General features: G+C 43.0%; 6 protein-coding genes across 10 annotated transcripts in view; 2 read left to right on the plus strand and 4 right to left on the minus strand.

The window, feature by feature from the left end:
* The window catches only part of LOC124684392, a 2,881-nt gene extending 1,925 nt beyond the window's left edge, over positions 1-956 (minus strand). The window contains exon 1 of one of the 2 annotated variants that reach the window (XM_047218711.1): positions 858-944. The gene's annotated coding sequence lies outside the window, so the exon portion shown is untranslated. Of the gene's footprint in view, positions 1-857 lie in introns of both variants that reach the window. The other variant, XM_047218712.1, reaches the window with a different exon arrangement.
* Positions 957-39,336: 38,380 nt separating this feature from the next.
* LOC124699764 (TBC1 domain family member 5 homolog B-like) lies at positions 39,337-43,595 on the plus strand. The gene is made up of 5 exons (XM_047232016.1): positions 39,337-39,473; positions 39,925-40,028; positions 40,550-40,726; positions 41,180-42,783; positions 43,138-43,595. Exons 1-5 carry the CDS (start codon positions 39,337-39,339, stop codon positions 43,261-43,263), a joined length of 2,148 nt encoding a protein of 715 aa, XP_047087972.1. The 3' UTR covers positions 43,264-43,595.
* Positions 43,596-43,797: 202 nt separating this feature from the next.
* On the minus strand, positions 43,798-45,906 carry LOC124684393 (diphthamide biosynthesis protein 3-like). The gene is made up of 2 exons (XM_047218713.1): positions 45,636-45,906; positions 43,798-44,129 (listed from the first exon to the last, which is right to left on the minus strand). Exon 1 carries the CDS (start codon positions 45,880-45,882, stop codon positions 45,637-45,639), a length of 246 nt encoding a protein of 81 aa, XP_047074669.1. The 5' UTR covers positions 45,883-45,906; the 3' UTR covers positions 43,798-44,129; position 45,636.
* Positions 45,907-48,871: 2,965 nt separating this feature from the next.
* Positions 48,872-49,901, plus strand: LOC124684394. Its single transcript, XM_047218714.1, has 2 exons — positions 48,872-49,367; positions 49,573-49,901. Exons 1-2 carry the CDS (start codon positions 48,947-48,949, stop codon positions 49,665-49,667), a joined length of 516 nt encoding a protein of 171 aa, XP_047074670.1. The 5' UTR covers positions 48,872-48,946; the 3' UTR covers positions 49,668-49,901.
* A 288-nt stretch (positions 49,902-50,189) lies between these two features.
* LOC124663380 (putative clathrin assembly protein At5g57200) lies at positions 50,190-53,895 on the minus strand. The gene is made up of 15 exons (XM_047201092.1): positions 53,809-53,895; positions 53,586-53,655; positions 53,369-53,466; positions 53,029-53,167; positions 52,827-52,954; positions 52,640-52,732; positions 52,513-52,563; positions 52,351-52,416; positions 52,194-52,259; positions 52,024-52,104; positions 51,662-51,739; positions 51,383-51,559; positions 51,216-51,294; positions 50,887-51,005; positions 50,190-50,573 (listed from the first exon to the last, which is right to left on the minus strand). The coding sequence occupies exons 1-15, from the start codon at positions 53,893-53,895 to the stop codon at positions 50,190-50,192; spliced, it is 1,716 nt and encodes a 571-aa protein (XP_047057048.1).
* A 5,820-nt stretch (positions 53,896-59,715) lies between these two features.
* Positions 59,716-67,917, minus strand: LOC124699775 (B3 domain-containing protein Os07g0679700-like). 4 transcript variants are annotated; one of them, XM_047232023.1, is made up of 8 exons: positions 67,610-67,917; positions 64,456-65,656; positions 64,037-64,097; positions 63,836-63,933; positions 63,505-63,595; positions 63,145-63,192; positions 60,169-60,227; positions 59,716-60,047 (listed from the first exon to the last, which is right to left on the minus strand). In XM_047232023.1, the coding sequence occupies exons 2-7, from the start codon at positions 65,463-65,465 to the stop codon at positions 60,189-60,191; spliced, it is 1,347 nt and encodes a 448-aa protein (XP_047087979.1). In that variant the 5' UTR covers positions 65,466-65,656; positions 67,610-67,917; the 3' UTR covers positions 59,716-60,047; positions 60,169-60,188. The 4 variants fall into 4 exon arrangements, with proteins under 4 accessions (XP_047087979.1, XP_047087984.1, XP_047087991.1 ...); XM_047232028.1 differs by having other exon boundaries at positions 59,716-60,050; positions 64,456-65,658; XM_047232035.1 differs by having other exon boundaries at positions 64,456-65,019; positions 67,610-67,915.
* Between the last annotated feature and the right edge of the window lie 3,460 nt (positions 67,918-71,377).

The raw sequence follows: 71,377 nt of genomic DNA on the forward strand, positions 1-71,377 counted from the left end.
TGAACTGCTGTTTCAGTACAGATTTGACCTGCACATCCCAGGTAAGCATTAAGCAAGCAAGAAACCTATGGCACGGGGAGGAAATACCTCAACGACTCAACCCAACGACGACCTAGAGTTCGGGAAGTACAGCGTCGTTCTAGATTGGGCACTATTTTCTTCCTCCAACCAGACCAGACGAGAAGCAATCAGACAGAACATTATATATTTGCAAAGTTGCACGCTTGCATTCAATAGTGTGGGTCCAGCAAGCAAAGATTTTCCACATCACACAACCAGACAAAATAGCTCTAACGGAATTCATCAAGTGCTGCCCACAATTCCTCATACTCAGTTATCTTCCGCAGCAATCTCAGGATTTTGTTTCTTACCACGGATTGGCAGGATTAAAAAAATGCACAACATGTCCCCACCCAAAATCCTAAATTGTCCCCTTTATTTTCCTGACAAGTGCGGAAGGTTCGTAGTACATAGTATGCGGCTGAATCAATCGACAAGCATCAGAACAATTGACGCCGGCAATAACCCGCCGCGAGAACCGAGTTTTCCACGGCGAGTTAATTAGAGTACCCAACCGGCAATACCCGCCGCAAGAACCGAACTTAACTACCTTCCTCAACTGCTGTTTCGGCGCAGATTTAACCTGCCCACGCAATGGAAGCGAGCAGGAACCATCTCCCACGGGAGGCGCGCGGAAAGAAATACCTCAACGAATCAAACCTCGCAACGACCTAGTGCGCGAGAGGTACAGCGTGGTTCAAGATTGGGCGCTATCTTGCTTCCACCCACCAAAGAAATCACTAACCAGGCCAGGCAAGAACCAAGCAGAGGAGAAGATGGAGGAACCAAGAACTCACCTAGGCCACGAAGACGGGAGCGCGAGCGAGGCGGCGGAGGAGGAGGAGGAGGAGGCGAGACGTGGAGAACCGGCAGCGTCTTCCGCGAGTGGAGGAGGCGAGGGCGAGCGAGAGGAGGGGAAAGGGACGGCCGCCGGAGAAAGAAAGGGTTCGGGTCGTGTTTGGTCGCTCGAGGATATTATTTTATTTTATCCGAGGTGGATCGGCAGGGGGCGCGATGGACGGCTAGGATCGATGCAGAGGAAAACCACGGCGGTTTCGCTTTGCATCACGTGATGGTTTGGATCGTGTCGTGTGCAGTTGCGTGTGTCGCGCACGCGCCTCTAGGGACATGGTATGCCCTCGTGGTGGTGTACCGCCGGCCCCGTCGCGAGAGACGGCAGTTTCGACTGTGCAACTGAACGTGGGGCATCCTAGCACTTACTTTCTTAAGAGATCTAAGACACACGCCTCCAAAAAAAAAACACAGAAACATCATTCTTTCGATAGATTTAAAGGAAGAACTTAGGAGAAGATATCATCGAGGATGTTACGCGGATCATCGGAGGATAAGACATCATCTTCTTTATCATCAACCATTGCGTCTTCATCAACCATCATCAATCTCATTCCCCTTCAATCATAGCTGTAAGCTTGATTGCTATTGTGAATTTGTTTCCGGATCCATACCATTACTTTCATCCCATTCATAAGAGTATGGTGTTGCTCTTGACTGTTTCCATGTGTGAGTATTTCCTCTTGTTCTTGGGAGATGGAGAAACCTTAGCATGAACATGAGATGAATCTAAGATGATCTATGGTTTAAGTATAAATGTGTGTTAGTTCTCTCTCTTGATATTATATGTTGTGCACCATGTAATATTTGCCTTCTAGTCTCGAAAGGGAATCATTCTTTGAAGTATGGTAAGTGAACGGCGGGAAGAAACATTACCATATCGACACTTTAACACATGAAAGATGGGGGATAAAAAAGAATTCACTAAGCTCATATCGATAACCATAGAGTAAAATTCTTAATAACACTAGCTAATATGTGGTTTGCAGAAAACTAGCTAATGTGGTTATTTAGTCGCCAGTTTCGGCTCGTGACACTCTCACGGTGCACATCAACATGGATCGGGGTGTGACCCTGATCGATATGACTTCTTTCCCCAGTTGCAACCTATGGAGCGGTTGACTACTGTTACAAAAATGGTCTTTTTGACCATGCACGCCTGCCCTGGCATCACAAGAACTAGTGGCAAAAAGTGCATGATTGGTGGAAACAATACCTTAAGATATTTAAAGTATTGTACAGAGTACATCTCAAAAAGTATTGTACAGAGTACATCTATTAGAATGATAAATTGTGCGTCTATTAAGATATTTGCAGATAGTAAAGTAGATATAAACACATAAAAACATGGCACAATTCATCAAAGTGTCACAAACGGATGGGATTTTGTTGTATTTATGTGATTTTCATTCGATTTATAAAATTTATAGTTCAGAACATGTCTCAACCCTATTTTCTTTTGGAAAATCACATAGTTCTCAAAACCAAATAGATTTTCACCTTAGCATTTTTGTATTTTTAGGAAAGAATTTTTTTAATTGTAATGATAGATGATACAATTAACGAGTTGTAGTCTTACGTGTGGTTAGTTTCATTTTACATAATAAAAAAATTGTCAAGATTAATTATGTGTAAAGGTTGTATAGCAAAAACAATGTTAAAATATAGTGATTAATAATTTAAAATATTTAGTATAAAACTGCGACATACTATTTATTTGAGCCTACCACACAACAAAATTTCTGAGCAGATCATAAGAACAATGAGGAGACCTATTTTGGCACGGGATGGACACACTATGTATGCACTAGCTGAATGCCCGTGCGTTGCCACCGAACAATAAACTTATATAGTCATACAAAGAAGTATTGATCAGACCATCATTGTTATACATAAATGACTGTATCATCTAGGGATTCTGACTTTGTTGAGAGATATATGAACTCCTATGGGTGATCATGCCCCACCTGTTTTTTCTTGTCGTCAACTTGTACTTGTAAATATACAAGTAATAATTAACGCGTATAAAGGATAACCAATGGTATTCTAAAATATCAAAATTCCACTTCAATTTGAAATATTTTTTCCAAAAAACTTTAATTCACCATTGTTTTAAATAGGAACACATCTAATTATTCCTTATGAAATATATATAGCTAGATGTGCTTAGTATGTCTTAGTTGGTACTACCTCTGTCTGGATTTATAAGTCCTGGGAGCCAATTTGCAAATACCAATAAAGTTCATAACTCTTCTTATTAATTATTACATCCACTAATAGTTTTACATGCATAAGAGATTAGAGAGAAAAGAGAGAGAGCATACATTGGGAGAAAGGAGATAATAAATGAGATAGGCCTTTGAATTCCTAACCTTTTTTAAAAGCTCTCGGGGCGTATAATCCCAAATAGAGGAAGTCATTGAACCAAAACAATTTCAAAGTCCCAAGTTCACCCACTCGTCATTCTTCAAAAAACATATTTAACAAATAAGAAAAACACTTTTTCTTATAATGCAAATGCATGTATCTTATGATTGCTTAACCAGTGTTGTACTCATGCACAATGTGCTAAGTCAGCACCCGGATGTTGAAGGAAGATTTGATAAGAACAAAACTTCAGTCCCTTATGTGCATTTCCCAAAGAAAATAAGATGAATAAAATTGTCGCAATCTAGACACTTCTTACACCGACCCACTCCCCTACTTTGGCTGTCTCCTCATATTTCCTGCAAAAGCATAATTAAACAACACCTCTTATTATTAGCATGACTGGTCGACATCTCAAATCGAACCGACATCCCCACGTGGTTCATTCTCTGAACCAACTAATTGGGATTGTGTCACTTGAATCTGGTCCCCAGGCCCACTTGATCTAGTTGGGATGGCTGTCAGGAGAGTAGCAAATGAGATGATATGTGATCATGGGCAGTATGACAGTAAGCCAGGCATAAGAGATTGACACGCGTCAACCCAAAATTTATGTCATTCTCAAGTATGTTTCTTTCATTTTTAGTGCCCTCGAACACATACTGTCCTTATTTAAGGTTGGAAGTGTTTCCACATTCTCATTTTTTAAATTGAACGAGAAAAAACTTTATTTTGTACTCGGGGAATTGTATCTTTCATGTGATATACTAACATAATGGTTGTGTGTTGCTACATACCTAAAATATACATGTCATGACCATAAGAGATACGACATTATCGTCACTATCCCTGTGTCCATCACTTTATTGCATAGCTACCATATGCAACACGACTAAGCATAGTAAGATAAGTATCTCCTACTTTCACGATCTCTATCATCCCCTTGGCTCCATCTAAAGTATCGCCTCAATTGCATTGGCATACCACAATAAGTGTCTTATATCGGAGGTGATGTTTTGGCTCCCAGGTGGTTACGAACCTATTATGAAAAATACATAAAACCAAATTAATTTTAGAATAGCAAAAAAATCTGTAAGAAAATTTCATGTGTACATCTGGACATTATATTTTTGCACACAAGTTTTCAGGAGAAAAGAATATTTGAGCTGGCATATGTATAAAAATACAAAGAAATGTCCCGTGAATAGCCATGTTGGAGTCTTACATGGGACACATATAATGTTATGTTTTTTTTTCTGAAAACTTATGTGCGGACATATAATGTCCGAATATACATGTGAATATTTTTTTCTTTTTTTTCTTTTAAAAATAGTAGTTTCATATGCACCTACGAGCTAAATTAGATTTCCGCTTAATATCACTCATCCTTTCCTCTCTCTCACTACATACCGCCACTTTTTTGACAATTAATACACATACCACCACTTCATTGTCACCCATTATTGTCTTCTCCAACTTTATGATGTCCAAGTTATGTTGTGGCACTGAGTGACAGCTATTGAGTGGAAACTCCCGAACGCGATGCGATCGGTGCCGCCAGGCGATGCGATCCTTCTTTCCCGACGCGGAAGTGGAAACTCCCGAACGCCATCTCCATCGATTCCTCCAGATTGGCATATGCATGCAAACGGGGGGGGGGGGGTGAGGAACAAAATCGACGACATCAGGTTTGGCCTGTTTACCTCCATCCATCACGTTGCTTGCTGTCGACGATGTTGACGATGTCATCGAGATCACTGATACGTCTCCAACGTATCGATAATTTCTTATGTTCCATGCCACATTATTGATGTTATCTACATGTTTTATGCACACTTTATGTCATATTCGTGCATTTTCTGGAACTAACCTATTAACAAGATGCCGAAGAGCCGATTCTGTTGTTTTCTGCTGTTTTTGGTTTCAGAAATCCTAGTAAAGAAATATTCTCGGAATTGGACGAAATCAACGCCCAGGGTCCTATTTTGCCACGAAGCTTCCAGAAGACCGAAGAGTCAACGAAGTGGGGCCACGAGGTGGCCAAACCCTAGGGCGGCGCGGCCCCCCTGGCCGCGCGGCCCTATGGTGTGGGCCCCTCGTGCCGCCTCCTGACCTGCCCTTCCGACTACTTAAAGCCTCCGTCGCGAAACCCCCAGTACCGAGAGCCACGATACGGAAAACCTTACTGAGACGCCGCCGCCGCCAATCCCATCTCGGGGGATTCTGGAGATCTCCTCCGGCACCCTGCCGGAGAGGGGATTCATCTCCCGGAGGACTCTACACCGCCATGGTCGCCTCCGGAGTGATGAGGGAGTAGATCACCCCTGGACTATGGGTCCATAGCAGTAGCTAGATGGTTGTCTTCTCCTCATTGTGCTTCATTGTTGGATCTTGTGAGCTGCCTAACATGATCAAGATCATCTATCTGTAATTCTATATGTTGCGTTTGTTGGGATCCGATGAATAGAGAATACTTGTTATGTTGATTATCAAAGTTATGTCTATGTGTTATTTATGATCTTGCATGCTCTCCGTTATTAGTAGAGGCTCTGGCCAAGTTGATGCTAGTAACTCCAAGAGGGAGTATTTATGCTCGATAGTGGGTTCATGTCTCCGTGAATCTGGGACAGTGACAGAAAGTTCTAAGATTATGGATGTGCTGTTGCCACTAGGGATAAAACATTGATGCTATGTCTAAGGATGTAGTTATTGATTACATTACGCGCAATACTTAATGCAATTGTTTGTTGTTAGCAACTTAATACTGGAGGGGGTTCGGATGATAACCTGAAGGTGGACTTTTTAAGCATAGATGCATGCTGGATAGCGGTCTATGTACTTTGTCGTAATGCCCAATTAAATCTCACAATACTCATCATAATATGTATGTGCATGGTCATGCCCTCTCTATTTGTCAATTGCTCAACTGTAATTTGTTCACCCAACATGCTGTTTATCTTATGGGAGAGACACCTCTAGTGAACTGTGGACCCCGGTCCAATTCTCTTTACTGAAATACATGTTCTACTGTTTTTCTGCAAACAATCATCATCCACACTATACATCTAATCCTTTGTTACAGCAAGCCGGTGAGATTGACAACCTCACTGTTTCGTTGGGGCAAAGTACTTTGGTTGTGTTGTGCAGGTTCCACGTTGGCGCCGGAATCTCTGGTGTTGCGCCGCACTACATCCCGCCGCCATCAACCTTCAACGTGCTTCTTGGCTCCTCCTGGTTCGATAAACCTTGGTTTCTTTCTGAGGGAAAACTTGCTGCTGTGCGCATCATACCTTCCTCTTGGGTTCCCAACGAACGTGTGAGTTACACGCCATCAAGCTCTTTTTCTGGCGCCGTTGCCGGGGAGATCAAGACACGCTGCAAGGGGAGTCTCCACTTCCCAATCTCTTTACTTTGTTTTTGTCTTGCTTAGTTTTATTTACTACTTTGTTTGCTGCACTAAATCGAAATACAAAAAAAATTAGTTGCTAGTTTTACTTTATTTGCTATCTTGTTTGCTATATCAAAAACACACAAAAAATTAGTTACTTGCATTTACTTTATCTAGTTTGCTTTAGTTACTACTGCTGAAATGAGTAATCCTGAAGTTGAAGTTCGTTCATTTAAGCAACAAGGGGGAGAATGTTTAAAAGATGCTTGGTATAGAATCAGTGATGCCCATAATAGGTGCACTAAGAAACACTCCGGCCACCACTATCCTACTCAGGAATTTTTATGTTGGTATCTCTAGCTGGAATAGATATGTTCTTGATTGTCTCGCGGGAGGTAACTTCCTAGGCGCTCCCGCCTTAGAAGCTAGTTGCATTATTGAGAGTTTATTTGGAACACCACCTGTTAATGAAACTAAAATTGAAATCTCTCTTGAGGATGTTATGAAAAAATTGGAAACCATAGAGAAAAAAATTCCGAGTGTAGAAACTAAATTGGAGATGTTACTTGATAAAACTGATGAACTTGATAAATCCTTAGGAGGAATTGATGAAAGAATTAGTGTCCTAGGAACTTGTGTTGTCTATGATGATCAAATCAATAGGATTGGTGAGCTTGAAGAAGCTATGGGAACCTTGGGTTCAACCTTTTCATCTATAAAGTTTAGAGAAAAAGCTTATGTGGGTAAGGAGCAAAAGTTTATGTATGTCTCTAAAGTGCCCAAACCAAAGAAATATTACTATAGGCCTAAAATTGACAAAGCCCTTAGTACCACTACAGATGGGGGAGCTTATGATATCAATGCACCACCCTCCGATAATACTTGATACACACTTTCTGCGCCTAGCTGAAAGGCGTTAAAAAAAAGCGCTTATGGGAGACAACCCATGTTTTTACCTACAGTACTTTGTTTTTATTTTGTGTCTTGGAAGTTGTTTACTACTGTAGCAACCTCTCCTTATCTTAGTTTAGTGTTTTGTTGTGCCAAGTAAAGTCGTTGATAGAAAAGTTCATACTAGATTTGGATTACTGCGCAGTTTCAGATTTCTTTGCTGTCACGAATCTGGGCTAAATTCTCTGTAGGTAACTCAGAAAATTATGCCAATTTACGTGAGTGATCCTCAGATATGTACGCAACTTTCATTCAATTTGGGCATTTCCATTTGAGCAAGCCTGGTGCCATTTTAAAATTCGTCAATACGAACTGTTCTGTTTTGACAGATTCTGCCTTTTATTTCGCATTGCCTCTTTTGCTATGTTGGATGAATTTCTTTGATCCATTAATGTCCAGTAGCTTTATGCAATGTCCAGAAGTGTTAAGAATGATTGTGTCACCTCTGAACATGTTAATTTTTGTTGTGTACTAACCCTCTAATGAGTTGTTTCGAGTTTGGTGTGGAGGAAGTTTTCAAGGATCAAGAGAGGAGTATGATGCAACATGATCAAGGAGAGTGAAAGCTCTAAGCTTGGGGATGCCCCGGTGGTTCACCCCTGCATATTCTAAGAAGACTCAAGCGTCTAAGCTTGGGGATGCCCAAGGCATCCCCTTCTTCATCGACAACATTATCAGGTTCCTCCCCTGAAACTATATTTTTATTCCATCACATCTTATGTGCTTTGCTTGGAGCGTCGGTTTGTTTTTGTTTTTATTTTTGTTTTGTTTGAATAAAATGGATCCTAGCATTCACTTTGTGGGAGAGAGACACGCTCCGCTGTAGCATATGGACAAGTATGTCCTTAGTTTCTACTCATAGTATTCATGGCGAAGTTTCTTCTTCGTTAAATTGTTATATGGTTGGAATTGAAAAATGATACATGTAGTAATTTGCTATAATGTCTTGAGTAATGTGATACTTGGCAATTGTTGTGCTCATGTTTAAGCTCTTGCATCATATACTTTGCACCCATTAATGAAGAAATACATAGAGCATGCTAAAATTTGGTTTGCATATTTGGTCTCTCTAGAAGTCTAGATAATATCTAGTATCGAGTTTTGAACAACAAGGAAGATGGTGTAGATTCTTATAATGTTTACAATATGTCTTTTATGTGAGTTTTGCTGCACCGGTTCATCCTTATGTTTGTTTCAAATAACCTTGCTAGCCTAAACCTTGTATCGAGAGGGATTACTTCTCATGCATCCAAAATCCTTGAGCCAACCACTATACCATTTGTGTCCACCATACCTACCTACTACATGGTATTTCTCCGCCATTCCAAAGTAAATTGCTTGAGTGCTACCTTTAAAATTTCATCATTCACCTTTGCAATATATAGCTCATGGGACAAATAGCTTAAAAACTATTGTGGTATTGAATATGTACTTATGCACTTTATCTCTTATTAAGTTGCTTGTTGTGCGATAACCATGTTTCGGGGACGCCATCAACTATTCTTTGTTGAATATCATGTGAGTTGCTATGCATGTTCGTCTTGTCCGAAGTAAGAGAGATCTACCACCTTATGGTTAAGCATGCATATTGTTAGAGAAGAACATTGGGCCGCTAACTAAAGCCATGATCCATGGTGGAAGTTTCAGTTTTGGACATATATCCTCAATCTCATATGAGAAAATTATTAATTGTTGTTACATGCTCATGCATAAAAGAGGAGTCCATTATCTGTTGTCTATGTTGTCCCGGTATGGATGTCTAAGTTGAGAATAATCAATAGCGAGAAATCCAATGCGAGCTTTCTCCTTAGACCTTTGTACAGGCGGCATAGAGGTACCCCTTTGTGACACTTGGTTAAAACATGTGCATTGTGATGATCCGGTAGTCCAAGCTAATTAGGACAAGGTGCGGGCACTATTAGTATACTATGCATGAGGCTTGCAACTTGTAAGATATAATTTACATGATACATATGCTTTATTACTACCGTTGACAAAATTGTTTCATGTTTTCAAAATCAAAGCTCTAGCACAAATATAGCAATCGATGCTTTTCCTCTATGGAGGACCATTCTTTTACTTTCATTGTTGAGTCAGTTCACCTATTTCTCTCCACCTCAAGAAGCAAACACTTGTGTGAACTGTGCATTGATTCCTACATATTTGCATATTGCACTTATTATATTACTCTATGTTGACAATATCCATGAGATATACATGTTACAAGTTGAAAGCAACCGCTGAAACTTAATCTTCCTTTGTGTTGCTTCAACACCTTTACTTTGAATTATTGCTTTATGAGTTAACTCTTATGCAAGACTTATTGATGCTTGTCTTGAAGTACTATTCATGAAAAGTCTTTGCTATATGATTCACTTGTTTACTCATGTCATATACATTGTTTTGATCGCTGCATTCACTACATATGCTTTACAAATAGTATGATCAAGGTTATGATGGCATGTCACTCCAGAAATTATCTTTGTTATCGTTTTACCTGCTCGGGACGAGCAGAACTAAGCTTGGGGATGCTGATACGTCTCCAACGTATCAATAATTTCTTATGTTCCATGCCACATTATTGATGTTATCTACATGTTTTATGCACACTTTATGTCATATTTGTGCATTTTCTGGAACTAACCTATTAACAAGATGCCGAAGAGCCGATTCTTGTTTTCTGCTGTTTTTGGTTTCAGAAATCCTAGTAAAGAAATATTCTCGGAATTGGACGAAATCAACGCCCAGGGTCCTATTTTGCCACGAAGCTTCCAGAAGACCGAAGAGTCAACGAAGTGGGGCCACGAGGTGGCCAAACCCTAGGGCGGCGCGGCCCCCCTGGCCACGCGGCCCTATGGTGTGGGCCCCTCGTGCCGCCTCCTGACCTGCCCTTCCGACTACTTAAAGCGTCCGTCGCGAAACCCCCAGTACCGAGAGCCACGATACGGAAAACCTTACTGAGACGCCGCCGCCGCCAATCCCATCTCGGGGGATTCTGAAGATCTCCTCCGGCACCCTGCCGGAGAGGGGATTCATCTCCCGGAGGACTCTACACCGCCATGGTCGCCTCCGGAGTGATGAGTGAGTAGTTCACCCCTGGACTATGGGTCCATAGCAGTAGCTAGATGGTTGTCTTCTCCTCATTGTGCTTCATTGTTGGATCTTGTGAGCTGCCTAACATGATCAAGATCATCTATCCGTAATTCTATATGTTGCGTTTGTTGGGATCCGATGAATAGAGAATACTTGTTATGTTGATTATCAAAGTTATGTCTATGTGTTGTTTATGATCTTGCATGCTCTCCGTTATTAGTAGAGGCTCTGACCAAGTTGATGCTAGTAACTCCAAGAGGGAGTATTTATGCTCGATAGTGGGTTCATGTCTCCGTGAATCTGGGACAGTGATAGAAAGTTCTAAGATTATGGATGTCTTGTTGCCACTAGGGATAAAACATTGATGCTATGTCTAAGGATGTAGTTATTGATTACATTACGCGCAATACTTAATGCAATTGTCTGTTGTTAGCAACTTAATACTGGAGGGGGTTCGGATGATAACCTGAAGGTGGACTTTTTAGGCATAGATGCATGCTTGATAGCGGTCTATGTACTTTGTCGTAATGCCCAATTAAATCTCACAATACTCATCATAATATGTATGTGCATGGTCATGCCCTCTCTATTTGTCAATTGCTCAACTGTAATTTGTTCACCCAACATGCTGTTTATCTTATGGGAGAGACACCTCTAGTGAACTGTGGACCCCGGTCCAATTCTCTTTACTGAAATACAATCTACTGCAATACCTATTCTACTGTTTTTCTGCAAACAATCATCATCCACACTATACATCTAATCCTTTGTTACAGCAAGCCGGTGAGATTGACAACCTCACTGTTTCGTTGGGGCAAAGTACTTTGGTTGTGTTGTGCAGGTTCCACGTTGGCGCCGGAATCTCCGGTGTTGCGCCGCACTACATCCCGCCGCCATCAACCTTCAACGTGCTTCTTGGCTCCTCCTGGTTCGATAAACCTTGGTTTCTTTCTGAGGGAAAACTTGCTGCTGTGCGCATCATACCTTCCTCTTGGGGTTCCCAACGAACATGTGAGTTACACGCCATCAATCACCTCCTTGACGCGTCTTGATAAACTATACAATCGTATTAGGTTCTAACTCTGATTTGTATCTGGTTAGGTATGTATAAACCTAAACCGACTGTGCTTCCTAACATGTACCTCTTGTAATCTCCTCAATATATAATACAACGCCGGCCCTATTGGGAGCTGTGCACTACCCTACAATTTCCGTATACTCGTTTTTGGTATCAGAGCCTGAAACGATCGATTCCGCCTAGATCGATCGATTCTGTCTAGACCGATTCTGTCGATGGATACGTCGCCCTCAACTCACAACGCCTCCACCGGGAGCCTCTCCTCCTCCAACGCATTGGCTGCCTTGGGCAGTTCCGGCAGCGCCATGATGACCTCGGTAATTCCTACCTCGCCGATAAGCTTGGCGAACCAGATCACCATCAAGTTCACGCCCTCCAATTACGTCTACTGGCGTGTGATGCGTGCAGTTGACACGTCCGTTGGGAACCCCAAGAGGAAGGTGTGATGCGCACAGCGGCAAGTTTCCCTCAGTAAGAAACCAAGGTTTAATCGAACCAGTAGGAGTCAAGAAGCACGTTGAAGGTTGATGGCGGCGGGATGTAGTGCGGCGCAACACCGGAGATTCCGGCGCCAACGTGGAACCTGCACAACACAACCAAAGTACTTTGCCCCAACGAAACGAGTGAGGTTGTCAATCTCAACGGCTTGCTGTAACAAAGGATTAACCATATTGTGTGGAAGATGATTGTTTGCGAGAAAACAGTAAAACAAGTATTGCGATAGATTGTATGCGATGTAAAGAATAGGACCGGGGTCCACGAGTTCACTAGAGGTGTCTCTCCCATAAGATAAACGAGCATGTTGGGTGAACAAATTACGGTCGGGCAATTGACAAATAGAGAGAGCATAACAATGCACATACATGTCATGATAAATATAGTGAGATTTAATTGGGCATTACGACAAAGTACATAGACCGCTATCCAGACATGCATCTATGCCTAAAAAGTCCACCTTCGAGTTATCATCCGAACCCCTTCCAGTATTAAGTTGCAAAACAACAGACAATTGCATTAAGTATGGTGCGTAATATAATCAATAACTACATCCTTAGATATAGCATCAATGTTTTATCCCTAGTAGCAACAGCACATCCACAACCTTAGAACTTTACGTCACTCGTCCCGGATTCAATGGAGGCATGAACCCACTATCGAGCATAAATACTCCCTCTTGGAGTTAAGAGCAAAAACTTGGCCGAGCCTCTACTAATAACGGAGAGCATGCAAGATCATAAACAACACATAGGTAATAACTTGATAATTAACATAACATAATATTCTCTATCCATCGGATCCCGACAAACACAACATATAGTATTACAGATAGATGATCTTGATCATGTTAGGCAGCTCACAAGATCCAACAATGAAGCACAATGAGGAGAAGACAACCATCTAGCTACTACTATGGACCCATTGTCCAGGGGTGAACTACTCACTCATCACTCCGGAGGCGACCATGGCGGTGAAGAGTCCTCCGGGAGATGAATCCCCTCTCCGGCAGGGTGCCGGAGGAGATCTCCAGAATCCCCCGAGATGGGATTGGCGGCGGCGGCGTCTCGATAAGGTTTTCCGTATCGTGGCTCTCGGTACTGGGGGTTTCGCGACGGAGGCTATTTGTAGGCGGAAGGGCAGGTAAAGAGGCGGCACGAGGGGCCCACACCATAGGTCAGCACGGCCAGTGCCTGGGCCGCGCCTCCCTAGGGTGTGGCCACCTCGTGGCCCCACTTCGTCTCCTCTTCGGTCTTCTGGAAGCTTCGTGGCAAAATAGGACCCTGGGCGTTGATTTCGTCCAATTCCAGAATATTTCGTTACTAGGATTTCTGAAACCAAAAACAGCAGAACAAAGCAATCGGCTCTTCGGCATCTTGTTAATAGGTTAGTTCCAGAAAATGCACGAATATGACATAAAGTGTGCATAAAACATGTAGATATTATCAATAATGTGGCATGGAACACAAGAAATTATCGATACGTCGGAGACGTATCAGCATCCCCAAGCTTAGTTCTGCTCGTCCCGAGCGGGTAAAACGATAACACGGATAATTTCGGAGTGACATGCCATCATAACCTTGATCATACTATTTGTAAACATATGTAATGAATGCAGCGATCAAAACAATGGTAATGACATGAGTAAACTAGTGAATCATAAAGCAAAGACTTTTCATGAATAGTACTTCAAGACAAGCATCAATAAGTCTTGCATAAGAGTTAACTCATAGAGCAATAAATCAAAGTAAAGGTATTGAAGCAACACAAAGGAAGATTAAGTTTCAGCGGTTGCTTTCAACTTATAACATGTATATCTCATGGATAATTGTCAACATAGAGTAATATAATAAGTGCAATATGCAAGTATGTAGGAATCAATACACAGTTCACACAAGTGTTTGCTTCTTGAGGTGGAGAGAAATAGGTGAACTGACTCAACATAAAAGTAAAAAGAATGGTCCTTCAAAGAGGAAAGCATCGATTGCTATATTTGTGCTAGAGCTTTTATTTTGAAAACATGAAACAATTTTGTCAACGGTAGTAATAAAGCATATGAGTTATGTAAATTATATCTTACAAGTTGCAAGCCTCATGCATAGTATACTAATAGTGCCCGCACCTTGTCCTAATTAGCTTGGACTATCGGATCATCGCAATACACATGTTTTAACCAAGTGTCACAAAGGGGTACCTCCATGCCGCCTGTACAAAGGTCTAAGGAGAAAGCTCGCATTTTGGATTTCTCGCTATTGATTATTCTCAACTTAGACATCCATACCGGGACAACATGGACAACAGATAATGGACTCCTCTTTAATGCATAAGCATGTGGCAACAATTAATTTTCTCATATGAGATTGAGGATATATGTCCAAAACTGAAACTTCTACCATGGATCATGGCTTTAGTTAGCGGCCCAATGTTCTTCTCTAACAATATGCATGCTCTAACCATAAGGTGGTAGATCGCTCTTACTTAAAACAAGACGGACATGCATAGCAACTCACATGATATTCAACAAAGAGTAGTTGATGGCGTCCCCAGGAACATGGTTATCGCACAACAAGCAACTTAATAAGAGATAAAGTGCATAAGTACATATTCAATACCACAATAGTTTTTAAACTATTTGTCCCATGAGCTATATATTGCAAAGGTGAGTGATGGAATTTTAAAGGTAGCACTCAAGCAATTTACTTTGGAATGGCGGAGAAATATGATACGTCTCCGACGTATCGATAATTTCTTATGTTCCATGCCACATTATTGATGTTATCTACATGTTTTATGCACACTTTATGTCATATTCGTGCATTTTCTGGAACTAACCTATTAACAAGATGCCGAAGTGCCGATTGCTCGTTTTCTGCTGTTTTTGGTTTCGAAATCCTAGTAAGGAAATATTCTCGGAATTGGACGAAATCAAAGCCCGGGGGCCTATTTTTCCACGAAGCTTCCGGAAGTCCGAAGGAGAGACGAAGAGGGGCGACGAGGGGCCACACCCTAGGGCGGCGCGGCCCCCTTGGCCGCGCGGCCCCGTGGTGTGGGGCCCCCGTGCCGCCTCTTGACCTGCCCTTCCGCCTACAAATAGCCTCCGTGACGACCCCCCCCGTACCGAGAGCCACGATACGGAAAACCTTCCAGAGACGCCGCCGCCGCCGATCCCATCTCGGGGGATCCAGGAGATCGCCTCCGGCACCCTGCCGGAGAGGGGAATCATCTCCCGGAGGACTCTACACCGCCATGGTCGCCTCCGGTGTGATGTGTGAGTAGTCTACCCCTGGACTATGGGTCCATAGCAGTAGCTAGATGGTTGTCTTCTCCCCATTGTGCTATCATTGTCGGATCTTGTGAGCTGCCTAACATGATCAAGATCATCTATCCGTAATTCTATATGTTGCGTTTGTTGGGATCCGATGAATAGAGAATACTTGTTATGTTGATTATCAAAGTTATATCTACGTGTTATTTATGATCTTGCGTGCTTTCCGTTACTAGTAGATGCTCCGGCCAAGTAGATGCTTGTAACTCCAAGAGGGAGTACTTATGCTCGATAGTGGGTTCATGCTCGCATTGACACCAGGACGAGTGACGGAAAGTTCTAAGGTTGTGTTGTCGTTGTTGCCACTAGGGATAAAACATTGATGCTATGTCTAAGGATGTAGTTGTTGATTACATTACGCACCATACTTAATGCAATTGTCTGTTGCTTTGCAACTTAATACTGGAAGGGGTTCGGATGATAACTCGAAGGTGGACTTTTTAGGCATAGATGCGGTTGGATGGCGGTCTATGTACTTTGTCGTAATGCCCAATTAAATCTCACTATACTCATCATGATATGTATGTGCATGGTCATGCTCTCTTTATTTGTCAATTGCCCAACTCGTAATTTGTTCACCCAACATGCTGCTTGTCTTATGGGAGAGACACCTCTAGTGAACTGTGGACCCCGGTCCAATTCTCTTTCTTGAAATACAATCTCATCGCAATACTTGTTCTACTTGTTTTCTGCAAACAATCATCTTCCACACAATACGGTTAATCCTTTGTTACAGCAAGCCGGTGAGATTGACAACCTCACTTGTTTCGTTGGGGCAAAGTACTTTGGTTGTGTTGTGCGGGTTCCACGTTGGCGCCGGAATCCCTGGTGTTGCGCCGCACTACATCCCGCCGTCATCAACCTTCAACGTGCTTCTTGGCTCCTCCTGGTTCGATAAACCTTGGTTTCTTTACGAGGGAAAACTTGCTGCTGTGCGCATCATACCTTCCTCTTGGGGTTCCCAACGAACGTGTGAGTTACACGCCATCAAGCATATTTTCTGGCGCCGTTGCCGGGGAGATCAAGACACGCTGCAAGGGGAGTCTCCACTTCTCAATCTCTTTACTTTGTTTTTGTCTTGCTTATTTTTATTTACTACTTTGTTTGCTGCACTAAATCAAAATACAAAAAAATTAGTTGCTAGTTTTACTTTACTTGCTATCTTGTTTGCTATATCAAAAACACAAAAAAATTAGTTTACTTGCATTTACTTTATCTAGTTTGCTTTATTTCTTGTTGCTAAAATGGCCAACCCTGAAAATACTAAGTTGTGTGACTTCACAACCACAAATAATAATGATTTCTTATGCACACCTATTGCTCCACCTGCTACTACAGCAGAATTCTTTGAAATTAAACCTGCTTTATCGAATCTTGTTATGCGAGAGCAATTTTCACAGTGTTAGTTACGATGATGCTTGCTGCCCATCTTAATAATTTTGTTGAATTATGTGAAATGCAAAAATATAAAGATGTAGATGGTGATATTATTAAACTAAAATTGTTTCCTTTCTCATTAAGAGGAAGAGCTAAAGATTGGTTGCTATCTCTCGCCTAAGAATAGTATTGATTCATGGACTAAATGCAAGGATGTTTTTATTGGTAGATATTATCCCCCTGCTAAAATTATATCTTTGAGGAGTAGCATAATGAATTTTAAACAATTAGATACTGAACATGTTGCTCAAGCTTGGGAAAGAATGAAATCTCTGGTTAAAAATTGCCCAACCCATGGACTGACTACTTGGATGATCATCCAAACCTTCTATGCAGGACTAAATTTTTCTTCACGGAATTTATTGGATTTAGCTGCTGGAGGTACCTTTATGTCCATCACTCTTGGTGAAGCAACAAAGCTTCTTGATAATATGATGATCAACTACTCTGAATGGCACACGGAAAGAGCTCCACAAGGTAAGAAGGTAAATTCTGTCGAAGAAACCTCTTCCTTGAGTGATAAGATTGATGCTATTATGTCTATGCTTGTGAATGATAGGACTAATATTGATCCTAATAATGTTCCGTTAGCTTCATTGGTTGCACAAGAAGAACATGTTGATGTAAACTTCATTAAAAATAATAATTTCAACAACAATGCTTACCGGAACAATTCTAGTAACAACTATAGGCCATATCCTTATAATAATGGCAACGGCTATGGTAATTCTTATGGAAATTCTTACAATAATAATAGGAGTTCACCCCCTGGACTTGAAGCCATGCTTAAAGAATTTATTAGTACACAAACTGCTTTTAACAAATCTGTTGAAGAAAAGCTTGGGAAAATTGATATACTTGCTTCTAAAGTCGATAGTCTTGTTGCTGATGTTGATCTTTTGAAATCAAAAGTTTTGCCTAATGAGAATCATCATAATAAAATTGCTACTACAGCAAATGCCATTCAAGTTAGAATTAATGAGAATATAAGATTAATGGCTGAACTGCGTGCTAGGTGGGATAGAGAAGAAAATGAAAAACTAGCTAAAGAGAAGAATGTAGCTAAATTTTGGACTATTACCACCACTAGTAATGCTAATGCTACACATGTTGCTGCACCCCCTACTAATACTAATAAAAGAATTGGTGTTAGCAATGTTTCCACTTCTAATGCAAAGCGCGAAAAACTGCCTGAAACTGCTAAAACTGCTGAAACTGCCTGTGATAAAGCTGCTGAAATTTTTTCCAACATTGGGGATGATGATCCTATTGCTTTAGATTATAATGGTTTGAATTTTGATGATTGCCACATCTCTGAAGTTATAAAGTTCTTGCAAAAACTTGCTAAAAGTCCTAATGCTAGTGCTATAAATTTGGCTTTCACGCATCATATTACAAATGCTCTCATAAAAGCTAGAGAAGAGAAATTAGAGCGCGAAGCCTCTATTCCTAAAAAGTTAGAGGATGGTTGGGAGCCCATCATTAAGATGAAGGTTAAAGATTTTGATTGTAATGCTTTATGTGATCTTGGTGCAAGTATTTACTGTTATGCCTAAGAAAATTTATAATATGCTTGACTTGCCACCGCTGAAAAATTGTTATTTGGATGTTAATCTTGCTGATCATTCTACAAAGAAACCTTTGGGTAAGGTTGATAATGTTCGCATTACCGTTAACAATAACCTTGTCCCCGTTGATTTTGTTGTCTTGGATATTGAATGCAATGCATCTTGTCCCATTATATTGGGAAGACCTTTTCTTCGAACTGTTGGTGCTATCATTGATATGAAGGAAGGTAATATAAAATATCAATTTCCTCTCAAGAAAGGTATGGAACACTTCCCTAGAAAGAGAATGAAGGTACCTTTTGATTCTATTATGAGAACAAATTATGATGTTGACACTTCGTCTCTTGATAATACTTGATACACACTTTCTGCGCCTAGGCTGAAAGGCGTTAAAGAAAAGCGCTTATGGGAGACAACCCATATTTTTACCTACAGTACTTTGTTTTTATTTTGTGTCTTGGAAGTTGTTTACTACTGTAGCAACCTCTCCTTATCTTAGTTTTGTGTTTTGTTGTGCCAAGTTAAGCCGTTGATAGAAAAGTAAGTACTAGATTTGGATTACTGCACAGTTCCAGATTTCTTTGCTGTCACGAATCTGGGTCCACCTCCCTGTAGGTAACTCACAAAATTATGCCAATTTACGTGAGTGATCCTCAGATATGTACGCAACTTTCATTCAATTTAAGCATTTTCATTTGAGCAAGTCTGGTGCCATTTTAAAATTCGTCAATACGAACTGTTCTGTTTTGACAGATTCTGCCTTTTATTTCGCATTGCCTCTTTTGCTATGTTGGATGAATTTCTTTAATCCACTAATGTCCAGTAGCATTATGCAATGTCCAGAAGTGTTAAGAATGATTGTGTCACCTCTGAATATGTCAATTTATATTGTGCACTAACCCTCTAATGAGTTGTTTCGAGTTTGGTGTGGAGGAAGTTTTCAAGGATCAAGAGAGGAGTATGATGCAACATGATCAAGGAGAGTGAAAGCTCTAAGCTTGGGGATGCCCCGGTGGTTCACCCCTGTATATATCAAGAAGACTCAAGCGTCTAAGCTTGGGGATGCCCAAGGCATCCCCTTCTTCATCGACAACATTATCAGGTTCCTCCCCTGAAACTATATTTTTATTCCATCACATCTTATGTGCTTTTTCTTGGAGCGTCGGTTTGTTTTTTTTTTTTTGTTTTGTTTGAATAAAATGGATCCTAGCATTCACTTTATGGGAGAGAGACACGCTCCGCCGTAGCATATGGACAAGTATGTCCTTGGTTTCTACTCATAGTATTCATGGCGAAGTTTCTCCTTCGTTAAATTGTTATATGGTTGGAATTGGAAAATGATACATGTAGTAATTGCTATAAATGTCTTGGGTAATGTGATACTTGGCAATTGTTGTGCTCATAATTAAGCTCTTGCATCATATGCTTTGCACCCATTAATGAAGAAATACATAGAGCATGCTAAAATTTGGTTTGCATATTTGGTTTCTCTAAGGTCTAGATAATTTCTAGTATTGAGTTTGAACAACAAGGAAGACGGTGTAGAGTCTTATAATGTTTACAATATGTCTTTTATGTGAGTTTTGCTGCACCGGTTCATCCTTGTGTTTGTTTCAAAAAAGCCTTGCTAGCCTAAACCTTCTATCGAGAGGGAATACTTCTCATACATCCAAAATACTTGAGCCAACCACTATGCCATTTGTGTCCACCATACCTACCTACTACATGGTATTTCTCCGCCATTCCAAAGTAAATTGATTGAGTGCTACCTTTAAAATTCCATCATTCACCTTTGCAATATATAGCTCATGGGACAAATAGCTTAAAAACTATTGTGGTATTGAATATGTAATTATGCACTTTATCTCTTATTAAGTTGCTTGTTGTGCGATAACCATGTTTACTCGGGGACGCCATCAACTATTCATTGTTGAATTTCATGTGAGTTGCTATGCATGTCCGTCTTGTCTGAAGTAAGAGAGATCTACCACCTTATGGTTAAGCATGCATATGTTAGAGAAGAACATTGGGCCGCTAACTAAAGCCATGATCCATGGTGGAAGTTTCAGTTTTGGACAACAATCCTCAAATCTCAAATGAGAAAATTATTAATTGTTGTTATATGCTTATGCATAAAAGAGGAGTCCATTATCTGTTGTCTATGTTGTCCCGGTATGGATGTCTAAGTTGAAGAATAATCAATAGCGAGAAATCCAATGCGAGCTTTCTCCTTAGACCTTTGTACAGGCGGCATAGAGGTACCCCTTTGTGACACTTGGTAAAAACAATGCATTGTGATGATCCGGTAGTCCAAGCTAATTAGGACAAGGTGCGGGCACTATTAGTACACTATGCATGAGGCTTGCAACTTATAAGATATAATTTACATGATGCATATGCTTTATTACTACCGTTGACAAAATTGTTTCATGTTTTCAAAATCAAAGCTCTAGCACAAATATAGCAATCGATACTTTTCCTCTATGGAGGACCATTCTTTTACTTTCAATGTTGAGTCGGTTCACCTATTTCTCTCCACCTCAAGAAGCAAACACTTGTGTGAACTATGCATTGATTCCTACATACTTGCTTATTGCACTTATTATATTACTCTATGTTGACAATATCCATGAGATATACATGTTATAAGTTGAAAGCAACCGCTGAAACTTAATCTTCTTTTGTGTTGCTTCAATGCCTTTACTTTGAATTATTGCTTTATGAGTTAACTCTTATGCAAGACTTATTAATGCTTGTCTTGAAGTGCTATTCATGAAAAGTCTTTGCTTTATGATTCACTTGTTTACTCATGTCATATACATTGTTTTGATCGCTGCATTCACTACATCTGCTTTACAAATAGTATGATCAAGATTATGATGGCATGTCACTCCAGAAATTATCTGTGTTATCGTTTTACCTGCTCGGGACGAGCAGAACTAAGCTTGGGGATGCTGATACGTCTCCGACGTATCGATAATTTCTTATGTTCCATGCCACATTATTGATGTTATCTACATGTTTTATGCACACTTTATGTCATATTCGTGCATTTTCTGGAACTAACCTATTAACAAGATGCCGAAGTGCCGATTCTTTGTTTTCTGCTGTTTTTGGTTTCAGAAATCCTAGTAAGGAAATATTCTCGGAATTGGACGAAATCAAAGCCCGGGGGCCTATTTTTCCACGAAGCTTCCGAAGTCCGAAGGAGAGACGAAGAGGGGCGACGAGGGGGCCACACCCTAGGGCGGCGCGGCCCCCCTTGGCCACGCGGCCCTGTGGTGTGGGGCCCCCGTGCCGCCTCTTGACCTGCCCTTCCGCCTACAAATAGCCTCCGTGACGAAACCCCCAGTACCGAGAGCCACGATACGGAAAACCTTCCAGAGACGCCGCCGCCGCCGATCCCATCTCGGGGGATCCGAGAGATCGCCTCCGGCACCCTGCCGGAGAGGGGAATCATCTCCCGGAGGACTCTACACCGCCATGGTCGCCTCCGGTGTGATGTGTGAGTAGTCTACCCCCGGACTATGGGTCCATAGCAGTAGCTAGATGGTTGTCTTCTCCCCATTGTGCTATCATTGTCGGATCTTGTGAGCTGCCTAACATGATCAAGATCATCTATCCGTAATTCTATATGTTGCATTTGTTGGGATCCGATGAATAGAGAATACTTGTTATGTTGATTATCAAAGTTATATCTACGTGTTATTTATGATCTTGCATGCTTTCCGTTACTAGTAGATGCTCCGGCCAAGTAGATGCTTGTAACTCCAAGAGGGAGTACTTATGCTCGATAGTGGGTTCATGCCCGCATTGACACTGGGACAAGTGATGAAAAGTTCTAAGGTTGTGTTGTGCTGTTGCCACTAGGGATAAAACATTGATGCTATGTCTAAGGATGTAGTTGTTGATTACATTACGCACCATACTTAATGCAATTGTCCGTTGCTTTGCAACTTAATATCGGAAGGGGTTCGGATGATAACTCTGAAGGTGGACTTTTTAGGCATAGATGCAGTTGGATGGCGGTCTATGTACTTTGTCGTAATGCCCAATTAAATCTCACTATACTCATCATGATATGTATGTGCATGGTCATGCTCTCTTTATTTGTCAATTGCCCAACTGTAATTTGTTCACCCAACATGCTGCTTGTCTTATGGGAGAGACACCTCTAGTGAACTGTGGACCCCGGTCCAATTCTCTTTACTCGAAATACAATCTACTTGCAATACTTGTTCTACTCGTTTTCCGCAAACAATCATCTTCCACACAATACGGTTAATCCTTTGTTACGGCAAGCCGGTGAGATTGACAACCTCACTTGTTTCGTTGGGGCAAAGTACTTTGGTTGTGTTGTGCGGGTTCCACGTTGGCGCCGGAATCCCTGGTGTTGCGCCGCACTACATCCCGCCGTCATCAACCTTCAACGTGCTTCTTGGCTCCTCCTGGTTCGATAAACCTTGGTTTCTTTCTGAGGGAAAACTTGCTGCTGTGCGCATCATACCTTCCTCTTGGGGTTCCCAACGAACGTGTGAGTTACACGCCATCAAAATACCATGTAGTAGGTAGGTATGGTGGACACAAATGGCATAGTGGTTGGCTCAAGGATTTTGGATGCATGAGAAGTATTCCCTCTCGGTACAAGGTTTAGGCTAGCAAGGTTATTTGAAACAAACACAAGGATGAACGGTGCGGCAAAACTCACATAAAAGACATATTGTAAACATTATAAGAATCTACACCGTCTTCCTTGTTGTTCAAAACTCAATACTAGAAATTATCTAGACTTTAGAGAGACCAAATATGCAAACCAAATTAGCAAGCTCTAAGTGTTTCTTCATTAATGGGTGCAAAGTATATGATGCAAGAGCTTAAACATGAGCACAACAATTGCCAAGTATCAAGTTATTCAAGACATAGAAACTTCGCCATGAATACTATGAGTAAAGCCTAAGGACATACTTGTCCATATGCAACAGCGGAGCGTGTCTCTCTCCCATACAGTGAATGCTAGGATCCATTTTATTCAAACAAAACAAAAACAAAAACAAACCGACGCTCCAAGCAAAGCACATAAGATGTGACGGAATAAAAATATAGTTTCGGGGAGGAACCTGATAATGTTGTCGATGAAGAAGGGGATGCCTTGGGCATCCCCAAGCTTAGACGCTTGAGTCTTCTTAGAATATGCAGGGGTGAACCACCGGGGCATCCCCAAGCTTAGAGCTTTCACTCTCCTTGATCATATTGCATCATACTCCTCTCTTGATCCTTGAAAACTTCCTCCACACCAAACTCGAAACAACTCATTAGAGGGTTAGTGGATAATAAAAATTAACATGTTAAGAGGTGACACAATCATTCTTAACACTTCTGGACATTGCATAAAGCTACTGGACATTAATGGATCAAAGAAATTCATCCAACATAGCAAAAGAGGCAATGCGAAATAAAAGGCAGAATCTGTCAAAACGAACAGTCCATAAAGATGGATTTTATTGAGGCACCAGACTTGCTCAAATGAAAATGCCCAAATTGAATTAAAGTTGCGTACATATCTGAGGATCACGCACGTAAATTGGCTTAATTTTCTGAGCTACCTACAGGGAGGCAGGTCGGAATTCGTGACAGCAAAGAAATCTGAAACTGCGCAGTAATCCAAATCTAGTATGAACTTTACTATCAAAGACTTTACTTGGCACAACAAAACACAAAACTAAGATAAGGAGAGGTTGCTACAGTAGTAAACAACTTCCAAGACACAAATATAAAACAAAAATACTGTAGTAAAAACCATGGGTTGTCTCCCATAAGCGCTTTTCTTTAACGCCTTTCAGCTAGGCGCAGAAAGTGTAAATCAAGTAACATCAAGAGACGAAGCATCAACATCATAATTTGTTCTAATAATAGAATCATAAAGTAACTTCATTCTCTTTCTAGGGAAGTGTTCCATACCTTTCTTGAGAGGAAATTGATATTTAATATTACCTTCCTTCATATCAATAGTAGCACCAACGGTTCGAAGAAAAGGTCTTCCCAATATAATGGGACAAGATGCATTGCATTCAATATCCAAGACAACAAAATCAACGGGGACAAGGTTATTGTTAACCATAATATGAACATTATCAACTCTCTCCAAAGGTTTCTTTTTAGCATTATCAGCGAGATTAACATCCAAATAACAATTTTTCAATGGTGGCAAGTCAAGCATATCATAGACTTTCTTAGACATAACGAAATACTTGCACCAAGATCACATAAAGCATTACAATCAAAATCATTGACCCTCATTTTAATGATGGGTTCCCAACCATCCTCTAGCTTTCTAGGAATAGAAGTTTCAAGTTTTAGTTTTTCTTCTCGAGCTTTTATGAGAGCATTTGTAATATGTTTTGTGAAAGCCAAGTTTACAGCGCTAGCATTGGGACTCTTAGCAAGTTTTTGTAAGAACTTTATAACTTCAGAGATATGACAATCATCAAAATCTAAACCATTATAATCTAAAGCAATGGGATCATCATCCCCAAGGTTGGAAAAAATTTCAGCAGTTTTATCACAAGCAATTTCAGCAGTTTTAGCAATTTCAGGCAGTTTTGTACGCTTTGCACTAGGAGTAGAAACATTGCCAACACCAATTATTTTACCATTAATAGTAGGAGGTGCAGCAACATGTGAAGAATCAACATTACTTGTGGTGGTAATAGTCCAAACTTTAGCTACATTTTTCTCTTTAGCTAGTTTTTCATTTTCTTCTCTATCCCACCTAGCACGCAATTCAGCCATTAATCTTATATTCTCATTAATTCTAACTTGGATGGCATTTGTTGTAGTAACAATTTTATTTTCAATATCCCTATTAGGCATAACTTTCGATTTCAAAAGATCAACATCAGAGGCAAGACTATCAACCTTAGAAGCGAGAATATCAATTTTATTGAGTTTTTCCTCAACAGATTTGTTAAAGGCAGTTTGTGTACTAATAAATTCTTTAAGCATAGCTTCAAGTCCAGGGGGTGTATTCCTATTATTATTGTAAGAATTCCCATAAGAATTAGCATAACCGTTACCATTATTATAAGGATATGGCCTATAGTTATTACTAGAATTGTTCCGATAAGCATTGTTGTTGAAATTATTATTTTTAATGAAGTTTACATCAACATGTTCTTCTTGGGCAACCAATGAAGCTAATGGAACATTATTAGGATCAACATTAGTCCTATCATTCACAAGCATAGACATAATAGCATCAATCTTATCACTCAAGGAAGAGGTTTCTTCGACAGAATTTACCTTCTTACCTTGTGGAGCTCTTTCCGTGTGCCATTCAGAGTAATTAATCATCATATTATCAAGAATCTTTGTAGCCGCCCCCAAAGTGATGGACATAAAGGTACCTCCAGCAGCTGAATCCAATAAATTCCGCGAAGAAAAATTCAGTCCTGCATAGAAGGTTTGGATGATCATCCAAGTAGTCAGTCCATGGGTTGGGCAATTTTTAACCAAAGATTTCATTCTTTCCCATGCTTGTGCAACATGCTCAGTATCTAATTATTTAAAATTCATTATGCTACTCCTCAAAGATATAATTTTAGCAGGGGGATAATATCTACCAATAAAAGCATCCTTGCATTTAGTCCAGGAATCAATACTATTCTTAGGCGTAAATAGCAACCAATCTTTAGCTCTTCCTCTTAATGAGAAAGGGAACAATTTTAATTTTATTATGTCACCATCTACATCTTTATACTTTTGCATTTCACAAAGTTCAACAAAATTATTGAGATGGGCAGCAGCATCATCAGAACTAATACCAGAAAATTGCTCTCGCATAACAAAATTTAGTAAAGCAGGTTTAATTTCAAAGAATTCCGCTGTAGTAGCGGGTGGAGCAATAGGTGTGCATAAGAAATCATTATTATTTGTGGTTGTGAAATCACACAACTTAGTATTTTCAGGGGTGGCCATTTTAGCAGTAGTAAATAAAGCAAACTAGATAAAGTAAATGCAAGTAACTATTTTTTTTGTGTTTTTGATACAGAGTGCAAGACAGTAAATAAAGTAAAGCTAGCAACTAATTTTTTTTTTGTGTTTTGATATAATGCAGCAAACAAAGTAGTAAATAAAATAAAGCAAGACAAAAACAAAGTAAAGAGATTGGGAAGTGGAGACTCCCCTTGCAGCGTGTCTTGATCTCCCCGGCAACGGCGCCAGAAATTTGCTTGATGCGTGCAGTTGACACGTCCGTTGGGAACCCGAAGAGGAAGGTGTGATGCGCACAGCGGCAAGTTTCCCTCAGTAAGAAACCAAGGTTTAATCGAACCAGTAGGAGTCAAGAAGCACGTTGAAGGTTGATGGCGGCGGGATGTAGTGCGGCGCAACACCAGAGATTCCGGCGCCAACGTGGAACCTGCACAACACAACCAAAGTACTTTGCCCCAACGAAACAGTGAGGTTGTCAATCTCACCGGCTTGCTGTAACAAAGGATTAACCGTATTGTGTGGAAGATGATTGTTTGCGAGAAAACAGTAAAACAAGTATTGCGATAGATTGTATGCGATGTAAAGAATAGGACCGGGGTCCACAGTTCACTAGAGGTGTCTCTCCCATAAGATAAACAGCATGTTGGGTGAACAAATTACAGTCGGGCAATTGACAAATAGAGAGAGCATAACAATGCACATACATGTCATGATAAATATAGAGATTTAATTGGGCATTACGACAAAGTACATAGACCGCTATCCAGCATGCATCTATGCCTAAAAAGTCCACCTTCAGGTTATCATCCGAACCCCTTCCAGTATTAAGTTGCAAAACAACAGACAATTGCATTAAGTATGGTGCGTAATGTAATCAATAACATCCTTAGACATAGCATCAATGTTTTATCCCTAGTAGCAACAGCACATCCACAACCTTAGAACTTTCTGTCATCGTCCGCAGTTCAATGGAGGCATGAACCCACTATCGAGCATAAATACTCCCTCTTGGAGTTAAGAGCAAAAACTTGGCCAGAGCCTCTACTAATAACGGAGAGCATGCAAGATCATAAACAACACATAGGTAATAACTTGATAATTAACATAACATAATATTCTCTATCCATCGGATCCCGGCAAATACAACATATAGTATTACAGATAGATGATCTTGATCATGTTAGGCAGCTCACAAGATCCAACAATGAAGCACAATGAGGAGAAGACAACCATCTAGCTACTGCTATGGACCCATAGTCCAGGGGTGAACTACTCACTCATCACTCCGGAGGCGACCATGGCGGTGAAGAGTCCTCCGGGAGATGAATCCCCTCTCCGGCAGGGTGCCGGAGGAGATCTCCAGAATCCTCCGAGATGGGATTGGCGGCGGCGGCGTCTCAGTAAGGTTTTCCATATCGTGGCTCTTGGTACTGGGGGTTTCGCGACGGAGGCTATTTGTAGGCGGAAGGGCAGGTAAAGAGGCGGCACGAGGGGCCCACACCATAGGTCGGCGCGGCTAGGGCCTGGGCCGCGCCGCCCTAGGGTGTGGCCACCTCATGGCCCCACTTCGTCTCCTCTTCGGTCTTCTGGAAGCTTCGTGGCAAAATAGGACCCTGGACGTTGATTTCGTCCAATTCCGAGAATATTTCGTTACTAGGATTTCTAAAACCAAAAACAGCAGAAAACAGCAACTGGCTCTTCGGCATCTTGTTAATAGGTTAGTTCCAGAAAATGCACGAATATGATATAAAGTGTGCATAAAACATGTAGATATTATCAATAATGTGGCATGGAACACAAGAAATTATCAATACGTCGGAGGCGTATCAGTGTCCGCAAGTGTTTCCGATCCTACGAAGCCAACGACTGATGGGTTTTGTGGACGGATCGCTCCCCTGTCCGTCGGCAACCATCATCAATCCGGCTGCTACTGCTGACAAGGCCGCTCCTCCTACTATAGTAAATCCTCTCATGGAAGCATGGCATCAACAGGATCAATCGATCCTCTCTGCGATAATTTGTTCCCTGTATGAAGACGTGATTGGTATGGTGATGCTAGCCACTACCTCTCGTGAGGCCTGGGAAACACTCACAGCAAGCTTCTCTTCGCAATCTACTGCGCGATCTATGCAGATCCGTGGTGCTCTTCAGAATCTCAAGAAGCTGAACTCAAGTGTCACGGTTTATTACAACAAAGTTAAGCAGTTGTCCGATACATTAACGTCGATAGGTCAGCTCCTACGTCCTGAAGAATTTACTGGATACCTCCTAGCTGGGTTGGACAGTGACTACGATGCTCTAGTTGAGGTAGTCTCAGCGCGCAACACTAGTAATCCTATGCCCATACGTGATATCTACGCGTCCATGCTCAACACGGAACAGCGATCTGAAGCCCGGAAAGCTGATCTTGGCATCGAGATTCACTCAGCAAATTATGCGGCCAAGACCGCTGGTGGTCGACAGGGTCCGTTTCAGCAGTACCGTCCAGACCAACGCACTCAAGGTGGAGGAGGGAAACTAAACTATACCAAGCCTAGCGGTAGTGGAGGAAATTTTGGCGGTAGCTCCTACAACTCCAACATGTCTGATCGCCGTGGCCCCTCTTTTGGCTCTACCTCGAGTGGTGGTACTAGGCCTACTTGTCAAATTTGTGAAAAAGTTGGGCATGTTGCTTCTTGTTGCTTTAAAAGATTCCAACGTAACTTCCTCGGCACTGGTAATGATGGGCGGTACATGGATCGCCAAATTGCTGCGTTCACGGTGACACATGGATCAACACCACAGGGGTCAACCTCCTCCTACCCAATTGATCCTAGTTGGTATGCCGATACAGGGGCGACCGATCACCTCACCAATGAGCTCGACAAACTTCATATGAAGGAGCAGTACCATGGCAAGGATCATGTTCATACAGCTAACGGTGCAGGTATGCGCATTACTCATATTGGTCAATCTATTCTTCCCACATCATCACACTCTTTACACTTAAAAGATGTCCTTTGTGTTCCCTCCGTTACACGTAATCTTCTCTCAGTTCCTAAATTTACTAGGGATAATAATGTGTTTTTTGAATTTCATCCTTGGTATTTCTTTGTCAAGGACCGGGAAACGAGGGAGGTTCTTCTTAGAGGGGGATGTCGTGGAAGCCTCTATAATCTTCATCATTCATTCTTCAAGCAAGTTTTCAGCAGTATTAAGGTGTCACGTGATCGGTGGCACTCGCGTCTAGGTCATCCAGCTACTCAAATAGTCCAGCATATTTTACATCGTCATGAACTTCCTTCGATGTCAGTCAATAAAGATGTAATTTGTGATGCTTGCCAACAAGGCAAAAGTCACCAGTTGCCTTTTTCTCTTTCGACTAGAGTTACTACTACACCTTTAGAGATTATTTTTTCTGATGTTTGGGGTCCTGCCCAGACATCTGTTAGTGGACATGAATATTATGTGAGCTTTATTGATGCTTATAGTCGCTTTACGTGGCTTTATCTTCTTAAACATAAGTCTGAGGTGTTCAAAGTTTTTCTTCAATTTCAACAACATGTTGAGCGTCTTTTGAACCGTAAAATAATCCATGTTCAAACCGATTGGGGTGGCGAGTACCATAGGTTGAACAAATTCTTCTCGGATATTGGGATTTCCCATCGTGTTTTGTGTCCACATACACATCAACAAAATGGTACCGCTGAACGAAAACATCGTCATATTGTAGAGACTGGCTTGGCACTACTTGCTCATGCTTCCGTTCCCTATCGATCTTGGAGTGATGCATTTTCTACTGCATGTTTCCTTATCAATCGACTTCCTAGTCGTGTCATATCTATGCAAACTCCACTTGAGCGTCTACTTGGGGAAATTCCTGACTATACTTTTCTGAAAGTTTTCGGGTGTGCATGTTGGCCACACCTTCGTCCATACAACAAACGCAAACTTGAATTTCGTTCTAAAAAATATGTTTTCCTTGGTTATAGCTCCCTCCACAAAGGTTACAAATGTCTTCATGTACCCACAAACCGTGTCTACATTTCCCGTGATGTGATTTTCGATGAAAGTGTTTTTCCTTTTTCACAAATGCCTACAAACTCCACACTACCCTCCTCCTCCGCAAATCCATTGCACCCTGACCAATTTGATGATGCTGCATATACTCCGCTGCTTTTAGCTAATCATGGTGCAGGTCTGGGTCGTGGCGTTCGATTGGAGCTTCTGGATGATGATTCTCCGCCTCCTGATCGCTCGGACGAGGTTGTTCAGGTCGATCATACACGTTTGCATGGAGATGTCGCCTCCCATGCAGACAGGACCACGGAAGAGCCGGTTACCCGGGTGCACTCTTCTGGCCCAACAGAGACAGCCTCGTCACCGTACAGCTCACCGTCCCGGGTGGACGACGGAGCGGCCGACACTCCGTCGCGCGTGCACACTGCTTCTCCTGGCGATGCATCTTCCATGACAGCTACAGCGCCAGCTAATTCTGGGATGGAGCATACTAGTTTAATTCCACCACTTGAGCAACGTGGAGTTACTACTCGTTTACAAAAGGGTGTGCGTCATCCAAAGAAGAGAACTGATGGGACAGTAGCATGGCGTGCTATTAGGATGGCTCATACTGTTGATCTTTTGCATTCTGAACCTCGTAATCATCAAGAAGCCATGACTTCTCCGCACTGGTGCACAGCTATGGAAACCGAATTCTCTGCTCTTCAGTCCAACAAGACTTGGCGATTGGTTCCACCGGTACATAGAGTGAATATGGAGTGAATGTAATTGATTCCAAGTGGGTGTTTAAAATTAAGCAAAAAATCTGATGGCTCTATTGAAAGATATAAGGCACGTCTTGTGGCTAAAGGGTTCAAACAACGATATGGTCTTGACTATGAGGATACTTTCAGTCCTGTCGTCAAGCCTACTACTATCCGCCTTCTACTATCCATGGCGATTACACATGGTTGGCATCTTCGTCAACTTGATGTTCAGAATGCATTTTTGCATGGAGTTCTTGAGGAGGAAGTCTATATGCGTCAACCACCTGGTTTTGAGGATACCATTCGGCCTTCATACTTGTGTCGTCTTGATAAGGCGATTTATGGACTGAAACAAGCTCCTCGTGCGTGGCATGCCCGTCTCAGTTCAGTTCTTGCTGGTCATGGTTTTACTGCATCTACAGCTGATACATCTCTCTTTATATTTCGGCGGCCTAGGGTTACTATCTATTTGCTCGTTTATGTGGATGATATTATAGTGGTGAGTTCTTCGACTACTGCCACTGATCGCCTTATTCATCGTTTGCGTGCCTCTTTTGCTCTCAAGGATCTTGGACAGTTGCATTACTTTCTTGGGATTGAGGTGCAAAAATATGATGGTGGTCTTCTCCTTAGTCAGCGCAAGTATGCGTCTGAGCTTTTACGGCGTGCTGGCCTTCTCAAGTGCTCTCCGGCTTCTACACCAATGGCCTCTTCAGATAAATTGTCTTCTACAGATGCCTCTTTCTACTGATGAGTCTACACGCTATCGTAGTATTGTTGGAGGGCTCCAGTATCTTACTATGACTCGGCCAGATTTATCCTTCGCGGTTAACAAGCTATGCCAATATCTTCATGCTCCTCGATGTTCTCATTGGTCAGCCGTTAAACGCATCTTGCGATATGTCAAGGCTACCATGACACATGGGTTATTTTTAAACCGTTCTACTACATCTTCTGATCTATTGTCCGCCTTTTCTGATGCGGATTGGGCTGGTAATTCTGATGATCGGCGATCAACTGGGGGATATGCTATCTTTTATGGTGGTAATCTAATTGCTTGGAATGCTCGCAAACAGGCTACGGTTTCTCGTTCCAGTACAGAGTCTGAATACAAAGCACTTGCTAATGCTACGGCAGAACTTATTTGGGTTGAAGCTCTTCTTGGTGAGCTTGGTGTTTCAGAGAGTCGTCCACCTATACTATGGTGTGATAATATTGGAGAAACATATCTTTCTTCTAATCCGGTTTTCCATGCTCGAACAAAGCACATAGAGGTTGATTTTCATTTTGTTCGAGAACGGGTTGCTCAGAAATTGCTCCAAATTAAGTTTATTTCATCCAAAGATCAGCTAGCTGATATTTTCACCAAGCCACTACCACTACCGATATTTCAAACATGCAAGCGCAATCTCAACCTTCGTGGTACGGCTGAGATTGAGGGAGGGTGATAAACTATACAATCGTATTAGGTTCTAACTCTGATTTGTATCTGGTTAGGTATGTATAAACCTAAACCGACTGTGCTTCCTAACATGTACCTCTTGTAATCTCCTCAATATATAATACAACGCCGGCCCTATTGGGAGCTGTGCACTACCCTACAATTTCCGTATACTCGTTTACGTCTAATTCCCACAGACGACGCCAATTGACTAGGGATTAACTTGTCAATGCTTACGGATTGTAGACTTGGGTTTTCGTAGAAAGTAGAGTGCAAGTAGATCTCGAAGGTTCAGCCGAAACAGTTGCTCGACTATGAAAAACTAGAGTTTGTGTTGACAATGATTCGATCCTTTCTTTCTCCCTCGGCTCCCCTTTATACAGGAGGTGGAGCCGAGGCTTTCGTATCGTACAAGTTACAAAGTCCGGGAGACTATTTGAGTCCTTCCCGCATTGATACAAGACTTTATTCCTAATCTATCTCTATTTTCCATATCGATGCTTATTGGGCTTCTGAGCTTCATAAACTTTGGGTCGTGGGCCTTCAGCCATCCTCGGGTACCTTATTCGGCAGGCCCATCCGGGATGCCTATGTCAGATATCTCATCAATTGTTTGACTTAATAATATATGATTTAGACGCGGATAAAGATGGTTGTTTTCACAACTATCAGTAAGCCATATAATTTTATTAGGTCAAAAGAACTACTACAATCCTGCTCTCACACCCTTATTAATTAGGATTTTTTGTAGAATTGTACAATTTTCCACTATCAAGATATTTATATTAGAAAATATACATATAAGCACATTATAGCACATCAAAATGGCAGCAACTACTCTATGGCTAGATTGGAGATATTTATCTCATCTTTACATGGTTGCTTCGACTTATGTAGAATTGGCTCAACCAAGTGTTCGAAACAAATTTTAAAAGTAACACATTTTAGTACATCTATAAAGTTCTACTTTGGAATCATTGGATGCCTAGTAAAAATATGTTCGAATTATGTCATAATCGAGTTAACTTACAATATCATGTACGGTTGATATTGATGGACACAATACGAAAATTATAGATAAAATCGTAGACGCGGTGGTAGAATGGTGTATATAAAATGAAAATGTTTCGTATAAATATGTGACGCACCATATGTTCTAAACATATTTCCAATAGGCCGCACCTTGCCAAAATCATAACTATAGTTTTGCAACTCCAACTTTAAAAAATTTATGTATATGCAATCAAAACATAAGGAACACTTTGGAGCAATAAAATTTGAACTTACGTATCTTAAATTATCCAAATTTGAAATTCCTAGTTTGAGTAATTTTTCTATTAAATAAAATATGTAATCCCAAAATGGGTTATTCCATTTGTAGTAGTTTTGTAAAATCAGTTAGCATCCCGAGATGCCTCTTGTATGCTAGTTCAAAGTTTACAAAATATGAATTGCATTTATTTGTAGAATACCTTTGCATAACCATTTATAATAATAAAAACCTAATTTAGTTACTCCTTTGCACCTAAAAGTTTGGTAAATTAGATCTTGGGCAGGAGAATATGTTGATTAAACCTTTTCAATAGGAATAGAACCTTGGTGCATAGCATTTATTGCATGCGTGTTGTTTGTGAATGCATATTCATTGCAATATGGTTTAATCGTGTAGATTGTGCAGAGTGTAACCATTGCTGTTGTGAGAAGTGTGTGATCACCAGCCGCCATTAAGAAAAGTGTACCTAGACCTCGACCCCAATCATATTTAATGCAAATATACTTGGACCATGATCTACATATTTTTTCTGTGTAGTTAGATGTTTCAGGAGAAGGCCTAAATAGGATGATCTGTTGTGTTATCAATGTTGTGAAACATGGACATAATAACCATATGTTATCCTCTCACTTGATTAGTATGTCTCAAATGATCTGGTGATAGATTTTCTATGCTAAATAGACATGTCGTTGGGAAATCAAGTTGTGATTATGACATTGTACTTTTCTATGCTAAATAAAGGATTAGATGTATAGTGTGGATGGTGATTGTTTGCAGAGAACAGTAGAACAAGTATTGCAGTAGATTGTATTCGATTAAAAGAATGGACCGGGGTCCACAGTTCACTAGAGGTGTCTCTCCCATAAGATAAATAGCATGTTGGGTGAATAAATTACAGTTGGGCAAGTGACAAATAGAGAGGGCATGACAATGCACATACATGATATGATGAGTATTGTGAGATTTAATTGGGCATTACGACAAAGTACATAGACCGCTATCCAGCATGCATCTATGCCTAAAAAGTCCACCTTCAGGTTATCATCCGAACTCCTTCCAGTATTAAGTTGCAAACAACAGACAATTGCATTAAGTATGGTGCGTAATGTAATCAATAACTACATCCTCGGACATAGCATCAATGTTTTATACATAGTGGCAACAACACATCCACAACCTTAGAACTTTCTGTCACTGTCCCAGATTTAATGGAGGCGTGAACCCACTATCGAGCATAAATACTCCCTCTTGGAGTTAAGAGTAAAAACTTGGCCAGAGCCTCTACTAATAACGGAGAGCATGCAAGATCATAAACAACACATAGGTAATAGATTGATAATCAACATAACATAGTATTCTCTATCCATCGGATCCCAACAAACACAACATATAGCATTACGGATAGATGATCTTGATCATGTTAGGCAGCTCACAAGATCCGACAATGAAGCACATAAGGAGAAGACGACCATCTAGCTACTGCTATGGACCCATAGTCCAGGGGTGAACTACTCACTCATCACTCCGGAGGCGACCATGGCGGTGAAGAGTCCTCCGGGAGATGATTCCCCTCTCCGGCAGGGTGCCGGAGGCGATCTCCTGAATCCCCCGAGATGGGATTGGCGGCGGCGTCGTCTCTGGAAGGTTTTCCGTATCGTGGCTCTTCGGCATCTCGTTAATAGGTTAGTGCCGGAAAATGCATAAATATGACATAAAGTATGCATAAAACATGTAGATATCATCAATAAAGTGGCATGGAACATAAGAAATTATCGATACGTCGGAGGAGAGTGGATTTGGTGTTCAGGGGGGTACGTGCGCACCCCCTAAACAACGTTGGATTTGCTTTTAGATTCGCTCTCTCACAGTAGATGCTACGGAGAAAAAACGGCCGTGAAATCCTAATTCATCCCCTCCTCTCCTCTCCTCTCGTTCCCATCCCCAACTCATCCTCAAGCCCCGACGCTGCCCAGGAACGGCCGCCATGGGCGCCTCCGCACCGACGCCGGGGACTCCCCTCGCCACCTGCGCCTCCGGGGCACCCTCCCCTCCTCCACGCCGCCGTGATCCTGCAGCGCCTGCCGCCCACCGCCGCGGCCGCGGTGGCCAAGCTCCTCGAGGAGGCGCGCCGCGCCGACGCCGGGGACTCCCCTCGCCACCTGCGCCTCTGGGGCACCCTCCCCTCCTCCACGCTTCCGCGCTGCTCCGGGATGCGCTACTGCAGCGCCTGCCGCCCACCGGAGCGACCTCGACCTGGAGATGCGCTACCGCACACGCGCACCAGCCGTGCGGGGAGAAAACCGCCCCTAATTCCTTCCGAAACGGCCTCGCCATCGCCCGCTGTTGACTCGAATTGGGCCGGTCCCGGTGTCCGCCATGGCCGCCCCTTCGAGCGACGGGGTTTCAAGCGTCGGGCTCCTGGTGTCCGCCATGGCTGCCACTTCGAGCGCCCACTAACTCGATTTGGGGGCCGGTTGAATCGATTTGGAACCTGGCCGCTCCTGGAACCCGTTGAATCAATTTGGAACCCGTTGAATCGTCCTCTGCTCGGACTCCCGCGGTCTCAGACGCTCGGGAGGCATTGGTGGCGTCGCTCGGCAGGAGGTCCTGGTGCGCAAGAACTGTCGCCACCGGTAGCGCCTCGCGTGTCGGGACGGGTGCGTCTGAGGAGGTGGAGTGTTAACGGATTATTGGACGTCGTTAGACACGTGTCGAGTAGCCAGGGGGTGCGCACGTACCCCCCTGATCACCGGGCTTCATCCGTACGTCGGAGACGTATCACTTGCTCACTCCTCCATCTCTCGTATCCTCCTTGGGTTGAAGATCGAGGAATTACCCCCTTTCCACTTATCTCTTTGGCCTCTTTTTTTGTTCTCTAGGATATAATCTCAGAATCCTCACAAATTTCACAACCATCAATCACCACCAATGAACGACACCGATCAAAGAATGAACGACCTGATGAGGAGCGCTAGGATCCCATGGATTCCAGGTCCTCCTCAACTTTGTCGCACTTTACCAGGCCTTCATCACTTCATGTCGCAAAAGCCTAGAATCGTCGTCCAGATAGCCCAAACGATTCTTTGTTTCTTTTGGATATGTCCTTCACATCCCCTCTTCCTTATAATACATTATTTACAAGTAAGCCAGCTAATCCTATTAGGCCAAAAGAACTACCACAATCCTCCTCTCAAACCCTTATTAATTAGAAAATCTGTTAGAATCATATATTCCTCTATCAAGATACTTTGCAGATATTTGTAATTGCGCAAATACATATAAGCACATTATAGCACATCAAAATGGCAGAAACAACTCTATGGCTAGAATGGAGGTATTTATTTTGTCTTTTACGTGGCTTGCTTTGATTTATGTTGAATTGGTTCAGGCAAATGTTCCAAACTATTCTTAAAGTAACACATCTTCTACTTTGGCATCATTGATGCCTAGTAAAATATGTTACTATTATGTCATAATCGAGTTAATTTATAGTATCATGTATGGTTGATATTGATAGACACAATACGGAAGGTTATAGCTAAAATCATAAATGTGATGATAGAATAGTGTATACAAATGAAAATGTTTAGTATAAATGTGTGACAAACCATATGTTTTAAACCCGATATGAATTATCGATAGGATATCGTTCCCCGATTTGAGAAAATCTGATAGTTTGTGATCATGTTGTTCATGTGTCTTTGTGCATCTCAAAGATGCAACGACCATGTATGCAGGACCATCCAAAAATTGTACATATATGATTTGCACCGTCTCGGAGAGCAGATATTATTTGTGTGTTATTAACATAAACTTGACATCGACGAGGTGGCTTTTTCCGAGGTGGAGTGGTCATATCGGTTTTGCAAAAGCACCATAAATACTAAGAGTTGGGGAGTTGTATACTCATCTTGGGCAGGAAAGAGGCCTCCAAACTCCGATGGCTTTTATCATGGGTTTGTTCTAGGGAGCAACCGGGTACAATTTCATATTTTCGCCACATTGCTAAATACGAAAATTGTGCAGACATATTATTCAGTTAGTGAGCTCTACCATAACTTTCATTTTTTATACCTTGTTATTGTCTTTTTACCGTGATTTTATTGGTTAGTGTTTTATTTGAAGATGTGTCTGACGAGGACAATTTAACAAATTTGACCAAGTTTCTTCACCTTGTCCTTGCAGCTTGTCCATATGCTACAACTGGTCTAAGCCTCAAGCATCGATTGAGTTGAGAGACCCGCACCACACAAATCATTATACATCGCACAATGCAACCAATAATAGAATGTACCCGTGTCCCCCCATCGGGAGGACACCGCAAATTTAGATGAGCATAATCGGATCCTCTAGAGAAAATTGATACGAGTTTAACATTTGCTTCCAAACTATACCAAACATTCATAAAGTTCATCGCCAAGATACTACTCCCAAAGAAGGCATTGACATTGTTACTGATTTGCATCTCTTTTTGTAAAGAACATTAGCGTTCAAATGTGAATCCATGATGTTGACGAGATGTCCTCCTACCACTAAAAGAATAACGTTGTTAAATCCACGTAAATGCAAGTGCACATTCCAACTCTAGAAGTGAAATCTGGGTGGGTTGTTCCAGCACATCACAGGGAATCTAAGCACTAGAGCCAATCTCACTTTGCAACCATTTTCCTTTTAGTTATCAACCAAATTAACTAAGAAAGGCAAATGGTCAGCTATGTACTAAAATAAGTTATTCAATTCGAATTTTCACTTTCTTCAACTATGTGCAATGTGTGGGGTCAGGGATCACCAATGAAGTACTCCATCCGTCCCATGAAAATTATCTAAGATTTGTCTAATGTAAATGTATCTAGACACTAAATACATTCGAATTGAAAAACTTATTTCCAATTATTATTTCCAAGTCATTTTGGCGGATGGAAGAGGTCGTTGCACCGCGTCATCCATCCAAGCGGCGACAGTTCCAATCGTAACGCCACCGGCGCCGGGACGGGACACCCAAGGCGTTTTCTCCTTCCCTGTCGAACACTTCTTCCCTTTCCCCTCCCTCCCTCGCGCCTCCACCTCCTCCGGCGGTCAGGCCAACACCCAATCCTCACCCTCTCCCTCTCTCGTCCTCCTCGATCCCAATCCCGATCGCGGATCGGCGCGTCTGGTCTGGCCCGACCTCTCCAGTCTGCGCGCACTCCTCGCACGCCCCGGGGTGTCCGTTCGATCCCTGTCCGGGCGCGCGCGCGGGGGCTGGGCCGGAACCGACGCGGGCGGGCCGCGGCAATGCCGGAGTCACCGGCGGGGCAGCGTTTCGCCGGCCTCCGCGGCGCCCGGTGGCGCGCCGATCTCGGCGTCCTCCCCGGCTCCCCCGATGTCCCCACCAACGAGCTCCGCCGCGCCGCCGCCGACTCCCGCCGCAGGTCAGTCAGGCCCCCGGCGAAACTCCGCTCGTGTTATTGTTAGATCAACAAAGCGATCTTTACCTTGATTAGCGCGTAGGAAAAAAATAAAGGTTTGAACTTCTCTAGGCATTAGGCAATTGATTGGCCACATGGCCCCGGTTTCTTGGAAATGGTTCATGTTCTTAATTGTCTGATTCGGTGCGATGCTAATACTGATCCTAAATAACTTGTGACTGGAGATTGCGCCTGGGAATGTAATATGGGTAGGTTGGAGTGTTTAATTCCAGCGAAGCTACAAACACATGCTTTACACATGGATATAAAGATCTAATCATCGTGTTAAGTACCATAGTAAATGTTTCATTCTATTTGTGAAACAATTTACTTGCCAATGTGTGGGGAAAATATGCGAAATTGTTGACTCCGCGGGTTTTGAATCCCGGCTTACAATTGGTTTCTGTTGTTGTAGATATGCGAATTTGCGGCGGCGGCTGTTGATTGATCCCCATATATCCAAGGATGAAGAAGGTGGCCATGATCTTGTTGTCGAGAACCCACTGTCACAGAACCCAGGTGGGTAGGATTTTTCCTCAAACAGGTGCTTTCCGACTTGACATTGCTTGCGGCACTAGACATTCACTTGAAATCTTCCACTTAAATACTTGGTAGATATAATATTCCGAAGCATCTTTCTCGTACCACAATGGTTACTGAAATAAAGTTGATGATGATCTGTCACCAAATGTCTGGTTAAATGGTTGGTGCTAGATGACTCAGGGGAGGCTGGCTGGGATAAGGAGGATAAAGTGTTAAGCCTTTTTTTCCCCTGAGTAGCCAACTACTACTATGTCTCACCGCAACCTAACACCAGCCCTCAACTGATAATAAACTGGTTACAATTTACACCAAGAAAGAACGTGGTGATGTTTTCCTCGGCTGTTATGTGTTTTCTTGGTTCGGCGTGTATGCTAGACAATGCAAAAAAACATACATCTTTCACATCTTCTTTGTTTTTTTTTGGATGAAAAACGACACAACATTTAGTGAGATCATCTTTTTTTTTGTTCTAATCATTTTGTACATCATGAATGCAGAAAGCACTTGGGGTCAATATTTCAGGAACGCAGAACTAGAGAAAATGCTGAACCAAGATCTGTCCCGACTCTATCCTGAATTGGGAGAATTCTTCCATACAGCCACATGTCAGTCCATGCTTGAACGTATACTGTTAGTATGGAGCCTCAGGTACCCAGAATTTGGATATAAACAAGGTAAGTCATTGGCGTGTATTCAGCTACTTTGCACTCCTCATCTGACCTAACCAAGGAGGAGTCCAAGTAGCTCCAAGCCCTGCAATATGGTATACATAAGATAAATGGTTCGTGGGCCTCATATTTATTTAATATTTCTTAGGAGTCACTATTCAAGAAATTTTCGAACCAGTATTTTTGTTATGTAACCGCAACCTATTGATGGCAATTGATAGTGTAATACTGGTGGTTTCATGTCATGAGCAGATTGAACTTAACTTTGTTTATGAAACTAACTAGCAGGTGCACATCCTTTGAACCACATGTGTAACTCAATATGCTATTCTGGCTGCCACATAATGTTTTGACTTACTAGGAGTTGATCATTGATCATTGTTTTTCTTCGTCTAATGGCTCTAACATCAATCCGTTCTTGTTCCACGTTTGACAGCGTAATTCACTTCTTCTCTACAGGAATGCATGAACTTTTAGCTCCTTTGTTCTATGTCCTTCACATTGATGTGCAGCACTTCAAACAAGTCAGGGAGCTTCATGAAGAGTTATTTGGTGATGATTTTGTTGGCCAAACATTTCCAGATAGGCCAAAGCTGAACAGGGGTGAGAGGAAAAACGCTTTTGAGGGCAGTGCAGCTAAAATTAGAAGTTTGGACGATCTTGATCCTGACACCAGGGACCTCCTCTTGATAAATGATGCATATGGAGCAGAGGGTGAGCTGGGTATTATTTTATCAGAAAAGTTTATGGAACATGATGCCTATTGTATGTTTGAGAATTTGATGAACGGTTTGGTGAATGGTGAGCAAGGTGTAGTTGCTATCACTGACTTCTATTCTCTCAGTCCTGCACCAGAATCAAGCGCGGGTTTAACACCTGTAAGGGAGGCATCGTCCGCAATATATCACTTGCTTGCTAGTGTGGATTCCTCTCTTCACAGTCATCTCGTGGAGTTGGGAGTAGAACCTCAGTACTTTGCCCTACGATGGCTCCGAGTCCTATTTGGCCGCGAATTTTCACTTGACAATCTTCTGTTTATTTGGGATGAGATATTCTCTTCCCCTAACGATTCATACTGTACAGAGATAAAGAGCCGAGGACACTATCAGTTTAAAGTTTTATGTTCTTCGCGTGGTGCCCTGATTTTGTCAATGGCAGTCTCTATGATGCTTCATCTCAGATCCTCCTTGCTAGGAAGTGAACATGCGACTTCTTGCCTGGTGAGACTGTTGAATTTTCCTGATGACATCGACCTAAAGAACTTGATTGAGAAAGCCAAGCTACTTCAATCTTTTGCTTTAGAACGAAATCTTCCTACATCTCTCACAGGAAAATCTCCATTGACTCCACCAAACTATTGGGAAGAGACATGGAAGACGCTGCAGATGTCAGTAGACAAAACAAGTGGTGGTCCAATTGCTAGGATGAAGGGCAGGGGATTGCTAAGGAGGTCTAACACGGAATCAAATGTTTCCAGAACCAAGGATGCTAAATCTGGAAACAGTATTTTGACTTCAACTAGTCAGTCTATTGTTGATGTACCTCACAACGCCGATATAGTTCCGGACAATTTGGTAAACAGTTTGTCACCCATGCCTATTGAACACCAAAAGGATCGTGTTAATCAAGGTACTGAGATCATTAGGAGTACCTCAAACAGTCTATGCGAGGTAGGTGCAATTGATGGCTCCTCTTCGGCTGGAATGAAGAACCGTGAAGCTCGTGAGTACATAGCCAGGAGTAGGAAGACATCTTTCCGGCGTCGTACTGATCATGGCCATGATACCCGTCATACAGAAGAACCATGTGTTTCCCATGATGTAAAGGTGGTTAATGAGCCTGATCCACTCTCTGTGCAAAATTGTAAGATTGATGAACCTGGTCAGACAAATGGTAAGATTGATGAAGTATCAATTACAAATAAAACATCTGAATCGGTGGATTATCAGCCAACTCCGGAGCGTAGTTTAAGTTTTGATGCAGGCCCAAGTTTGAATGTGGTTGATAAAGAGTTAATTGGAACGTTAAGGTCTTTTGGCGACTCAATGGTTGAAAATATTCAGGTAACCATGCTTGCCTGAATCTGCTGATTATGAAATTTAAAGTAGAGTATGTTACTGCATCACATCACAGTTATTTTCTTGGAGTCAGAGGCATATGCAGCTTTACCTAGTTGGAGGTTTTGCTAAAGCTCGTACTTGGTGTTGGTATTATGTGGATCCTATATTCTGATAATTTCATACACAGGCGTATCCATTTTAACAGTACATTACATAATTCAAATGTATAAAATCCTCCGTTGGGTCTCCTATTCTGTTGTCAAGTACATAAACCCCAAAGCGCTCAGATCATGATATCATCATGAATAAGTGTGTCCGTATGCTATCCTTTGGCTAATTTACTCGTTTATTCAACAGGTCATTGAATTGTTTTTTCAACCAAATTTACGATTGGCCTCAGAGGCTGGAAGCACAGAGCAAGCGAAGGCGCTAGCAGCTCTCGAAGAACTCAGGAAGATCAGTGATCGTTTACGTCGTATCTAACTAGTGTGGATTTTAACTAGGAGCACAGCATGATCACATTTACATATGCGTTCCAGTTAGCCCTTTTGTACACATAACACTTACATTTGACAAGATATCAAAATCCTTCTGATGACTTGTATGAGTGCTCAGCTGGTGTAATGTGCACTCAACCAATAGTGCACTGATGCAAAATAGTTTGTACATGGTCCATGTAACGTGATAAAAAGTCCTAACTCCATGTCTGGGCACATATGGCTGTAAATAAGTGAGCTGGACCCTATTCTCTATTGTTGCCCACTTTGTTTGGGCGCCTAAGCAATAATGGATTTGTGAAGTTTCCTGTTACTATCCTTTTCCATGGTGATTTTCTTGCCCTTGAGATACTATGTCAGTCTACATGACAATCATTCATCACTAACTCTGTATCATAATTGTGGATTTTTTTAATTCAGTTTTAGACTGAACAAAGGACTAGTGCTTGTGGGCATTTACAGGAGGCCATTTGTTTAGTCGACATGGAGCTTGTATATTTAAATCTCTATGTCAATGATGTAAGGAGCAAGGTAGCACTTAAGCCGTATCTCAAACCCATACAAGGCCACATCACAGGTTGTAACAAGGCACAAGAATCTTCTTTTTGTAGCAGAAGGTACAATAATCAAAACATCACTGGAAAGTCACTGGGATTATAAAGTTTGGCATGATGGAAATTAGATGCACCAGTGATGCCCATGTAACAACTAAGTGAAACCATACGAGTTATGTTCAACCCGCCAAAGGTTGATACGATGCCACTATTTTCTCATCCTACAAATACATCTGCTCCCGTGTGTGCCAAACAATCTCTCTAGTTCCTTTCCCAGCTACACCATGATCCCATCGTCCTGCAAGCAGCAGCTGTGAAGGTCAGATGTGAAAGTCAATGCTGTACAAATGAATGCAAGATAAAGCACTGGCACCGAAAGATTCTAATACAACAAAAGCTTGAAATCCTGAATTGGTGTTAACCAAACTACTTCAGAAGAGCTACTTAATTAATGACATGAATCAGACAAAATTACCACTGCAGAAGCATGAGGATGAGAATGACATGGTCTCCCGGCTACACTAAACCTAGTTCCAACACGGAATTGTACGTAAACAACAAAGGTTCACATATAAGCTCTCAATAAGATGGGTGCACTTAGAAACCTTAACAGAACCAATGTTTAACTTCTTACAGGATCGCTCCCTGTTAGGACTCTAAAAGAACAAGTAACCAAGGATTCCAGCTACCAACAGTTACAGATTACTACAACTGAATCGTCACAACCAGAAACTAAGTACCCAAAAACCAATCAGAGCCTAATAAAATAAAATAAACTCACCCTCCTAGCTTCATACTTAACATGGTAAATAGAGTTGTGATGTGGCTACACTCCGATGTTTTCAACTTTTATCTTAAGAGACAAACGGAAAGCTGACGACCAACATCGTTATTCTAATTCTGAAGGATCTGCCAAGGCAAGATAACTAATGAAAAGGTTAATGCTTACAAGAACACTTAGACAAGCATGAGCTCCCTATTCCATGCCGGTCAGAATTCTTCAATTAACAAGCAACCAAACAAGAAACTAAAACCCAAAGGCCATCACCGAATAGGCTGATGGAAGATCCAAGAGCTCACCACCAACCTACCACTTATAGTCAGAGTTCCACTTGAGAACTGAGTTCCAGCTCAGTGGCAAGGCAAGCGAGTGCGCAGCCAGCCCACCCGGGTTCGAATCCCCATCTCGCGGTAATTTCGCAGGGAGGGGCGAATAAACCGGGTTATCATCCTAGCGTCCTTCCGCGGGGAGAGTCTCATCCTACCTAACAACGTATAGCCAAGGGAGGGATCATTCCCCCGTTGGTCAACGTTTTTTTAGAGTTCCAACTTTACAATGAACCAAGTATAATGAGGAATTCACTATATTCTGAGCATCCATGTTACCCGCTCCTTCCTCCCCTAATCAGAATAGTCAACACAGGATAGCCGTAAATCAAATCACTACACCAAGCTAGTGTTGGTATACATTCCAAATTGACCATAAATCCGTACTTGGTAGGAGTCATAGCTCCAACCTGGACGAATCGCGACATATAGAGCATGGCCATCCAAAGCTAAAATTCTGACCATAATTAATGACTGAATCCAAACTCATACATAACCCAAAGAAACTAAGACCTATTATTACATAACCCAAAGAAACTAAGACCTAGTGTATTACATCAAAACCGAGTAGAAATTACACAGCGAAATGATTTTCTTCAAAGCATCAATTTGAAATCCTAATTTCTCTACCCAAGAATTAGAAACTTCGCAGGGAACCACGGGTTGGGCCCAATCGCGCAAAAAAAAAAACATTTACCTCAGGCGACGGCGACTGGCTGCGGCGCCGCCTTCTGCGGCGGCTCCTTGGCGTCGGCGAAGTCCTCCTCGTTGTATACGACGGTGAGGAAGAGCGAGCAGGAGGGGCAGCGCGCGATCTCCTCCCCGAGCCTGAGGTCGGCGAGCGTGATCTGGAAGAGGTCCCCGCAGGGGCACGGGTACGTGTACGCCCCCAGCTCCTCGCTCCACTCCATGTCCTCGATCTCCACCTCGTCGTACGCCGACATCCTCGCGGGCCGACCGCCGAAACCCGAACCCTAGCTCGCCGCGGCGGAAATCCTCCGATAGTTTCGCGCGCCGCCGCCACGAAGAAGAAGCCGCGCCGCGTCTACGGAGGAAAAGTGGAGAACGTTTCTTTGCTAAACCCTTGCTCATCTAAGTATTCACGAAGAGGTCGCTGAGGGGCAAACCCGTCAATACGACTGGTCAAACCGGTGGCGTCCACCCGTGGTTTTGTGCGAAGCAAACGGACGTGCCCGGCTGCGGCTGTCCGTGTCCGATTTGCGTCGACCGGCCTAACACAAAAATGATCATGTTTGATGGTGCCTTTAGAGCATCTCCAGCAGATCATCTAAACGGACATGTATACGATATGTAGAGGACCAAGTCTAAAAAAGGCTCTCCAGCAGCACATGTACACGGACATGGCTCGATACATGTCCATCCAAAACTTGGGTCGGCCCTCCACATCTGGGTGACGAAGCACGGACAAGTGTTCTAATGACAAACCTTCGCCGAAATAAGTGCTCGGGGTAGCGAGGATTTGTTTTGAAGTAATCATCCCAGAGAAGAACAAATCCGGCATCTCTTCCTCTGTCGATTATCTGACATCCAATCTTGGAACCGCCACGGCGTCGGGCATTTCCCTGCTCTTCCTCCTCGGCGATTGCTGCCATAATAAGTTCATCGTCGCCTGATGAAGACGACGATGAATTCATCATCATATCCCAAGAGGTGCTAATTGTATCGTGAGAGAGTGGATAGAGAGCAAAGAAGCTACAACCAGGAATGTAATGAGAGAGGTGGGAGATGGTGGTATATATATAGAGAGGAAAATATAGCCGTTGGGAATATAGCCGTTGGAAATATAGCCGTTGGAAATCTAACTGTTCAAAAAATAGAGCCGTTGGAAAAAATCTGTTAAATAGTAGTTATAGGATAGTATTAAAATATAGGAGAGAGAATATAGATGTCCTGGTTATAGATGATCTGCTGGAAAACTGGGGACATCTAAAAAGGAATCTTTATAGATGATCCTCTATATGGAGATATAGAGGACCAAATTTGGATGAGCTCCTGGAGATGCTCTTATTTGGGTGCCCATAGAGACTCGACGCATACTATTTGTTTTCTTTACATTTATCTATAAATAGAAACATTACACAAACTACTACTCGTAATAGTTTGAAACATAGTTAAAACATTACAAAATAAGGAAACCTAACTAGTGTTGGTCTCCCGAGTTTTATGTTTTCGTTGCGAAGAAAAAACACTCTCAGACACTCAGTCACCTAAACTGGAAAATCCAGCTAGAGAGTGTTGTGCCTGGTTTTCTCCGCATGAGCAGAAGAACATCCAGAAAACTACACTAGTGGCTTTAATTGGCCGGTCGTCATCTTCGCTGCAAAGAATAAATATTCTGACATTACTAGTTGTCGGTGTCCTCGTCGGTGTGGTAGTGGTGCGGCGGGATGTCTTCTCGAACACCTTGACGATCATCTCGTCTTCGCCTTCATAGAGGAAGGTGAGTAGACAGCCGACCTCAAGGTTGTGGGCACGGGCAAACTTGTCCCACCCGATGTGAAGGTACATCTTGCCATGTCCGTCCAATATGACATCGACAGGTCATTGGCAAAAGCCACATCTGGCCTCCCGCAACTGCAACTCGGCCGGCTCAATGCCGTCGATGAACTCGGCTGAAAGAACATCTCTCTACCATTATGATTTGTGTGTAAGATGACAACATTTATGATACCTTAATGTGTGTTAAGTGGTGCAGGATTTTTTGCCTCATTAGCTTGATCTATATTGCATTCATACTGAAAAGGAAGAAGAGGCATAAATTCACCAAGCCGACGAACATTTCCGGCAGCCGCTTGATGCCGAGGGGGCCCTCGTCGGTGTGGAGGATGAACTTGAAGCACCTCGCCTCCTGCGAAGATGATGACGACGCATGCAACATCGAGCAGGGGGTGGGGTGGGTGATATTGTTCCAGCACGGCGGCCCCGGCCGCAGCTACCGCCTCGCCGGCCACCTGGACCAGCCATGGATCCCCTCACGGGGGTTGAGAGAGAGGAGGTGGGGTGACGATACGGTGGAGGTTGTGCGGCAGCTAGGATTTGTGTGAAGGAGATGAGGCAGCCTAGCGCGTGCCCCTCTTTATACAAGGCAACCGAGGGGCGTGAGACGCTGGACAACGACATTTATTTTTCATTACCATGAGGTGGACGGGAGGCATCGCCATTAACATTGCATAGACTACCAAAGCGATGCATCGTCGCGACTACTGGCGCGCCGCTAAGGGCATGTACAACGGGGGCGCTTAGCCCCCGACGCTAGGATCCTAATCCCAGTTGATGGACAGTTAAGGTTGAAATTCCTAGCGTCTTTGTGGTGTCGATGCAAAGGAAAGAGCCGGCGCTTAGTTTGTTTCCTTCTGTTGGACCCCGCGGGATAAGAGCATGCAGCGCAGCATCCGGGAAATTTTGCATCGGCTGTTAAGCGTCCAGCGTTGGGAGGATAGACGCTTCAATGAGTTTTTAAATTGATGAAATCTTCTTTTTCTCTCTAAGCGTCTCAATAAGCGCCCCCGATTGGACATGCCCTAAGAAGACGCATCGAGCTAGGTCGCTGCTAGGCGGACCCGTGGGAGAAGCAAGCGGTCACGCGATGCAACCGTGCATCGTCCGTCCAAATGCATCTAAGACGCATATTTAGACTATGTTTACGGCTCGACGGACAACCCGATCACTATACATTGGGCCACTGGCAATCGTATGTTTCGTGTGGTCGCAAACGGTTTTTCCGTCGGTCTGTCGTTAGGCCGCTGGAGATGCCCTTATTTCCTGGGGGCGAAACCGTCTTTACTTTTAAAAAGAAAAGATCTAGCAAACAGTTCTAGCCCGAGACGGAACCGTGGTCCTATTTGCGGAGAGGCCCCCGGGCCGACACCTATATTTACCACCAGCTCCCGCACCCACCTCCGCCTCCCCACACCTTCGCGACACCACCACACCACGCACGCGACGCGCGGCTTCCACCGGTTTCCACGAGCTCCGACCACCTCGAGCATGGCGCGGGTGCTCTCCTCCCGGACGGCGGCGGCCCTGGCGCGGCGGCTCGGGGGCCAGCCGGGCGGGCGCGTGCTGGGCCGCCGGGCCAACCACACGCGGCGGGCGGGCCGGGCGATGGTGCTGGAGGTGGACGCGGCGGGGGCGTCGACGTCGGCGGAGGGCGCGAGCGCGCTCAAGCAGCGGCTGGAGGAGGCCATCGACGGGGCCATGGCCCGGATGTCCGAGCCCGAGTGGGCGCCCTTCCGCCCCGGGACCTCCTACTTCGCGCCGCCCCGCCCCGCCGGCGCCGCCATGGGCCTCCTCGAGCTCGTCACCCGCGGCGGGATCGGGGTGCTCCCGCCCCAGCTCTCCGACGACGAGGCCCGCGCCGTCGCATCCTCCTCCCGCGGCTACCCCTGCTCCGCCTACTACGTCGACGGTGAGGAATCCGATCCCAGATCCCCCCATCTTCATTTCCCCCTTTCCAAGTAATAATAATTCAGAAATGCCCCATACTTGCACAGCAAGATCCTCCACAGTTCACAACAATTCTGACCTAATTCTGCTCTGCAACCCCTATAGCTGGTTCTGCTTCCCTGTTTAGCAATCTACGTTATGTAACCTGTGGCTTAATGGCTTCGCAGGCCACTTCCCGGACGAAGCGGAGGAATCAGCAGAGGATCCGGATGTTGAAGTGGAGGTGACGATTGAGGAAGCAGAACCAGCTGAGCAGGGCTGAACTGGAGGAGGATTAGCTGCTATTGCACTGGGTGAAGTGGGAAATCAAGAAAGACTTGGTCCTTTTAATGCTTGCTATTATTGTTTTCTGCTACGATTGTACATATGTAGAACCCTTGATGAGTTCATTATCTAGTATGGGAAATAAGAACTTACTGAATTCATGTCATCTTTCCTGATCATTTGTAACACTCGACATTCATCAGTATGAGATCAGTAACACCTGGTGATACTACCTGGCTTTATTTGGTGAGGTGAATAGTTACAATTGCCTGTGATTTTTCTAGGTCCTATGGTGGTACACCATTTATTTGCTGAGATGTGCACAATGGCAAAATTCTGGAACATATTGGCATCCAAATCAAATGGTCATATCAGTTTCCGAATGTAGAGTTATACAAATGGGCTGTCAAGATGTGGTTTCAAGAAAAAAACTATACAAGTTGCTTCTCAAAGTTGGAAGAGGGGTTAGTTATACAATCAAAACTAGAGGGAAATGCAGAAAATGCTGTTGCAGTTCAGACTACTGTGGATTGCTTTGCTTCGGCGGGTTCGCCATGGTGACGAGGCCACTGAATGGGTCGCCGAACGGGTTGGATAGCCCGGCATTGGTAGCATACTGGGCCTGCTGCTGCTGGTATGTTTGTGGTGGCATCATCACCATTTGGTGTTGCTGCTGCATCTGGTAGTACTCCTGCTGCTGCATCTGGTAGTACTGCTGTTGCTGGGACATCATAGCTAGCTGCACGTTTGATGGCGGCGCGAAGCTGCTGGACATGGCGAATGGGTCGCTGGGATCAAACGGGTTCGTCGTGAAGCTGCCGGTGTAGGTCACATTTGCTATTTGTTGTCTCCTTGCTGTGTCTTCATATAGGCTGTCTAGCAAGAGCTTGTCGAATCCTCCAGCCTGTTGAGCAAATACAGATGAATTAATCAACTCTCGAGTACTTTTACTTGCATTCCGATTCAGTTATATGCTGCATTCGACTTTGCGGTGGATTTTCAAAATAACTTAATTTTTCTATTTTGGGGACTGAAAGAATATTTTACAATTTAGACCTGACAGCAAAATGTCACTAGAACTACTGTAAGTGTGTGTGACTAACTAGATTCTGCAGTTCAGAGCATAGCACGATTCAACAGCCGCAGCCATACTCTGAACCTTTTTTACTGAGCTGTATGAGATGTTACGGACAGGTTGAATCTAAAGATATACATACCAATTGGTTGCCAGCTGGTTGACTTGTGTGGTTACTTGGTGCAGTGACCAGTGCCAATTCCCACCCAGATTTGTCAATGGCGAACAAGTCTTGGGAAATTGAGGTATTGTTCCCACTCCCTATATTATTCAAGAAATCAGGAAGCAGTATTTAGCACCGGATATACACATTTAAAGATTGGTAACATTCTCGACACACGAAATCGCACTTGTGCAGATTAAATTTATTTGATCATGAGGTGTTGTCCTTGTCAAAAGAACGGTTACTTGTGTAGTTGTGATTAATCAGTTAACTGGAATTATTAAGCAGAGATTACATCCAATACATACCTGGTCCCACAATAGCAAGAGCAAGCGCGTTGCTTTGCTCAAGATCTGCAATCATGGGATGCAATTCTTCGTCCAAATTCTGCCAGTAGAATAGGAGTAAGCGTGTAAGATTCAAGGAAACATGCACTGTTTTGAAATAAATATAGATCAGAATGGGTTAAAATTACTAATAGATCTCCAGTTGTGGGCAATGGCTGGGGTTCATCTTCTTCTGAGAGGTCAGCGGTAGTCTGTGGCTCTTCTTCAGGCTCCTCGGGCTCTTCTGTTTCCTCTTCCACCGGTTTCTCGGTTTCCTGTGGAGTTTCGTCTTCGTTGTCACTAGGTAAACTCCGCTCCTCGGTTTCCTGGTTTAGCAACATCAAAATTTAACAGAACAATAGTAGATTGTTACTCAGTGTATTGACTCTTTATTTCTCTGCAGTTCTACTGATAGTGAACAAACTCACCACACTCTTACTCGTGATGCTGGCACGGGGTGCTTCTCTTATGTACTCTTCCATAGTTACAAGGAATGAACAAGGTGGCTGCATATTGGTAAAAAAATAGCATATCACTAAATATCTAAATCCTTGTAATCCGGAGATTCAGTGGACAACGGGTTGACATGCATAATTAGGAGTAGCCAAGAAAATACTGTGAAGACAATTGTAGGTCGTTGTCAATTCAGAGCAAATAACTGCCATGTTTGCACAAATGCACTAGTTATGGCACAATCGATTTCATGTGTTTTATCCTTCTTGGTATACTGAAGTCAATATCGGGAACTAGTATATCATAAAGGTATGGATAAATCAATGAAGGAGCATACCTGCCTCAAAGTAGGAAACTGGAAAGTCCTAGCCAGCTCAAGACGTTTGCAGTAGTCATAAAAAGCAGAAAGCCTTTCTGCCTGTAAAATAGGCGAAATCACATCATGGAGTCCCAAGAACCGGTTAGTTGACCCATTGTATAGAAGAAAGAAAATCTGACTTTCTGTACCTGTTGGCCAGCTCTTTTATAGATTTCAAGTGCCTTGATAGCATCGATTTTGGCCATGTCAAAATACTATTGACACGAGAAGAAACTGAACTTACGTTTATGAATTGATAGTGGACATACACATAACACATAGGATGATATCCAAAAGAATTGTTACCATATCAACAAGGTTGATGATGCCGTCATTGATCGAACAGTATATTTTGAAGCTCTCCTTCAAGACCTGAGGTCCATAAGGTCACTAAGAAATACACACTATTGTATGAACTAAAAGAAAAGAAACATTTTATACAAAAAATACAACAAGTGCTTAACTTACAAGGGCTAGTGCATACTGTACGAGGTAATTTGTGCAGGACATACCTTCAGGCTGCGATAATAAAGAAGATGAACAAGAGGAAAAGAATAATAGCAGAGAAGAGTATGTCATCTTACTAAAATCAAACCTGGCAGGAAATAAGCCTGAGCAGTAGTTTCTGCAGCGCAGGCAACTGATCTAAAAGGTCTGGGCATGGAAGTGTTCTCGTTCTACTGTGTGCCTGGCATAATTTTGCGGACATTGCAAAATGAGTAAGCCACAACGGTGCCAGGGTGTACAGCAAAGCAGCATGTAGCTTGGGAAGCTGACAATACCTTGCCGGAAGCCTTGGGTAATTTCAGCAGACGATCGGCTTCAACATCGTACTTTAGAACCCGAAAACACTCAACCCGTTCATCTAGGTATTGCGCATACAGGCGGACCCAAGCAGAGCAATCCCAAGCTGACAAATGAGGGAGGAGAGCATGGCTTCAGCTACCAAAATAGAACAGTGAGAGCTATTTCAGAAGAACAAACCTAGTGGGCTCGAGTCATCCTTGAAATGTGGAATCTGCAAAATAGTTCCTCTATACGAATAGCTCAAGAAGTCATCTTTGAATGTCCCATCACCTTCTCTGAGTAATCTATGTATCACTATCAATGTTTTCAATGCAACCTGCAGCAAACATACTGGACCTTAATATGCATCAGTTTTATGCACCAAATGAATTCCTCGCACCAGCTACTCATTCATCTTATAAGGAGAACCAAGAAACATATGGGATACAGATATACGGAATATGATCTGAATCAAGGATCATCATTAGAAAACACAAATTAAGATCATTGACATAGACAAGTAAGGAACAAGACCCACTATCCAGTTCTTGGTCTTGGACAATCTCCTCGCCAATGTGCAGATGGTGTAGGCGACATCCGCTCGCGGGCGGTTCACCGTGGTCGCCAAGAGTATCCCTGCATCCAGCAAACCGATAAACCTAGGAATGTTTTGTTGAGACAGGACAGGCCATGGATCATCCACATCCTGACCGATCAGAGGCTGCATTGCATGCATTTGCAGTAAAATCACTCACTCCTCAGGTGCCTCTCCTTGGGCGGGCACTCCACGTGGTTCGTCGCCTTCACGATGGCGATATCCAAATCCTGCAAGGTCAGAAGCCGCACGAGAAGATTTACAACAGGGTGCATTCGTCAGCATTTCAAATCTGCAGGGTAATCGGTCGGTCGAACGAGCACATCGGAAACGCAGATCGCGTGCGGTGTGCAGGGCAATGTGTTTGATCGGAGGATGCTGACCTTGTACTCGCTGTTGAAGTTGGCGAGGCCAACCTTGGTGGAGTCCTTGAGGGCGCCGTAGGCCTTGCGCCAGGTGCCGGACCCCATCCCCGCCGTCGCCCGCCGCCCCCCGCCGTCGCCCGCAACCGCGGCCTAGCCGTGCACGCACGCACGCACCGACGATGGTGGTCAGCCCGGTGCGCCAATTTTAGCAGGGGTGAGGAATGGGAGCGAGGGGAGGAGAGGGGAGGCGCGCGATGGCCAGAATAGAGGCGTGCGTCGTAGCGAGCCGGATACTTCGGCCGTGTGGGAAGCCATTGGGCCGGAGGTTGCTGGGGATGGAGGTGTTGGTGCGCCGCCGAGGAGGCTGACGGGGAGCACGCCCTTCTTTGCTCACTGTTTGATTTGGGGCAGCTGACGAACTCAAGGGCAAAACAATAGGCAAAATGATTTACTCTCCCAATTTAAATTAATTAACTTCACTTTATCAAGATATGTACGCTATTTAGGTGTGTTTTTAACTCTAAATATATGAACATCTAGACAAACTGAACTCTATTAATTTAGATCGGAGGGAGTAAAAAAATAATACGCAAAATGACGTTTCTTGGCCCGGTGCCCACAAAACATCAGAAAAATAGGTGGTCATCGTCGCTACAAAAGCACTCAAAATTCACACGAAGGGCAACTCGTTGAGAGAAAAGAAAAAAAAAGAAAAATCTTCTTAGAGGTTTCTTTCGGTGATTTTCTGGTTACAAGTGTCGCTTTCTCCTTCACCGTGTGTTGTGATTTCGCCAAATGCCGCTTTCTCCTTCACGTATATATATATGTATGATCATGTGCACGTGTGTGAGAGATTGTGGCTTCAATAGTAGCTAACTCTGGAGTGAGATGTGTCTAACGGAGCGTCTCGACCCCCGCGCGGGCGACTCGGGCGGCGACAGGGGAATGGATAGGGTTCCTCTCCCGGCCCCGCTGCGCCCGCTGGCAACCGGCGCGCCGCTCAGTGGTGCTAGAGTCGGTGTGTTCCTTCGACGTGTTGGAGTGGGAGGAGGACGTCGAGGCGTGCTCGGAGGGAGCGGAGTCAGGCGAAGACCTCGGGGGGGGGGATGATTGGTGGGTGACGATGGCTAACATCAACGTCAAAAAGATCTTGATACGTTGGGACTCCAAGTGCAGAATGTTGTATCAACAAAGTATCTTCCCCACAAGGGTGACTCGAGGGTTTATATCAAGCTCTCGGGAAAACTGGACAAAAGTATTCTCTTGTCCCTTCTTCTAGCAATCATGCAAGTAAAATAAAAGCATTGTGTCCCCAACTCTACCGTGTGGTTGTTAAGCATAAGTTTTCGCGTAAGTAAATAAACACAAGTAAAAATAAAACAAGTAAAAAATACTAAATAAAGTAACTAAGTAATACCTGTAAAAGGGGTTGATTGGTGTTGGTGTTTTGGATGGAAATAAGAAAAGTAAATAATTTTGAATTTTCGGATTAAAATAGTGCACCAAATAGAAAACAAGATAAAAGCAATAAAAAAGTGTTTGTAAAGATAAAAAGTGAATCGAGGTTCATGGGTTCACTTGACTATTCTCTCTTTTAAGTTGTAGTGGACAAATAGTGATTCATCAATGAGATATAAGGATGCAAAATAATAATATGAGTAAGATAAGAATTCACATGGGCATCACATCCTAACATAGAGATGATGCAACACATCTCTCTTATACTCCGCAAGAAAGGAAAACTCCATGTAATGTATTAATAATTAACAAAGCATAGCAATAAGTACTTTGACATGATGTTTGAATATCAAATATGCTACCTTGAACCAACAAGATCATCACTACTGTCACGTGACGAACATACCACATGCATTCACTTTATCCCTATTGAGGTAGCAAAAGAAAAGGCAAAACCATAATAGATCACGAATTTATTGTCACTATCCAATCACTAAAATCATGCTACTCCATCTAATACACACATCACCCCACACGTACATGCTCTTGCATAGATGTTTGATCAGAACAAGTACTTAAAAACAGGGTACATAATATGCATCTATCAATACATCTTACACATAATGTGATTAGATCTCATAGTATAATATCATAGAATAAGAATCCACCACATAGGTATTACAAATATGGCCATAATCATGTTAGGCGGCTCATATGGCACTAAGAACTATGAAGAACATGAGGAAAATAGATCAAGCAACTACCACAAACCGTAGTCCAGAGGTGGACTATTCTCCCTTGATCATGGTGATGATGATGAAGACGCTGGAGAAGGTGGAGATCCCTCCGACGGTGATCCCGGCGGAGTTTCTCCCTCAAATCTTCTCCATTTTCATGTTTTTGTCTCTATGCGATGCTCTCCTCTCCTCTTGAGAACTCTTCGGGGCCATATAGTTGAGATATACATCTCCTTAGGTCCTTTGTATAGGTGGCATGAAGATACCCCATTGCGATATTTGGTTGAAACATGTATGTTGAAAGATCTTGGTAACTCAAAGTTGTGAAACGAGAGGCGTAGTCCTTAGCATTAAAAAAATGAGGCAACACTTACTCATAAGAAGTCAAACTCATGACACATAGACATCTTCATAAATGAGATACTTGGTACCCCATCCTTATTATTATTGTTGATATAAATTGCATAGCTCAAAATCATGTTTTATGCTCTCTAATTTTTATTTTGTTGGAGGTTTAGCACATACATTCCATGCTTACTTACTCGTGTTTAAGAGTCAAAGGAATATTCCTGAAAAGAGAGGACAAAGAGTTTCCAACAATTTTATAGGATTCTCTTAATCATGCTTTATGATTTATATTATTTATCATTCTTATTTCTTAAAATGCTATTTACTATTATGCATGCTTTGTAGAATATAAGAGTTATCGCTTGAGGAGTTCATATTACTTATTGTCATTCCTTATTGACTGAACCTTGTAATACTTTGCATGATTATTTAGAAGCTATATATTATAAACTCCAAAGTTCATGTTAGTTTTATCACCTTTATGCTCGGGACGAGCATAGGTTAAGCTTGGGGATGTTGATGCATGTAAAATGCATACATGAACTTTGTCCTTTATCATATTGAATTCCCACATATTTGCAACATATATGATGATAATACCATGTTTTACATTGATTTATGAGGATTTACCAATAATCCCCTTCATTTGGTTTATAACTCCGCAGAACATGAAAACCCTGTTTTGTGTATTTTTCACTTTTAGAGACCTATACGGTGTGAATTCGCTCTTGATAGTGTAGCTGTCTATCCTATAACACAGTCTACGAACAACCACCTTGAGACCGATAAAAGGCAGACAGGGGAGCAGTTTGCCGAAGAAGACCACCAAAACCGAGAGGGAAGACACATATCATCACTATAGAAGGAGAGAAGCACCAGCCAACGCATCAGCATATCCTTCGCCGCTAGGAGCCATCTAGGAAAAGGCAAGCAGTCACCGCCACGCTCCCGTAGGGCCGTTGCGCACCGCTCGCGTGCTAGCCGCAAGAGGTCTAAAGGCCCAACCCTCTAGACCGAACCCTAGGTCCCCCACCATCAGCCTCGTTGGTCCCCCACGCTCGGGGGGGGGGAGCAGATCACTCCAACACCGAATTCACCTAGACTTTGCCCAATGGGGAGTCACCACCGACAAAAACCCGAGGGGAGGGTGGAGGGGACACATCACTCGAGGGATCGCGTATCCTCCCGATTCACCCGTGGGGAGAGCGACATAGGGGTTGGGTGGGCCTTTCTGTTCTATGTTCAAAATTCACAGATGATGAGATTGGAGACTCTAGGAAAAGCCAAGCAGACACCGCCACGCTCCCGTAGGGCCGTTGCGCACCACTCGCATGCTAGCCGCAACAGGTCCAAAGGCCCAACCCTCTAGACCTAGGGGCTACAACCACAAAACCCTAGGTCATGAGAAGCTCCACACCGGGGTGGAGGGGCAGCCTGAAGCAGATCTCTCCAACACCAAATCCACCTAAACTTTGCCCAAGGAAAACGTTTAAAATCAGGCGACCGATCTGGGGCAGCGATCGGTCGTCCCCACTCACCACGTGCATCCTGGCGTCCGCTAGACCGCTACGCCCGCTCCTTTTTCTGGCACGTCCCCCGATCCTGGCATGCTTCCTGGCGTCTAGTCTAGTCCAATCAAACCCCACGTAAAGAGTATCTCCGGCGCAGCTAGCTAGCTTCCGATCTCTTTCTTTGCATGCAACTCTGGTTCTTTCTTGGCTCACAACTATTAGCACTGTACATTAGGGTAGCACTCATGTGAGCCACATAAACAGTACCTTTCTGACATTTAGCTTTTTATTCTCCGTATAAATTTTCGATTTATGTGGTAAAAAAAATATGGGGATTTAGAATTATTTTAATGTTACATTTTTATGACACATCGGTGCAAGTAGTTGGATTTGCCGTCGGTGAGCTTGATCCGGCGAGGTCGATGCACCAAAACAAAGTCCGCGTGTCACAGATTTTTCGATGGCGTGTATGTGTTTTAAAGTTGTAACAAAATCATGTGCGTTTTGTTGTGAAAACACATGCGAGATGCAGGTTTCTTTTCCTCGGTTTTTTCGATGTTGCATACATGCTTTAAAATTGTACCTAACTAGTGTGAATATTGTTGTGAATGCAGGGTCGAGATGTTGTAAGGTTTTTTGGGCGCCTTAAATAAGTTTTTTCCCGGATTTTTTTATGCTGCATACATGCTTTAAAATTGTAACTAACTCGTGTGAATACTGTTGTGAAAGCAGAGTTGAGATGTTGTAAAGTTTTTTGGGCGCTTGGTATAAGTTTGTTTTTCTTGGATTTCTTATATTGCATACGTGCTTTAAAATTGTAACTAACTCGTACATATATTGTTGTGAAAGCACATGCGATATATATTGTAAGGTTTATTGGGTGCTTGATATAAGTTAGATTTTCTCAGATTCTCAATGTTGTATACGTCCTTTAAAATTGTAACAAACTCGTATATTGTTGTGAAAACAGAGTTGAGATGTTGTAAGGTTTTGTGGCACTTGATATAAGTATTATTTTCTCAGATTTTCCATGGTCTATATGTCCTTTAAAATTGTAACAAACACATATGATTTTTGTTGTGAAAGCCCATGTAAGATGTTGCAAGTTATTTTAGGTGATTGATACAAGTTTTTTTCCCTCAGATTTTTCAATATTGCATACATGCTTTATAATTGTAACAAACTCGTATGAATATTTGTTGTAAAACAATAGACGAGATGTTGTAAACATTTGATAGAAGTTGTTGTTTTTCTCGGATATTTTGGGTCCCTTAAGTGCCTGCAAGGTGAGTATAATATTGTTGTATTCATGTTACAAGGTTCAATTTTTTCGACTTTTATTGTTCAATTTCAAAAATATTTAATATAGTGCATGCACCAGTCACCTAGCTAGTAGAAGCCCACCGTGCAAGGCAGGCGTAGTGGCACCTAAAGCTAGGCTTCACCGTGTGCAAGCATGCTAGCTATGTCTCAACAAGGGAAACTCACAGCGAGCGATCAGCAGCACATGGCAGGCTCCACACACGCGCTCCATTTGTTCAGAATAGCCAGCTGACGCTGAGCAGCATGATAGCGACGTTTCATGTAGCTGAAAGCGACGTTTTTGACAGGAGAAATCCGACGGCCGAACACGTCACATCGAGCGAACAGGAATGCAACCGATTTTTCTCATCCGCGTCGGTCGGCCAACGGCTAGCGCAGCCCTTTGCCCAATGGGGAGCCACCAGCAACAACAACCCGAGGGGAGGGTGGAGGGGACACATCAATCGAGGGATCGCGCATCCTCCCAATTCACTCGTGGGGAGGGTGACAAAGAGGTGGGTGGGCCTTTCTGTTCTATGTTCAAAATTCACAGATGATGAGATTGGAAACACGCCTCAGGCCAAGGATTACCATGCATGATACAGCCTTTAGTTTTGATCTCACGAATAAAAAGGAAAAAAAATCAACATCAATTGCTCTTCTAATCCTCAACCAGCAAATGCCGTTTCCTTCTTCAAAAGAAGCTAACAAAACCCATCTCGACATATCGTCAGGAGGAAAACTTCTGATGTCCGAAGGTGGAACCACGAAACCTCTCTTCTTTTCGCTCCAAGGTCAATCGGGGCAAAATCAGCTAGCGATCAAACTGTCAACAGCCGCAATGAAGGGACTGGGACTGGTGCAATAGTTCCCTCTCTGCAGTTTCCTCTGTAGATAACACCTGCTATGAGAGAGATCATCATCATGAAATAGATCTATCAAAATTCAAAGAGGGCTAAGGTGAAACAAGTGCTAAAATGTTAGTACATTGTATCTGTTTAGACTGGAAATGCATGACTCACTTTTGACGGATTATGTCTTTTCAGTGTTTCTTCTTACGAATATCCAAACGGTTCTTCAGCTGCATAAATAAAATTCGATGATCAATCACCTCGGACTAAAACAGTGGTGTACATGGCACAAACAAAATTAAATTTGACTGGCCAGGGAGCAATACTGAACATGCAATCTGCCCCTAGTTCAATTTCTTTTGACATCTATACTTTTGGAGTATGGAAAACCATGTGCACTAACAAACACGGGATATAATTAGAACAATGATTGAGCTTCTGTGATAACAATACAGACAATGCCTAGATTCCAATCGTAGCAACCTTTCAAAATGGTGTGTTCAGGAGGGCGAACCACTTCCTAGTTGGTCACCAAATTGCTCGAGGCCAAGCATGCTTAACGTTACAGTTCTTTGGAGATGTGTGCTTCCGGAAAAGAATGTATATATCGGTAGTACAAAAAATATTCTATCAATTCTATTAAGCTCTAGACAAGGATGTCACGGCGAATAAGCCACCACCTGCAGTGGAGCACATAATAAGGGGCGTGTTCAGATTCTCCCTAGCTTCCCGCTTCCCAAACTACACGTGCAAAACCGAGCTGAACTGCCCAGCTCCATGAAGCTAGATTCGCGAAGCTGAGCAATTTCTATGTACAAAGTGTGGAGCAATCATTTTGGGAATTCATGGATCTGAGAAATGCAGAGCACCACTTATTTACGGCTATTTTGCTACCGCCTGGTCAAAACTTACAGGACATCCCAAGCTTGACGGCATCATCCTTGGGCGGCTCCCCAGTGCTGGACGGATCTTGCGGTCGGGAGGAGCGGTCGCGGTTGCCGTACCAACATGACCAAGCAGCACCGGGGAAATCATGCTCACCGGTGCCAGCAGACTCAGTCCCGCGAGCAGTTCAGTGCTGGCGCCCCATCCTCGTCTCTGCTGGGCGCCTTTGCGTGTACTTGTCCAGGAGGACCAGGACGCCGCGAATTCGCGATGCCGTTCCTGGGCGAGGCACGACGGGGAAGACGGCCAGGAAAGAAAAGAAAAAAAAAAGAGGGAAAGCCGCGACCCTCCTCTGCGTGCCTGGCAACCGACTAGGTTAAAAATGGGCCAAAAGCTACTGGGCTGATAGCTGTCTAATGGGCTTTCAGTCCATTCAAAAACAAGAAGCTGACCGAACGTTTCCTGCTCCAACCAAGACGTCAGATCTGGGTTTCTGAAACCCGATTTGAGGATTTCAGGAAGTCGGGGACTTCTCGAACACACCCTTAGAGCATCTCCAGCCGCGTCCACCGAAGTGTCCGCTAAAGAGATTTGGAGGGCGCTAGACAAAAAAACGTTCCCAGCGTGCCCCAAAGCCTCTTTTTGTTCAGCGCGGTCCAATACAGTGTCCGACGTCCCGAGCCTGTCCCCGCTACACAGGAGACGCTCCGGGCACGCCAGGCACAACGAAATGCGAGGCGAGGAGGCGCAGGCCTGATGGGTCGGGAGCCTAAAACCCATCACCTACCTTTGGTCAAGCGACGTTAATGGCGTCCCAGATTTCCCAGGCGATGCAGGGATGCGTCTCGTCGTGCATGGCCACGTGGCCATCCGTGCCGGCGTTTATTGCATCCAACACCCCGCTGCTGCTTCGCCTGCCGCCGCTGTACATTAAGAGCACCCCTGCTTCCTTCCCATCCCAATCTCACGCCGCGTGGCCATCTGCGCCGGCGTTTATTGCGTCCAACGCCCCGCTGCCGCTTCGTCTGCCGCCGCTGTATATTAAGAGCGCCCTTGCTTCCTTCCCCAACCCAATCTCTCGCTGCTCTAACCTCTCGCTGCTCCCAAATCTCCTCTCCCTAGCCAATGTCGTCACAATAGCTGGAACAAGGACGGGCGCGTCCTCTTCTGGGGCCTTCCGGGGTGCACCCTGGAGAACGTCGTCGACGGCATCCACAACTCGTCCTCCTCCAACTCTTCCTCATCAGGGCCGGCGCAATCGACGCCGTCCTCGTTGCACCGCGCCGCGGCCTACACCGTCCCCAAGCGCGAGGAGCCGGAGTTCGCGACGCCGCCCGTCAATCCGAGGCGCGGCGGCGGCAACCTCCTCATCCCAAAGCCGGAGGTGAAGGAGGAGCAGGACGACGAGGCAGCCGGGAAGGCGGCGCTGCTGATGGAGTACGAGCGGCAGCAGCGACGACCCCGAGGACTGCCCACGGCTGCACGTGGCGTTCGCGTCGCTGAACGACAAGGACGCCTAGAGGGGCGACCTCGACAGGGCGATCGCCATGTCCATCCGCAACACCGGGAAGCCGCTCGTGGACCTCACCGACGACGGCGAGGCTGGGCCAAGCGGCGTGGTGAAGGACGAGCCCGTCGACGAGCCTGACGAGCGCGTCAAGCAGGAGGTCGTCACCGACGACATGTACAACTTCCACCAATACTACGACGCCTCTGGCCGCCGCAAGTACTACTAGATTAGGGTTTAGTTTAAATCTCATCGAATTTCGTTCAAATCTATGTAATATATAGCAAGTTTGAATGAATTTGCTCAAGTTTTAAATATCTGAAATTTTGTTTGGGGGATGCGGCTGGGGAGTGAAGTCCCCAAATGCGGAACGAACAAAACACGTCCCCCAAACGCTAGATCAGGCGCCATTTGGGGGACGCTTTGGGCTTTGGGGGACACGGCTGTAGATGCTCTTAGGTGCCCAATCCAAACATTTTAGGAGTGCTGAACTGCTGAGGTGTTTTTCTTGCCTCGGCATGGTAATACTTAGTTTGGCCAAACTCGGCCTCGAAAATTTGGAGGCTCCACATGAAGTCAAATTCAATACTCCTGTTCAGGCGAGAGACTTTGGAGTAATTCACTAACAGGTCATGGAATTGAAAACCAACGATCAAATGTTTGTCATTATCAAATTTTGAGACAGAGAATTGGCTTCAAGGTTATACTAGCACCTAAGAACTTGAGGATCACTTTCAAGGATCAGATGGACATACCTTATTTATGTACTTCAGTTGCTCAAGCACTTCATCAGTCCCCAATTCCTACAATGGATAGTCCAGATATCAGTTTTGTATTGCAACTTCAATTACTGAATGGTGCAAACAATATAAGGTACAATTGAGAGTGTTATTACAGAGAGGTTGCAACAGGACTTCAAATAGATGCATGGATGAAAATCATGAAATATACTCGCACATGATTAATACATCCAAAGATTAAACAAAGAGCCAATAAATCTACCACATAATCAATATACCGTAATTTGTGAAGAGCTTGCTTTGCGGCTAACAGGTAAAGCAAGACCCAACAAGGCCACACAGAAAAAAAACGTGGCACCTATAACACAAACATACCTGTGGAACAGCACAATCAGCATGAATTGGATCCCAAAGAACTGAGCACGAACAATCCCAATCGCTCGACTGAACAACAAATAGTGGTGCCCTGCAAACATTCCCATGAGGTAATGAAAACATCAATGCATATGCGAATGATAGTTGTTAACAGGAAAACACAATATAGAAGAGCCTTCTAAGTTCTAACACATGAAAAATGAGCTCCTTTTCTCCTATATTCAAACTATTGCCATGTGGGGAATAAAATGTCCAATATTTAGCAATCTAACAGCAACAAGCACCCCACACTGACAGAAAAAACTACATAAATTAGGGTGGGCGATGCTACCTCCGCCACTTGCCACAAATAGCTCCTGTGTCTAAGACTTCTTGGCACTGAATCCAGTTACCAATGCTGCTTTTCTTGTCTTCACGCCTTTGTGGCCACTGCAAGTAAAGCACCACTGTCAGGAGGCATGGCTGAAAATGGCCACTAAGTAACTCTTTTATTTATTATCGTTAAACAGGTCCATAGTGTGCTGAGACCTACACTTGGACTTGTCATTTCAGTGGCATCAAGTTCAGAGGGATCCATAAAATGATCATCATTGCTGCATAGATAATGGGAGTTACTATTAGAAATTTTATTTGACACAAAGGTGCAAGATGAAAAAACAAAAATAAACTAAAGTAGGGCATACAATTTTAAGGTAATTTTAGGATTTCAAATATATGTTATTGTTTATACATTATAATGGAACTTTGGTAACAAAAGATGAAGTTGGAGAATGTTGACTAGGCAACAGCCTTTCGTCACATGATAAGCACTACTCCATGGGAAAGACAAGTGTTTCCCATGTGAATTGCCATTTTTCATAAATCAAAATTAATCCTTAGTTGAAGCTGCATCTCCTGTCCCAGTAGTAATGACATGCTTAAAGTACAAAAATTCAACAAGTGTGAGCATACCAAGAAATCGGACCAGACCATTCTGGAACTTCTGCTTGAAAGTTTCCACCAATCCTCACTTGAGTGTCATATGGTTCAGGATTCATCAACATATCTCTTATTGAACCAAGGCTTCGGTGGGGTCTTTGAATGTGCTTGGCTGATCCATCTTCCGCACTCGGAAAAATCTCACGTTTCCTCTTATGTTTCTTCCTTGAACAATCTAGGCAGTACCACTCTTTATCTGGTATTTTCTTAATGCGCCGGTGGCAGCAATGCAAGTGGAATGCTCCTTCACAACAATCACATATTAACATGCGGCATGGATCTTCCAAAGACCCACAACTCTCGCATGCAAATAAAGGGTTGCTTTCATTGTCATCATGGGAGAATGTAGCTGATGAACTGCTCCATTCCGATTTTTCAATCGGGATTATATCTCTTTTGAGTATGGATATGCAAAGCTCCCATGACGTCAACTCCGTAAATGGTTTTGTAGCATTGGTATCGGACGATGAACTCTTCGTGGCATCCTTTGTCTTGTCATTGATATAAGATGGCATGCTTGATATGGAAATTGAGTTCCTATCATCCACATTAGAAAGTGACTCCGATGAGTTCTTCCAAATACTTTCTTTAGAAGCTTCTCGAGGATCTATATATTTCGTTGTACATTCAAAACTTTTTTTTTCAGATTTTGGGACTTCTACATTTGAAGAAATAATAAGTGATTTTCCATTGGAATTTTGGACCCGGGGAAAATTATCTCCAAAAGTTGTGAAACTTATATTTGTCTTCTTGACCGCATTTCCATTTGTCCGAAGAAAATCACATTTCATGTCTGTCTTCCTTCCTTTATTCAGATCATGATAATCTTCTGAAGAAGGAACATAACAAACGTCATCGATGGCTAGCAAATTTGAGCTCGAGGATAAATCCGAAGAATTAACTGATGACTTCGATTTCTTCTTCTCACATAGAAAGAGGTTCTTCATAGATCTCCTTGGGCGTATATTAGGTTTAATAGTCATATATTCTCTTGGAAAAGAATTGTGACCGTTTCTACCACAATATTGGACCCAAAAAAAAAATTGGCTAAGGAAACACTCATCAATAGATTTGGATATAGAGGTTGTAATATTGTAGTGCTTAACAAGCACAACCTCAAATGCGCTTGCCCACAAGAGAAATTTGAAAGCTTCTTCCCACGGCTACCCACAAGCTCTTCAATAAGGGGAAGGAAAGCATTAGTCAACTATGTATATTTTCAAGAAAAAATATACAATATCATCTAGCTAGAACACAGGCGAAGTAACCACAACAAGAGCAGAGAATTTGATGAAGACAACAATAAATAAATTAAGCACGATTCACAAGGAGTAAGCGGAGTTGTAAATTTTGCACCTTGCATTGTTTTGAACACCTCTATTCTTCCCCTTTGGACGAATCTAGAGCTCACGAAGCCAAGCTTCTCTAATGGTCAGTGACATCCTAGACCAAGGCTAAATAGGATTGATAGGATACTCATATCAACAAGGTGCATATTATTTTTTGGAAGCTCATCTCCAAAGAACCTCAAGGTTAAGTGTGCTTGGCTTAATAGGATTGATAGGATACTCATACCAACTAGGAAGTTGATCCCTGGTGCGCAAGAAAAATTAGTGTTGGTATGTAGGGCCAGCTCGAGGCTGGGGTATTACATGGTCATAACTAATGTGCTTGGATAGGATTTAAATAATTTGGTGATTTACAAGGACACGTATCTTGGGTTTATCATCAAAGCAGAGGTAGAAGAACACAAACATCAACTATTGTTAGGCTCAAACCTTCGTGATACTTTAATCCAGTCCAAATAGGGTAAGTAGCATCTACTAGACAAAAATATTGTTTTTTACTTCGTCACGGAACATGTAACGAACAAATCATCTAAAGTTAAAATTTACGTGCGTTAGCGGCAAAGTAATCAATGTCTTTCCACCAAATGGTGTCCCTCGAGGAGCTTCACTACACAACATGGTAGTCACCTATATGAATCAACCTGATATGTGGGTCTAATGTAACATTCCTTCGAGATTGTGTGTACAAATCAAATTGGAGACTAATAACATTGAGTTCAAGTGACAAGGACTAGTGGCGGAGCTATGTTGGGGCTATCAAGGGGATAACATCAACTTCGAGTGCCGAACCTACATCTAAGAAAGCCCCTTTTTAGAAAGATTGAGCCAAATAAAAATAGATCATGATACGATCATGAGACTTGAAAAATCGAGATTAGTCTATTCTATTCTATATATCTAGATTATATAATGGTATAATACAATTAAGAAATACAAATAAAATCATAGCTCCTCCATGCGCATAATCGACATGATAAACCCAAGAGAAAACTAGCCAAGGCTCCCATAGTGTCCACCCATGGCCGGTTTGGTCACACCCTTGCCACGGGCGACGATACCTCCCTCTTATGATCTCGTATGGAATGATTTAAGCCGAGAAACACAAAGGTCTCCCCACGATTTTTTTTTATTCTACCTGTTTAGATTTGTTGTCTTTTTGTTACATCGTGGTTTATTTATATATTAGGACCAGGTTAGAAGTATTGGACTCCCATCACCTATCCAATTGTATTCCACCATAGGAGATTTGAATCAATTTGAGTGACAGGGACAACTAGATCGCACCATTGTGTATTAGATCTAGGTTTTCTTATTTATGCAGGGGAGTAGATTTTTTTTTGAAGGGGAGCAGATCTGGGTTTTTTTTTTTGCAGAGGAGTAGATCTAGGGTTTCTAATATGGGGGGAGTTATAATCCAGAATTGCAATGGAGAACGATCATGCCTTCCCTGCAAGTTCACGGAGATCAGCATGGAGATTATCCCACAATTAACTCCTGCAGTAGCATAGATTCCCCCTCTCCCCACCTAGACATTCTTTCCCCAAATTCTGCCCGAATCCATTCAATACCTTCCGCCTCCAAATGTGAGGGGCCCTGGTCTCCACGATTCCAGCTCATAGACAACCAACCCAAATCCACCCACCATCGAGTGCTACGAGTTCAAAATTATACAAACAGCAAGCATGTAAATCGAAACAAAACAAGAACGGATCTGCGCATAGTAGTGTATCTTCCGAATCTACACCAAATCGCAGGGGAGAATAAGAGAGATAGGTTACCTGGCGCTTCACTGTGGCCTCGCTGTAATTGGATTCGGAGTAACGGCGCAGCTGTGCGGCGGAGCAAGGATGTGGCAGTAGTGAATAATAAAAGAGCAATTATATGTCTGCAGAACTCTTCAAGCAAGCGCCTCTCTCCTTTCTTCTTTAATTAATAATAATGGGAAAAGTGAATGATATGCCTTCAACGGGGAATGAAACAACATGGATCAACACGCGCTTTTGATATTTTAGAAATACTATCCACACTAATTTATTTATAAGCACTAATTTATTTATAAGGATCTCTCGCAAAAAAAGAAGGATGGCTGGATTGTGAACGAGGGAGCTCTGCCACCCTGGAATATCAATCAGAGATTTTCTTTGATAAACAAATAGATAAATGGAATTGTTTTTTTTTTTTGCCCTACCAGGCCAAAATATTCTGCATCTAGCAAAGGGCTATTTTTTTAATATCAATCAGAGATTCGTGCATCGGCGAGCTTGGCCTCCCCGTCCCCTCTACCCTTGTTTCTCCCCTGGCACGGATGAGGATAAATTTACCTTAGGTTGAAGATTCATGAAACCCTTGAACACATGAGGAGGTGATGATGCCGCCTTGGAAGAGCAATCGGGGTTAAGACGGAGTGAGTTAACAACGGATGTGAAGGTACGAGAAGAGTGGTGATAGGTTGTGACTGATCTGGCGTCGCGCCGCCAAAGATTAGAAAGAATAGGGGAACAGGATGTCGAGAACTACGGCGCTAGGGCTACTTGTGAAGGTGTTATATAGCCGGTGTGTTTGTGATCTAGAGTGAGACCTAGATCCAAGGGCTACAAATAAATCACAATTTTGAGAACAAAAAAGAATACTCGTTTTCCTATCTTATGGAGCATAGAGACCTACTATGGCTTAAATACAATTTGCAAAGAAAGTATGGCATAAATATGTCATTGAACCAACTTTACATGACTCCGTGGCCAAAATGGTTTATTGGTTGGATTTGAGATGGCTGGCCTAGGTTCGTCGGAGGATCCGTTTGGACCTCGGGAGGAAGCAGCCAGGGCACGGCGAGCCCAGCAGGATCACACGACTCCCGATGGATCGACCACACGACTAGTGGCCTACTCACAATCGCACCACTCATGACCATACGGGTTATTTCCTCTCCACCACGCGCGGCCCAGCTAGGCAACAGGCCCGGTTCGGTAGCATCTTCTCCCAGCACGGGCTCTTCTTTTTCTTCAGAAACACACTATTTTTTTTTAGAAAACTATCTGTATATTCAGAGATATATATTAATTATGCGATTGTTTGTTCCCAAAATTTAAACCTCTGCGCAGCTATGGTCCCTGGTGGCCTGGGCCTAAATCTACCCATGGCTGAGATGAGAAGACAAGGACCCTAACCATCGTCTCCAAAAGACAACGAAGTAAAGTCATGCAAAGAACATGACCGCGATAGAGATCGAGCTGGACGAACAAACGCGGGAATTCGCCCAAATCTGCCATGTCATGAAAAGTTCTAGAGGAGTCATCTATTGACTTTCTTGGAGGATAAAGACCTCTACGTGATTAGATCCTTGTGAAATTTCACAGCACGCATCTGAATAAACAATGGCGCACTTGTAGGCGTGCGAACAAAACGGATCTAGATAGGAAGATACAAACAAGGAAAGATCATGTATGAATTACAACACATGTACTCCCTCCGTTTCACGAAGATTGTCTGAGAATTATCAAAATTTAGATTTAGATGTATCTATACACTAAATAATATCTAGATACATCTAAATTTTGAAAAATCTCACATAATTTTCGTGGAACGGAAGGAGTATGTTAGTTTGGCTCAGAGCCTCGTACCTCAATAGATTCTGTAGTTGTAGATTGATTTTGCATCAGCAAGGTTTCCCATCCTCCCAACTACCGATGAGATTTGAACGGACTAGGGGGTGCTTTCCCCCCTGACCCATCGTATATTTATAGACAAACTTTGGGTGGCAATTTTTCTACTCAAGTCCTGCAGTCAACATTGGGACCGATTTGTATGTACATAAATAGTAGTTTTCTTTGTATGCATATCGGATTCACATCATGTACCTAGATAAGATTGTCCCAAGAGTTCATTTGCTAAACTATACGAGTCCTCTAGAGACACGATTACTTCAAGTCCTAACCAACACAAATTACACGCAAGCACTCACATTTATGACCAGACTTTGATAAGCTTGAAAATTGACAAACTCAGCACATATATACATGTTCCGTCTTCTTGAGACACAAAAAAAATACCGCAATAAGATTTGATCCCATGTAGATACGTATAAGAGCAACTCTAGCAGATCCTAAAAAAGTGATGAGTCCTGGATATTTCTAGTATAGGTCGAAAAGACGTACCGAATAGATTCCGGGGAAACATAAAAATCGCAAAAAGTGTTCCGGGTATTGTGTCACATGCGTAACCGATAGAACTAGTTTTTGATAGACATTTGAGATAAACTCGAAACGAGTCAACGCTCTCGTTGGCGTCGGTGTCAACGACGCACAACCTCGATTCCACAACGAGGAGACTCGATCCGAACATCAATGTTCAATTCCCGGCGAGTACTTCCATGGCCAAGCTCCCCCAATGGTAGCACCTCCACAGGAGAAGGCGGGGAAGGCCAACACTACGAGAGCCTGACGAGAGCCTGAGGATGGCAGGGGTGGTCGTGCTCGCAATTGCCAGTGTGTGGGTGTGCTTGCAGTAGCCTGCATCATTTTGATGGAGATCCCTCGGCAATCCCCTTTCTTTCTTGAAGAAATTGGTTGGCCTCCTCCTGAGCTTTATCATTCAATTTATTTTGCTTGCACAACCTCTCTTGAAACTGAACATTTTTTTAGTCCTAACTCGATTCGGTAAGGCGATCAATGAGTGTAACACCCTAGGATCTGAGGCTATAAATAGAGAGGAAAAAGATATATGATTGCATCCATGAATAAAAATCTAGTAAATTTCCCCTTTCAAATAAAACTTATCGAAGTGATTGAAGTTTCACTTAATTCGATGGAATTGAAATAGGTCATCAAGTTGAGCGCTATAAACTTCAACGTAACCTTTACTAAAATCTTGCTTTGGGTTCAGATGATTTGATCTATGGGTTAGATCAAGTGAATCTAGAATGAAGACAATAACACATTATAGAAGGATCAAATACCAGATCTTTTAAGGGATCATAATATGATATTCCTTGTCACAACTTATTCAAATACAACTCAAATAAAAAAAGGAAGACAATAATCAAATCTTTTTACACCACATAATAATGGAGTAGAGATTGCTTAAAGAGTTATCCTCATAAAAAACTTATATTTCAAAAGAAAGTGAGTATCTAAAATAAGTAAAAAGTTTAGTACTAAAAAACAAGATGTAATGCAATCGGCAATGAATTAGTTGAAAAGGGAAAATAATTATTTTCTAAAGGATGGTTTGTTTGTCCACTGCGAGAAATCATGATGACCGTATCGAACTTCTGAAAAAATTGATTTCAAAAAACAAATTTCCTCGTAATTGCACAAAATACTTAGTCTTTCTTAGTAAATTGCAAAGTCAAAGACTTTGAAACTGACTTGGCAAATCATGGAAAGTGAGACCATTTAAACTGTACATAAGGTGCATTCTCTGCAAATCACATTGCGGTAACTATTGCTACTCCAACACCAATTAGATAGTACACATGCAACTGCAGTTGACGGTTGAACTTGAAAGCATGAAAGACATATTTGGCACCATTTGAGAACAAGCATCTT

This window comes from Lolium rigidum, chromosome 1 (genome assembly GCF_022539505.1).
Source record: "Lolium rigidum isolate FL_2022 chromosome 1, APGP_CSIRO_Lrig_0.1, whole genome shotgun sequence".
Lineage (NCBI taxonomy): Eukaryota > Viridiplantae > Streptophyta > Magnoliopsida > Poales > Poaceae > Lolium > Lolium rigidum.

Excerpts from the sequence above, each read along its gene's own strand:
- LOC124699764 (XM_047232016.1), top strand. The coding sequence starts at position 39,337 with ATGCCGGAGTCACCGGCGGGGCAGCGTTTCGCCGGCCTCCGCGGCGCC. Across the intron at positions 40,029-40,549 it reads CCCACTGTCACAGAACCCAG|AAAGCACTTGGGGTCAATAT; the intron begins GTGGGTAGGATT and ends TCATGAATGCAG. Across the intron at positions 42,784-43,137 it reads CAATGGTTGAAAATATTCAG|GTCATTGAATTGTTTTTTCA; the intron begins GTAACCATGCTT and ends TTTATTCAACAG.
- LOC124684393 (XM_047218713.1), bottom strand. The coding sequence starts at position 45,882 with ATGTCGGCGTACGACGAGGTGGAGATCGAGGACATGGAGTGGAGCGAG.
- LOC124684394 (XM_047218714.1), top strand. The coding sequence starts at position 48,947 with ATGGCGCGGGTGCTCTCCTCCCGGACGGCGGCGGCCCTGGCGCGGCGG. Across the intron at positions 49,368-49,572 it reads CTCCGCCTACTACGTCGACG|GCCACTTCCCGGACGAAGCG; the intron begins GTGAGGAATCCG and ends ATGGCTTCGCAG.
- LOC124663380 (XM_047201092.1), bottom strand. The coding sequence starts at position 53,895 with ATGGGGTCCGGCACCTGGCGCAAGGCCTACGGCGCCCTCAAGGACTCC. Across the intron at positions 51,740-52,023 it reads AGTTTCCTACTTTGAGGCAG|CCACCTTGTTCATTCCTTGT; the intron begins GTATGCTCCTTC and ends ACCAATATGCAG. Across the intron at positions 51,295-51,382 it reads CCACAACTGGAGATCTATTA|AATTTGGACGAAGAATTGCA; the intron begins GTAATTTTAACC and ends TTCTACTGGCAG.
- LOC124699775 (XM_047232023.1), bottom strand. The coding sequence starts at position 65,465 with ATGACTATTAAACCTAATATACGCCCAAGGAGATCTATGAAGAACCTC. Across the intron at positions 64,098-64,455 it reads TGGTCTGGTCCGATTTCTTG|CAATGATGATCATTTTATGG; the intron begins GTATGCTCACAC and ends TTATCTATGCAG. Across the intron at positions 63,193-63,504 it reads CTGATTGTGCTGTTCCACAG|GAATTGGGGACTGATGAAGT; the intron begins GTATGTTTGTGT and ends TATCCATTGTAG.